At 41.9% G+C, this 64,385-nt stretch overlaps 2 protein-coding genes, 1 non-coding gene and 1 pseudogene across 4 annotated transcripts; 3 read left to right on the forward strand and 1 right to left on the reverse strand.

Moving 5' to 3' along the window:
• The first annotated feature begins 22,613 nt into the window (after positions 1-22,613).
• Positions 22,614-22,808, forward strand: LOC133741590 (U2 spliceosomal RNA). Its single transcript, XR_009862034.1, has one exon. It is a non-coding gene; the product is annotated as a U2 spliceosomal RNA (small nuclear RNA).
• Positions 22,809-24,045: 1,237 nt separating this feature from the next.
• On the forward strand, positions 24,046-24,148 carry LOC133741615 (U5 spliceosomal RNA; annotated as a pseudogene).
• Positions 24,149-36,595: 12,447 nt separating this feature from the next.
• Positions 36,596-39,340, forward strand: LOC133736004 (F-box protein SKIP23). Of its 2 annotated transcripts, none has more exons than XM_062163438.1 (2): positions 36,596-37,886; positions 38,927-39,340. In XM_062163438.1, the coding sequence occupies exons 1-2, from the start codon at positions 36,711-36,713 to the stop codon at positions 38,960-38,962; spliced, it is 1,212 nt and encodes a 403-aa protein (XP_062019422.1). In that variant the 5' UTR covers positions 36,596-36,710; the 3' UTR covers positions 38,963-39,340. The 2 variants fall into 2 exon arrangements, with proteins under 2 accessions (XP_062019422.1, XP_062019423.1); XM_062163439.1 differs by having other exon boundaries at positions 36,598-37,886; positions 38,930-39,340.
• A 138-nt stretch (positions 39,341-39,478) lies between these two features.
• LOC133736003 (rop guanine nucleotide exchange factor 1) lies at positions 39,479-42,894 on the reverse strand. Its single transcript, XM_062163437.1, has 5 exons — positions 42,418-42,894; positions 42,027-42,143; positions 41,381-41,910; positions 40,334-40,687; positions 39,479-40,168 (listed from the first exon to the last, which is right to left on the reverse strand). The coding sequence occupies exons 1-5, from the start codon at positions 42,689-42,691 to the stop codon at positions 39,737-39,739; spliced, it is 1,707 nt and encodes a 568-aa protein (XP_062019421.1). The 5' UTR covers positions 42,692-42,894; the 3' UTR covers positions 39,479-39,736.
• Between the last annotated feature and the right edge of the window lie 21,491 nt (positions 42,895-64,385).

Raw genomic sequence — 64,385 nt, forward strand, 5'->3', positions numbered from 1 at the left:
AAATACAAAAAGAGTTTCAAATTTGTGCGTTGCGGAGGATGCAAAAAATTGTGTTCTTGCCTAATAGTGGCTGGAACTTGCTAATATACTTAAGAGGCCATTGGTATTGGTCTGGGCACATATACAAGAGGCATTTAATATGCCTAGTATGGTATTAGCAGTGGAGGAGGTCAAATCAATATTTTTACCAATAATTGTGGCGAAAGCTGGGTTGCGAATTTTTGGCAGCGAAGTGGTTTTAATTACATGGCCTCGTAATGGATGGTTCGCGAAGGAAGACTGGCGATTAATATATGTATGCTCACTATGTATAATTAAGAGGGAGAGAGGCCACTGTTCAATTAATTTTAGTCAAGCCAATACAAGTGGCTTTGGAGCAACGACATTATAAGAGTAGTGTTGATTCAAGACCTCTTTAGTCAAGACAAGGACCTTTGACTTCGAGGTCTGGGGGGCAATGTTTGGACCCAAAATGAACATTTTGGCCTGACAAGGCACGTCTTGGAGAAATTGAGTCAATGTCAGTGGCTCAAGCTATATATTGTCGACAAGTTCGAAATATATATTTAGAGGCTAAATAAAGCCTACTATGAAAGCATGGAAGCATGGAAACATGAAAAGTCAACTTTAGCACATTTTCCTACTTCGGCTAGGAGAAACCGAGCTAAACAAGGAAGGAGGGGCGGCAGACTAACCAAATGAAATCTAAATGTGCTGAAACTTTCCAGATCCATTCTAGATAGCCCAAGGATCATTTCTTATGAAGAGTGCAAGAGCTTTTTTTGAGTGGAAGGCCTTCAAACAATCAGCCCAATTTTCTACAGAAACAAAACTGGAAAACTGGACCTGTAAGAGGTCCAGCAGCATTTTCGGCCCAACCACATGGAATAAAAATCTGAAAATTTGTCAGGATGATATACACTCATAGTGAAACATTTCATATGAAGAAGTCGAAGGCATATAATGAAGTCTTGTTGGAGAAATAATTGAAGGAATAAAGGGAAAGAAACTGACCTAAAACCAGCTCAATATTCACATGTTCATGTTTCCTACCCACATGAAGAAAGCTAGATGCTTTTCTCTTTTTCCTTGGATATATTTTTCTTCTACAATCTCTTTAATAGATCATCACCACTTCCATGTTGCTGCACCTTCATGCTTTGCTTTCATTTCATCTTTTCTCTATCTTTTCCATATTTTACAAGTGAACTTAGATCTACTTTCATTATTTTTCTTCCACTCATCATTTCACTCTTCTTTTTCTTCCCTATATAAACACCTTCTCCTCTCATTCTAAGACACACATTCACATTCAACAACAACATCTCTAAGATGATCTAAGTTCTCTCTAGAGCAAACCTCTCTAAGAGCAACTCCTCTCCTTCTCTTTCTCTTACCGGTGATCATACTCCTAGTCCTAGTCTTCTCAGAAGCCGACTTTCAGTGCCACCAAACCCTCTGTCAACGTGCTTCGGTCCTAGTCTCCTCGGGAGCCGACGGTAGTGCCGCGACCACAACGGTTACAGAACCAGCCAAGAAAGAGTAACGCCCTAGCAACCCAGCCAAGCTAAAGTCACGCTTTAGCAAGTTCTCTCTACTTCCCGGTGGTTCTCGCTCTGCTCGATCTACAACATCGAGTATCGATTTGGTGACGCAAGAAGATTAGCAAAAGTCCTCACCACGAGGCACAAAGAATCCCACGACGAGGTTGGTGCTCTCCTCGTCCACAATTGCTTGAAAGAAGTCAGGTCAAGGGACACCCCCGACGACCGCACCCGAACGGTGCTGGCACGCCCGCGCAGAAAAGAGACTATTGACCAGCTGCAACAAAATTGGAGCCAAACATTTTGGCACGCCCAGTGGGACCTGCCAAACCTTTGACTTCGAGGTCTTCCACCCTTTGACCAGGATCAACTTTGGCTCCAATTGGTAGCCTATAAATCCCAATTAGTGCTCCACATCGAAAATTGGGCTGATTGTTTGAAGGCCTTCCACTTAAAAAAAGCTCTTGCACTCTTCATAAGAAATGATCCTTGGGCTGTCTAGAATGGATCTGGAAAGTTTCAGCACATTTCGATTTCATTTGGTTAGTCTGCCACCCCTCCTTCCTTGTCTAGCTCGGTTTTTCCTAGCCGAAGTAGGAAAATATGCTAAAGTTGACTTGTCATACTTCCATAGTAGGCTTTATTTAGCCTCTAAATATATATTTCGAGCTTGTCGACAATATATAGCTTGAGCCACTGACATTGGCTCAATTTCTCCAAGACACGCCTTGTCAGGCCAAAATGTTCATTTTGGGTCCAAACATTGCCCCCCAGACCTCGAAGTCAAAGGTCCTCGTCTTGACTAAAGAGGTCTTGAATCAGCACTCCTCTTATAATGTTGTTGCTCCAAAGCCACTTGTATTGGCTTGACTGTTTCCATATAGGCCTCTAAATAGGCCATAAAGCTTGAATGCCACTATTGAATTGCCTTTGTCATGAACTGACGCTTCCTTTGCCAACTTTATTGCCCCCCATGGATCTGGCAAAACTTGGGCAGGTTGTAGGCAATCAAAACTTTAGCGTGCCCCCCATGCGAAGGAGACTGCTTTTGATCGCGAATGAGGATCCTTCTCTTCCTTGGTGGTAGCTTCGCCATGTGTATAGCAACAAGTATCTGCCTTGTTTGCTGGCTCTCTGTTGATTTTTTCAAATGTAGGTGTTGGAGCCGCTTTCCTGGCTAGATCAAGGCCTATAGTACTTGGCGAAATAAGATGCAAAATAGCAAACTGTTTGCTTTCATTTAATCCTTCGCGAGTCTTATGCCAAAGAGGATGATTGGGTCATGGCTATCGTCATCGTGACGTGTGACCAATTGAAACCACCATATTTTTCTGCAACTTTAGCATCTAAAACCGCATCGGTTTTAATCATGTTTTAAAAAACATCAGGCCACTATGCTGGCCCTGCGGTGATAGGAAAAGGTGGAATATCTTCACTGTCGCCTTAGATGCGATTCTCAAGATGGAATAATGACTCATTAATTATCAACTAGGGCCACTCACTGGCCCAGCTAATAAATTAATCTCCAAACATATTTGAGCTATAAATCAAAGCGTATTGGAGAAGTATCTTCACTGTCGCCTTAGATGCGATTCTCAAGATGGAATAATGACTCATTAATTATAAACTAGGGCCACTCACTGGCCCAGCTAATAAATTAATCTCCAAACATATTTGAGCTATAAATCAAAGCGTATTGGAGAAGTATTCCTTGCGACCTAGAAATGGCATCCAAGAAACCATTCGTTATCGATCAGGCAGATGAAATCACTGAGAAAGCCGCATTCGTCTGGCGAACTAACATGAGTGTTCGATGTAGAAGTCAGAACGGAGAGGAGAGAAGTCGACTGATGGGCTTTGGTGGCGGTGATAGTCAAGCGAGTCTGGGTCCCACACCTCGCGATCGTTTGCCAGATGATGCTATGGCCTATTATGGGCTTCCCATCCGCCGTCCCATAGCGGCTCTTCGGCAGGTGCCTGGTGATTTTAGCAGTTGGGGACCAAGGAGGAAAGTGGGCTACTGGCCTACCGTCGCTCCCGAGGAAAATATTTGGTATCAGGAGAACCGAGCGAGAGATTTGGCCCGATGGGATGCGGTGGGTATCACCCAAACCATCGATCTATGCTTCTGTCTTCCCAATAATACTAGCCCTGCACCGCTAGCTGCCGCTCTTTGCTTCTGGAACACCTCCAGCAATACATTCGATTTCCGGTTTGGGCAGATGAGCATAACTCTGCTGGATGTTCTTACCATCACGGGGTTGCCCATTGACTTTGACCCCTATGTGCATGGTCAGTTTGATGGCACTCAATTTTCTTTGAGAATGGATATGGCTGGTCGAGGGCATCACAGCAGATCCTACCCATCCTGGCGCGAATATTACTGCACCCGACGTGACCATACAGGAGGTATCGCATTCCTGGAATTCTGGCTTTGCAAATTTATCTTTTGCACTTCTTCCAACAAACCTACTGGACCTTGGAATTCTCTGGCCACTGCTCTCTACAATGGTATTTGCGTTGGCCTTGGGCAACCTGTATTGGGTGCGTTATATCGCTCCCTTTATAGAGCCGTAATGCGCCCATTTGATACCGAAATTAGTGGCCCCTTCTGGATCCTTGCCTTTTGGCTGCATATTTATTTCCCTCTCTTCCGTCGCGGTGATATTCCAAAGGAACCTCCAGTTGATTCCCTTTTGGGGAACTGGCTTTGCCGCAACGTAAGGTATCGAGCTCCACCCTACTCCGAGTGTTTTATTTACTTGTACTTGCTGGGAGAGATGCCGGACCCAAAAATAGTCCTTTCTAGGCGATTCCCTCCTCCCCTTGATGATGGCTTTCTGCCCAGTGGACGGGATCATAGCGAAAGAGCCTTCCTGGCCTTTCGTCGCGCCATCTCCTGCTTGGATATTCGTCTTGCCACTGAACGCGTAAGTTATGAGCTCTATGCCCCTAACCATTTTGCTCGCCAATTTGGGTTGGCCCAGTTGGTACCCTGGCCTCTGGTTGATTCTGCCAATTACTACACCTCTTGGCTGAGATTAGCCCCACATGGGTCTGCCCCCTTTCAGAGTCAGTTTACTTTGATAGTGATTCCCCCTTGGGTCAGAGCGCTGTACCCCCTCAACGATGTCGACGATGATTATGCTGATTGGTGGAAAGAAGTGTCCGTGAACTGTTGGGACCTGCCACATGACGAACTCTTCGTCCTGATCTTTCGTGGCATGAGTAGTCCTGGTCCGGAGGACCGCAAGATTCTTGAGCGCTTCTCCAACCTTGCAGCACAACCCTCGCGGCCTATTCTACCTTCTCGCTTATTGCGTCCAGGGATACAAATCCACGAGCCTAGGGCAACAGTAAGTTTTTGTCTTTCTTCACCGTTCTTTTTCCTTGTGTTGATTTTCCCACTCTTATTCCTGAGTGTGTTTTGCAGCAAACTACCTGGAGCAGGATAGCCTCTGTTCAGGCGGGGAAACAAAAGGCAATAGCAGAGGAGACTTCTGAGGGAGAGTCTTCGCATGATGAAGATCCCGCTGAGCTAATTTAGTTAAGAATGATCCCAAACTTGTATATTTGGTGCTTCCCCCCTTTTTGAGTTATGACTCTTTTCTCGTACAGGCCACTGCTGTCTTTGCTTGCAAACGCGATCGAGCTCAATTCGTCGAAGAGAGTTTTGAAGATGACGAACCTCTGGGAATGCGATTGGTAAACTCCGACCCCGTCTTATCCTTTTTAAATTTTAGAATCTGGGCAGGATCTTCACTATGTATCTTTTGACAGGTCCGTCAAAGGACCACTAATCCCTCTCGCCTGAGCGAGGCTGGACCCTCAGCCACTGCAGAAAAGCCAACTCTCTCGCTAGTTCAAGCATCAACTAACCCCGTGGCGCCTCTTCCGTCTCCCACATCTACAGAGCATCTGCAAGGTCCTACCATTCTAATAACGATCTCCGATGACGACTCCTCGGAGCATGAAAGTGTGGAAAGCCACTCTGAGGATTCTGCCGCTTATGAGGAACTGATGACGACAGAGATTCTCGCGGCACTAAAGGTCCAAGAGGTGAATGAAGTGAGGCCTCTTCCTCTTGGTGACCACGTACCAGATATTGACCCGACAACTCGAGAGGTAAGCCACTGTTGGCCAATGCTTTCCATTTCCCTTTTGATCCAACCCCACTCTCTGACATTTCTGAATCTAACCAGGATTCTGTTTGTACCGAGGAGGTGGCTACAAACGCTGAGGGTCCTATCGGTCGGACAGTCGCCCAAGAGATGAAAAATGATACTGACGGTGGTGGTGCCCCCCAAGTCTTGCGAATAAATGAGACAACCGTCGAAGCCGAGGGCCCTGTGCTTGAATCTGCTCCACTTGCCCATGGTGAGCCGCGAGTTGAGTTTCCAGATTCTCCCGCGGCTGAAGGGACAGACCAACCTATTGAAGATGAAGAAACTGAGGAAGTTGTCCACCCTTTTGCATTGGTGGTTTGTGATCCTGTGGCGCCTCCGCCGCCTCCTACCAGATTCGAGAGATTGATGAGGGTGTTAGAGGTAACTCCTCCTTCTGCTGTGGATGAGGCTAAGATGGTGCTTCACGAACATCTGGGTCCTCAGGTATTGGAGACTGACATCCTCTCGCGAGTCTTGGAAGCCCTAAGGTATCTTTGCCAGGAGAAGGCATTGACCCTGCAGCAATTTAGTGCCATTGACGATCTGCTGAATGAACTTGGTGAGGCCCGCCAACGTCAACCGGCCGCGAACGCCCAGGCTCACGACACTCGAGAGGCTTTGAATAGCATCTCTCGAGAAATGGACATCTCTCGCGGTATTTTAAATGAGCGAACCAACCGCCTGCGGGAACTACAAATCCAAAGGTCCGACTTCAAACTTCGGATTGAGGACCTCCATACAGGTTTAGCCTTTGTTGAAAACGCGATTGCTACAGAAGAAGCCCAACTCGATGAACCTCTGGCTGCTTCTGAAGAAATGGGCCGCAACCTGGCCCATCTCAGAGAACGGGCCACTCAGGCCGAAGCTAGTGCTATTGCGGCGAATCTCCGCGTGGAGGAACTTTGCTTGAAATTGAGCTTCATGGGCCAATCTCTGTAGGCCCCCTCGAAAACTGTTCGGTCTCCTTACACGTCAATAATCCCTTCTTTTAATAGCTAACTCCTCAAAAAATCGCTCCTCACATGCTGCTAGTCCCTTTTTTCCCGAGATTTGGAATCACTAATCTCGATTTACTGACATCGGTTTTGAAATTGAGCTTCATCCAAGGGTGGGGATTTGCCTGAAGTCCCTATAAATAGTTGTATTTCAGGAAGGGAATACTCACAACAACTTTTTTGAAATATTCGAGAAATGGCCTTTCAATCCTTGCTTCTTTTTCTCCTTCTTCACAAATCTTCCCCTCATGAAATGACCTTTAGCCTCTAAATTTTAGGCTTTATGGCGTAATCTTAAGCCTGGGTTAGGCCTCATGGCGTAATCTTAGGCAATCCCTTGTTTCGTCCTTCTGGAGTTCTGCAACAAAAATGCCGGGCTTCAGATTGGTTTAGAAACACGAGGGGGCTCCAAGTGTGGGATCTCCGGTCATGTAAGATCATTTTTTGAGAAAATCCCATACGCGGAGCGAAATGGGGAGAGGGAGGACGGCCACTCTGAGGTTCATCTTTCCTCCTCTGTTTCCTTTCTTCTGGACCTGGCCTGTGTTGTGCCCTCCAGATGGAAGGGGCTTTGGTTCTCACCTCCTTTTCCCCCTTTCTCTTCTTGATAGAATCTTGGAGGGATGAGAAGGGATGGACTCTTTGAAGGAATGGGTTCAAGCTACAGAATGGCTGTTCCTGTACTTCACGTCCAGCTAATGGTGGTTACCAAGGCTAGAGGGGGTGCAGAGACTCAAGCTGATATTCGGTTCCTTCACTCTCTGCCCCTCCAGGAGATAATGGCGCGGCTCAACCCGGCGTTGGATTCCATAGCTTCTTCCAATTGAGGGGGCATGGAGGCTCCATTTTCTTTCACTGGAGTCTCCCCTTCTCATGAATAATGGTGTTGGCCAAGCCTATGTTGTATTCCTCTACCGCTTCCATGTAAAAGGGGCGCGGGGGTTCCGTTACTCCTCTTTTTCCTTCCCTGAAGTCTGCCCCTCCTTGGGATAATGGCGCGGCTCAACCCGACGTTGGATTCCATAGCTGTTTCCACTTGAGAAAAGATTCAGAAGATATCGGAAGATTCATGTTTTGTATTCTAGCCACTTTTGGCTTTGTAATGAATGTACTGCTTTTGGCCGCAAAGCCACTTTATGAATATAATAATATTTTCTTATCCTGATATCCAAATATCCGTGAGAAGTCAATAATTGTGTCTCGCAAAGCCCCAAATATAGGCCCCCATAATTGTATATTGAAAAAAAAAAAATATGAACTTTTAAAATATGCTCCGCATCAAAAAGAGCCTCGCGGCGAGGTTTTTGAGGACATATGTGTCTTTTGGATCCACTTGCTGGCTCCCAACTCAAAACTCTTAGCGCCAATAATTCCTTCTTTTCCGAGATTTAAGGCACTAATCACTCGTTGAAAAACAACGGTCGTGAAAAATAATCTCGTGAAAAGAACAGTTACCTCCTCGAAAACCGTTCGGTTTCCCCACGCGCCAATAATCCATTCTTTTCCGAGATTTAAGGCAACTTTAATCACGCTTTACTGACACTTAGTTTGACTCTTCTTTTCAACCGTCCATCCAAGGGTGGATATTTGCATGCCTATATCTTCCTCCACATTATAAACCCAAATTTCCAATCCCGAAATCATTTCATCAACTCGAATATTTCTAACAGCAATCTTTCTTAATTACTCATCATCATCACTCTTCAATTCTTGCATTCTCTCAACCCATCACCAATGGAACCACAAACCCAGCAACCAACCGAGGATGGAGGAAGCAACAAAGCAGCCGGGAGTAGTGCTAACATGCTTTGTAGGCGGAGCAGGTGGACTCCCACTACAGATCAGATAAGAATCCTCAAAGAGCTTTTCTACAATAAGGGAGTTAGGTCCCCAACTATAGAGCAGGTTCAGAGGATCTGTCTCCAGCTGAAATGGTACGGCAAGATCGAGTTCAAGAACGTCTATTTTTGGTTCGTGAACCAAAGGGCTCGGGAGAAGCAGAAGAAGAGGTCCACTTCGGATGTTCATGTGCCCATGCAAAGATCAGAGCTTGTTGGTGATGACAATGTTACCAATTCATCTGCACCTGCTTCTGCTTCTTCCGCTGGTGTGATGATTGCTTTTAACGGGCAGATGGGGAACTATGGCGGTTATGGATCTATGAACATAGAGATTGAAACCCTTCCTCTGTTCCCCATGCATGGTGAGGACATCTTTGGCAACATGAAGACTACTTCCGATGGAGGTGGCGATCACGGTGGTGGCTCTCACATTTCCCTTGAGCTCAGCCTTTCCTGCGAGGGCAAAGCTGGAAAAAGTTTCCGGAGCCGCTGACTCGGCTTAGTAGCTTCGCGAGTGTAGGGACACTTAGAATTGCCCCCTAAGAGTTGTATTTATGACTTTTTTATTAATTAATTAATTTATTTATTTATTTTTATTTTTATTTTTATTTTTTTATTTTTTTTAGGCTAAATGGGCTTAGTATTGTATAGTATTGCCCCCTAGTGTTGCTAGGCATAGTGAAGAAATGATTATGGGCCTCAAAAACAGGCCTTCATGAATGGGCTTTACGAGTGTAGGAACACTAGAATTGTCCCCCATGTCTTATGCGAATAAACTGTCTACGACTCCTCCGAGTCCCAGACATTAGGAAAGTATTTCTTCAAGTATCTCCCATTGATAGGGTTATGATGGACATCTCCATCCAGGTCCTTGAGATGAAAAGCTCCTTTCTCTAAGATTTTATAGATGATGTACGGGCCTTCCCATCTTGGAGTCCATTTGCCGCGACCATCTAATTTTTCGCCAAGCGGGAGAACTGCTTTCCAAACCAACTCTCCTTCGCTGTAACTCCTTCCCCGCGTCCGCTTGTCATAGGCGCGAGCGACTCGTTGCTTTTCCATGACCAAATTATCTAAAGCCTCCAAGCGCTTTTCGCTAAGGTCTTCATGTTCCTGCCACATAGCCTGAACGTAGTCTTCTCCAATGAGATGATGTTGCTCTTGAACTCGTAATGATTGGACGTTGACTTCCAACGGCAGAACTGCATCATGGCCAAACATCAAAGCATAAGGTGTTGTCGCGGTGGGATTCCGCTTAGAGGTGCGGTAGGCCCAAAGAGTTTCATAAAGTGTCTCATGCCACTGTCGTGGATTAACTTCCAACATTTTCTTCAGCAAATTGATAATGATCTTGTTGCTGGCCTCTGCTTGACCGTTAGATTGAGCATAATATGGACTGGAATGGATGAACTGTATTCCCCATTCTCTTGCCAGTTTATCAACTTCACCACCCATGAAAGCTGCCCCCCGGTCCGAAACAAAAACTTCTGGGATCCCAAATCTGCAGATGATGTTTCTGAATAGGAATTGTCGCAACGTGCCACCAGATGCTTCCTTCAAAGGTTCTGCTTCAACCCACTTTGTAAAGAAATCAGTCGCGACGATGATGAACTTGTGTTGAAGTGATGAATGTGGGTGAATCATCCCAATTAAATCCAGCGCCCATCCTCTTACGGGCCAAGGCTGTATAATGGGCTGCATTGGAATATTAGGAACATGCTGGACCGGCCCATGAGCTTGGCAGTCCAAACAACCTTTAGCGAACGCGATACAATCCTTCAAAATACTAGGCCAAAAATATCCATGTCGTCTGAGCAACCATCGCATCTTTGGACCTGCTTGGTGGGCGCCACAAATGCCAGAATGAACTTCGCGCATGAGTTGTTTCGCTTCGTGGCCATAAACACATCTGAAATCCATGCTATCTTCTCCTCGTCTGCGAAGTTCATCACCTCTGAGGAAGTAGTTGAGGGCAAGATAGCGAATCCTTCTATCCGTGGCCTGATCAGGATGCTTGAGATAATTGATCAAAGGGATGCGCCAATCCACGTCAATGGATTCCAAGGTCGCGACTGAGGTATGATCTGGAGGATCTCTTCTCGCCATCCATGAAGGAAGCGTGCGACGCTCGACTTTAAGGATTCTCTCCCGCACGCCATATCTCAATGTTACCCCTGTTGCCAGCTGGGCCAACTCGTTCGCTGCAAAATTTCGCTCGCGAGGAATGTGCTCAAGATGTATGTTATCAAACTGGTCCAACAGGTCTAATGCCCTGTTCCAATAAGGAACCAACGTGAAGCTATTGCATCTGAACTCGTTACACAACTGATTGATAACCAAGAGAGAATCGCCAAGTATTTGTACATCTCCGATTCCCATTTCCAGTAGTACTTCTAGGCCTATAATGAGGGCCTCATACTCTGCTTGGTTATTGGTACACTGGAACTCCAACTGGAAAGAGTAGGAAAATCGATCGCCGGCCGGGTTTTCCAAGACAACCCCTGCTCCTGCTAGCGTATCTGTTCTTGACCCGTCAAAATATAACAACCAGGGCTGGAGTGAGACTGTGCCTTGATGCAGTACAGCGTACTCTGGTACGCACGCCAAATCTGGGCGATCTAAAGTTGTGGCAGCGACCTCTAAATCTCTAACCGCGGGGACATCCAGCATAGGGTGATGTGCCAGAAAGTCCGCGATGGCTTGCCCCTTTACTGCTTTCTGTGGGACATACTGTAGTGAGAATTCTGATAAGGCGAGCACCCACTTGCCAATACGGCCTCTCAGGATAGGTCACGATAGCATATACTTGACTAGATCGGTCTGAGCAATGATGCAAGTAGTAAAGGACAACATGTAATGCCGCAACTTGCATGCTGAGAAGTATAATGTAAGACACAGCTTTTCCATTGGAGTGTACCTTGTTTCGCAATCTGTGAGTGTCCTACTGAGGTAAAAGATGGCATGTTCAACACCATTTGCATCATCCTGAGCGAGGAGGCTGCCAATAGAAGCCTCAGCTGCTGAAACATACAACTTTAATGGAAATCCCGCTCTAGGAGGAACAAGCACTGGCGGGCTCACCAGATAGGCCTTGATTTTGTCGAAAGCCTCTTGATGTTTAGGTTCCCACACAAACTCATTCTGTCCTTGCAACTTCAACAGTGGTGAAAACGGATGGATTTTGCCTGAAGAGTTAGAAATGAATCGTCGCAAAAAGTTGATCCTACCTAGTAGTCGCTGTAACTCTTTCTTCGTTCGCGGGGGAGATGCATTGATGACCGCGTTTGCTTTATCCTCAGGGACCTCAATGCCTCTTTGATGGACAATGAATCCCAGGAAATCTCCTGCCTGAACTCCAAAAACGCACTTGGCGGGATTCATCTTGAGCTTGTGTAGCTGCATGCGCTCGAAAACTTTTCTGAGATCCGTGAAGTGATCTCCACTTTTCTTAGACTTCACGACGACGTCATCAATGTAAACCTCTAAGATCTTTCCAAGTATGTCGTGGAAGATCAAGTTCATGGCTCTCTGATATGTTGCTCCCGCATTCTTCAGTCCAAAAGGCATGACCACATATTCAGAAACTCCTGTAAACCCAGGGCAGCGGAATGCGGTCTTGTGTCTATCTTCTTCCATGATCGGAATCTGGTGATATCCCGCTGTACCATCCATGAAAGACAACAGTTCATGCCCTGCAACTGCATTTACCAACATGTCCGCAACAGGCATGGGGTAGACGTCTTTAGGTGTAGCCAAATTAAGATCTCTGTAATCTACGCAGATCCTCATCTTACCATTCTTCTTGCGAACAGGCACTATATTGGACAGCCACTTATTGTACTTAGCTACCCTAATAATGCCCGACTTGTACATCTTTTCGACTTCCTCTTTGACCAGAACTTGGGTCTCCGAGTTCATTCTTCGCGGCTCTTGCTTCACAGGCCTCTTATCAGGCAGCGTTGGTAGTTGGTGGCATACCAAGTCTGGTGATAGGCCTGGCATGTCCTCGTATTTTTCCGCGAAGCAGTCCTCGAATTCCAGCAATAATTCGACGAGCCTCAGTTTCTCGCTAGGCTCTAAGTAAGTGCTGATAGCCACTTCTATAGGCTCATCAGTTGTTCCCAGATTGACCTTTTCAGTAGGGTCCCTAACCTTCGGAGGTGTGTCATCCAATGCCGCTGGAGCAAGCTGAATCTCTTCTTCCTCCTCTTCTTGGTCCGTGAACTCTTCATTAACAATTTCTAAAGTCGCGACTCGATCATAGGCCTCTTTTTCCAACAAGTATGAGGATAGCCTCTCATTCAAGGAATGGACGGCCTCCACCTCTTCCTCCATGAGTTCGTGATCCATTAATCAGCACTTGGAGATGGCACCGCATATCCAGGCCTTTCGAGGTCGTTTTTTGCGACCGCGAGCCCCCATTGTGCCAATTCAGAGGTCGTCACCCCTGTGGGGCGGCCCTTATCATCAATACCAACGACTTGTAAAGGAGAGATTGGTTCTAGGTAATACCTTGCGTCCAAGTAGTTGGCGGACACCGAAAAAGGGCGCGGGTCTGCTTTAACAATTTCTGCCTTGTCCGCGACTCTGTCCCATATGATCAGCTCCTGATGAAGGGTGGATGGGACACAATAACTCCTGTGGATCCAGTCGCGGCCCATAATTGCGCTATATGCCGCATAGCAATCTGTAACAAATAAAGCGTAAACCCCTTCTGCTGGACCCACCTTGACTCGTAGGAAAATCAAACCCAATGTTTTGGTCACAGTCCCTGCGAAGTTCTTTAGCGTAAGGGAAGTGGATTGGATCTTCTCTTTCTTGATCCCTAGTAGATGCATGGTTCTGGTAGTAATGACATTCACAGTCGCGCCGGTATCAACCATTATCTTACTGACCTTAGTCCCATTCATTTCTGCTGTGATATACAAAGGTCGCATGTGTTGCACCATGGCGGGTGTGGGTCTTGTGAAGCTCATGAAGAAACCCTTGTTGTTAGCATCTTTAGTCTCAAGGAACACTGCTTCTTTCACCTGCGTTGTTGCGGCTGAAGTGATCTGCAACTGCTGTTCTCCAATCGCGTCAGTTTCTACACATTCCTGCGCAACAACTGGTAAAGCATATTTAGCAGGGAGCACATAAACCATATTGCAAGAGGTATCCACCATTTCTATTTCGTCCATGTCATCATCAAGATTGAGCTTGGGTTCATCTGCTGGGATATCGGCGTTGAACCGTTCAACCATGAAAGCAACCAATGATTCCTCTGCGGGGATCACCACCTTGGCTTGTTCATGCTCCTGTACCGTGGAAACCTGGTTCAGTGATTCGAAAATTTGTTTTGCCGCTGGCACTTCCTCTGGGAGATCGACCACCAAGCTTTGAACTTTCTGCACAATTGCGGACCGATTGTCTTTGCCCCCCAGCCTGTCAAAGATAGAAGGCTCGCTATTTCTTCCTTCGCGAGATACTCTCCGCCAAATATTGACTTTACGAGCTGGCGGCGGTTCTTGCCTCGCGGGAACTAGGGACTTCTCCTGAGCGCTGCTCTTGTGGGCACGTGGCTTTTGCTCTTTTTGTGATACTTTGGGCTGCTGTTTCTGAACTTGCGGGGAAACGAATCTCTTGGAGTCCAGTGCCTCCAATTGTCTCTGATACTCTTCTGGAGGTTTCAGTAATTGCGATGGTTTGATCAGTCCTTGATCTAGTGCTTCCAAGGTTCGCTTTGCTTCCCCAAACCTCCGCTGGAGTTTTCTCTTCTTTGAAGAGCTCATCTCCACCGCCTTGCCCTTCTTCTGTGTATACCATCTCCCTTCTTTGATGGAGGACGTCGACACTGGCGGAATGTAAGGTCTGGTTAAAACCCCTTGCCGCTTATCTACTTGCTCTTCTTCCCTCGCGGTCTTCAACTTTTTGAATAAGTTTGAGTCCCTTGGAGAAAGAGTTTCTGAACCTTTGTATACTCTTGGGCTGCACGGTTGGAAGTTTCTAGAGGATGATACTAACCGTATTGGCGGCAGAGATCCAAAGCGGACAGTCTGGGATGTTTCCTCATCTAGGGCTTGAGTGTCACATTCTTCCTTGCACCGCGAGCATAGGACGATGGGTAAACGAGTCTTGGATTCCCGCTTCGTGACTTTGTCTCCAACCCTTTTCAAATCCTTAGCCGCATGGTCTGGACTTTGATTCTGCTGATCTTTTTCACCCCATGCCACGTCCACCATGTTGATGCCGGTATCTGGGAAGGGATCTAGATCCACCAACGCTGCTGCTGTTTTCGGTGCCTCTACTTGCAAACTACCGTTATTTAACCAGATTTGGATCTGATCCTTCAGCTTAACACAATCGGCTGTATTATGATTCCACATATTATGGAGTTTGCAGTATTTCTTCCCCCTTAGCTGCTCTGGTTTGGGAAATGGGCCGAAGTCGGTTTTCACCATCTTCGCGGTGATCATTTCGTGCGCTTTGTTCGCGTCGTAAGTATAACTTGCGAACTCTGGTTTGGTGAAAACCACCGACTTGAGTTTCACCGGCTCTTTGCACAGTTTCAGTTGCTTTAGCGTTGAAGCCTTTTTCCCGGTGAGTTCCAGGGCAGCTATCTCATCTTCTTCAGACTCATCAGCCTCTGCTGTACTAGATTCCTCACTCTTGTAGTAAGGATCGAAGGAACTGGATTGATGGCTGAGTGCAGCCACTATTCGGCGTTTCCCTGGGATGTATGTCCCCTTCGAGGCGTTTTTCATAGCGTCCATCTCCCTGAGCAAGTGCTCGAAACTTCCTACTTCTGTGATCAGTTCCCCCATGGAATTGAACATGCTTCCATGCTGTTTTTTGCGTTGGCGGGGCTCTAAGCCTTTGATTGCCAATTTCACCAGTTCTTTCTCCGGCAGAATCACGTTCAACTTTCCTTTCTGGATCTAAAAGCGCTGTAGGTACATGACAGCGGATTCAGTTGGCTGCTGAGCCATCTGAGTGAGTGAAGCCAGATCTACTTCCGGCTCGATAGTCCCGAAGGTTTCCTTGAACAGTTTCTCCATCGCGGGCCAACTCGCAACTGATCCCGGTTGCAGCTTAGTGAACCAGGTGAAGGCAGACCCCGATAAAGAAGTAGCGAAGATGTTACACTTCAGATTATCGTCGTTCTGGTACTGGCCACACTGTACTCGAAACCTAACCAAATGGGCCGCGGCATTTTCGACTTCCTCTCCCGAGAAAGTAGAGAACGTAATGTTCTTATATCCCCTAGGATAAGGTGTCTGTGTAATATGCGGTGGGAAGGGCCCTTGGTAGGCCTCCTCCAGGTTAGGCCTCTGGTTCGCGGCCCTGATCATTGCTTCTACCTCCTCTCTCCTTATATATCTTGGATCAGGAGGAGGTGGGTGAACCACTGTATCATCAACTGGCCAGATCAGCGGTGGCGCCTGTGAAGCCTGATTAACCAAAGATATGCTGCCTCCATGGGTCATTTTGTGTCGGGTTGACGTCTGCGACATAAAACCCACTGCTGGCTAACCCTTTGTGGCTGTGGTGACCTTCGCTGGACTTTCAACCCGGTCGATACCATAATGGCTTGCTGGAGGTGGATCGTGGTGCACGTATTCAACTTCGTCGCTGTCATATTGGGGAAACAGGCTATGACCAACAGAGGCCCCTTCATTGATTTTCAAAGTCCTGGTTCCTTGCGTGACTGATGACGCGGCGTTGTTCTTCCCGCCCGTTGCCACAGTAGTTTCTTTACCTCTGACTGATACAGCAGTAACGGATGTGGCTGTACTGCCGCCGCTTGCTTTTTCTCGAGCATTTGGTGGTATGTACTTGCCTGACCCTGTAGGCTGGCCGAGGGACCCTAGAATAGCATTGGGGTCCCCTAACACCTTATTCAGGACATCTCTTGCCTGATCCATCTCAGTTTTTTGCATGGCAACTTGGATCGCGGTATTGTATCCCTCACTGCGAATAGCCGCGACTTCTGTGAGAACGACCTTAGTCTGCGCAGCTTGGGCATTTATCAAGGTCACGAGTTGTTCATGTTGCTCCTGGGCTTGTCGTGACGTGTGGTCTATATGCCCTTGCAACAGCTCCGCATTGCGCTCTATCTCCAGCCTGACTTTCGTCATCATATTGTTGGACATCCGTCGCTGCTCCTCGAATCTTTTAGCCGTCTTTGCCCAGAATGTACTATTATTTTTTCGCATGATGTTAAGTTACGCTTCCAGGCTGGCGTTTTCTGGGATAGGGATGGGTACAAAAACATCTGCTCTCACCTCATCCTCAGCCACCCTGGTGGTATCAGACGCTTTTCCGGCCTCATTAGGCTGGGCGGTGAGAACTGCCTCGCCCTCAGTAGTGGGTTGTTGACCTTCTCCTCGTTCGGTCGTCATCTCTGTTGATGGAGGGTGGGGAGAAAATCTTTGGATTACTTGTTCTTCAGAAAGACCACGACAGTCTGCACGCGAGTGCGGTCTGTAACTGGAGGTCTTATGTTTCGGGCAGTTAACGTAAACCTTTTGATAAGGGTTTGCGCTTGACTTCCCAATGGCTTCTGGAAGTCTGAATTGAAAGTAGCTGAATTCAATAAGACACTGTGAATCAAGGTTTAGACGTGCGGCCCAAGTATAGTCGCATAGACACAAATTTTCTTTCAAATCCTTTGGGCAACCTTACTGAAATGGCCAGGTGGGGGAGGGCGAACAAAAGAGGCAGAATCCATTTTGGCATGAACTACTCCCACATAGTGGTTTAGGCCCATTTGTACGCACTTCTGGATTCAATAACCTGTTATGAACGTTGTCCCCTTTCTAGACACCATTTCACATAGGCTATTCTTACTAAGATGAGAAAGATCATAAGTGTGAAGACAGTTCAACAAGTGTTAATAAAAACCGCCCTTAACCTTAAGGGACCTGAACTAGGCACCAATAAGGAGTTTAGGTCAATATTAACAAAAGAGACTTCACCTATTCCGTTATGATTCACAACCCCTTACTAACCTCAACTTCTTAATAGTGGTGTGATTTACAGCTCACAGTTTGTCCCACTGGGCGTGCCAAAATGTTTGTTTTGAAGCCCGGTGGTTGAATGTCTTCAAGAAAAAAAAAAAAATTCTAACCTTGTCCCACTGGGCGTGCCAAAATGTTTGGCTCCAATTTTGTTGCAGCTGGTCAACAGTCTCTTTTCTGCGCGGGCGTGCCAGCACCGTTCGGGTGCGGTCGTCGGGGGTGTCCCTTGACCTGACTTCTTTCAAGCAATTGTGGACGAGGAGAGCACCAACCTCGTCGTGGGATTCTTTGTGCCTCGTGGCGAGGACTTTTGCTGAGCTTCTTGAAAATCACAATCGATACTCGATGTTGTAGATCTAGCAGAGCGAGAACCACTGGGAAGTATTGAGATCTTGCTAAAGCGTGACTTTAGCTTGGCTGGGTTGCTAGGGCGTTACCCTTGCTTGGCTGGTTCTGTAACCGTTGTGGTCGCGACACTACCGTCGGCTCCCGAGGAGACTAGGACCGAAGCACGTTGACAGAGGGTTTGGTGGCACTGAAAGTCGGCTTCTGAGAAGACTAGGACTAGGAGTATGATCACCGGTAAGAGAAAGAGAAGGAGAGGAGTTGCTCTTAGAGAGGTTTGCTCTAGAGAGAACTTAGATCATCTTAGAGATGTTGTTGTTGAATGTGAATGTGTATGTGTTTGTTTGGTCGTGGCACTACCGTCGGCTCCCGAGGAGACTAGGACCGAAGCACGTTGACAGAGGGTTTGGTGGCACTGAAAGTCGGCTTCTGAAAAGACTAGGACTAGGAGTGTGATCACCGCTAAGAGAAAGAGAAGGAGAGGAGTTGCTCTTAGAGAGGTTGCTCTAGAGAGAACTTAGATCATCTTAGAGATGTTTTGATGTTGTGTTGTGAATGTCTGTCTTAGAATGAGAGGAGAAGGTGTTTATATAGGGAAGAAAAAGAAGAGTGAAATGATGAGTGGAAGAAAAATAATGAAAGTAGATCTAAGTTCACTTGTAAAATATGGAAAAGATAGAGAAAAGATGAAATGAAAGCAAAGCATGAAGGTGCAGCAACATGGAAGTGGTGATGATCTATTAAAGAGATTGTAGAAGAAAAATATATCCAAGGAAAAAGAGAAAAGCATCTAGGTTTCTTCATGTGGGTAGGAAACATGAACATGTGAATATTGAGCTGGTTTTAGGTCAGTTTCTGCCCCTTTATTCCTTCAATTATTTCTCCAACAACACTTCATTATATGCCTTCGACTTCTTCATATGAAATGTTCCACTATGAGTGTAGATCATCCTGACAAATTTTCAGATTTTTATTCCATGTGGTTGGGCCGAAAATGTTGCTGGACCTCTTACAGGTCCAGTTTTCCAGTTTTGCTTCTGTAGAAAATTGGGCTGATTGTTTGAAGGCCTTCCACTCAAAAAAAGCTCTTGCACTCTTCATAAGAAATGATCCTTGGGCTGTCTAGAATGGATCTGGAAAGTTTCAGCACATTTCGATTTCATTTGGTTAGTCTGCCACCCCTCATTCCTTGTCTAACTCGGTTTTTCCTAGCCGAAGTAGGAAAATATGCTAAAGTTGACTTGTCATACTTCCATAGTAGGCTTTATTTAGCCTCTAAATATATATTTTGAGCTTGTCGACAATATATAGCTTGAGCCACTGACATTGGCTCAATTTCTCCAACACATGCCTTGTCAGGCCAAAATGTTCATTTTAGGTCCAAACAATACCAAATAGAGCATGTGTCCTCATTCACGTAATAGAGTTCTCAAATGTGTAATTGGGTGGTACCTTGTGTAATCTTCCTCACTGAGAAAATAATTACATCATTGACAGCGATTATTACGAATATAAGGACAAATGATAAAAAATATTGTAATAAATGTCCTGTTTGTGGTAATTACAAGGTCTAAGATAACATATACTAATTTATGAATTACTTTACAAAATTAACGACAAATGTGTTGTACAAGTGGTAAATCTTCGTATTTCATACCAAATAGAGTATGTGTCCTCATTCACGTAATATAGTTCTCGAATGTGTAATTGGGTGGTATCTTGTGTAATCTTTCTCATTGAGAAAATAATTACATCTTTGACAATGTTTATTACGAATATAAGGATAAATGATTAAAAATGTAATAAATGTCCTGTTTGTGGTAATTACAAGGTCTAAGAAAACATCTACCAATTTATGAACCATTTTATAAAATTGACGACAAATGTGTTGTACAAGCGGTAAATCTTCATATTTATACCAAATAGAGCATTTGTCATCATTCACGTAATATAGTTCTCGATTGTATAATTGGGGTAAACATTTTAGTATTTACTTCATTTAGGACAATATTTACAGGTATATAGACAATATTACAAATTCATGACAAATGTGTTGTTGAATTAGTAATATTTTTTAAAAAAAAAATTGTCATGTGTCAAAATTTGAATGGGTAACCTGATGACCAATTCATCAAGTTACCATCTTATTAAATTGTTATAAATTAAAAAAATAAAAATAAAAGGTATGGGATACGGCAGGGTACTGTAGCGTCTCTCTAGCCACATGGTAACCTGAATTGACTTTGTACATTTCATGGTTCTCAAAATGCCACAACTACCTGTCAGTCTGTCACTGCCTCCTGCCAGACTTAGAGGGATTTTAAGGATAGGTCAGCTTCAAAAGCGCTAAAAGTTCATGCACCATTTCTGTATTCCAACTTCCATTTTTTCGCATCACACGTCGTCCCCCACTACATTCCAAAACTGTTGATAGAAAGAAGGCGAAGAGCCATATAATCCAGGAGCCTTCGAGGGATGCATCTGCCTCAAAGCTTTCAAAAACTCCTCCCAGAAATTTCCCTTACAATTGGGTCATATCAGTTTAAATCACCGGGTTGATGAATTCAAAATCAGAATTAGTAAAAGAAGGAGTTGTTGAAGTGAAAAGCCCTCCAAAGTAATCCGTAAAAATCCTTCGTAGGTCTTCTTCCTCAGTGCACCAAATTCCATTATCATTATAAAGACCTTCAGCAGATTTTTCTTTTTTCAGTTAGTAGCTAGCTTGGCTGCTTGCTGATGAAAGAATTTGGTTTGTACGTGGTCACCTTCCGACATGCAAATAACTCTTGACCGCTGTTTCCAAGACACTTCCACACGGTGCATGTAGAAGCTCCTGTAGTTTTGATTGTAAAGCAATACGATTATCATCAGGCCGAGCTGAAAAAGAGGAGTCAAAGACTCAAAGAATGCGGCCAACGGTGACCTTGTTGTTTCAATATCTTTTTTCAAATTTCCAAAACGAGTTTGACTCCAACTTAATAACTGTGTTCGAGTGTTAGTCATCTTTTTTTGCTTGATATTGAAGCGCATCCTACCAAATTCAGTTCAATTTTTTATATGTATTTGTTTAGCCGTCACGAAATTAAAGTTAAAGAAATTTATCATATTGCCATGGCAGTATCGAGAGCTCCTCTGTTTAGGTTAAAGTGAGTTTGACGTTAATGATGAATTAAACAATTTGTCTAGTATTTGGGAAGCTAGCCTCTTTGATTCCAATTCCAGACCTTGTCCTACAGGTAAAAGACGTTCAGTGCCAGAAATTATGATAGTGCGCTACTAAAATCAAGTGAAGCTGGTCACAAGGGGTGATAATTTGCAGGATAAAAGGTCCTCCCCGATGATTGAGATGGAAGGACTAGGGGAAACTAATATGGAATCGGCATGATTTTATATTCTTTTGCTGGTTTTTCTTTAAATTTCACCACGAAATGGAGTTGTAAAGTTTCATTCATTACGTTAAGGCTTGTCCTTGGATTATTCGAGGAATTAACTTTGATCTTCCTCATGTTGTGTCTGTTGCTAAGGAGAATGATCGAGTTGAGAATGTTGAAGGCTGATGATGCAATTATAATGATCAGTATTATTTTGCTTGCCTTGGATATGATCAGCATATATGCAAATGCAATTTTATAGTTTCATTTGCTGTCCTGATCTTTGCTTAATAATCAAAAACCTAGGAACCTCATGTATATTCTAATTATGATCAATTAGTTGATGATTCTGTAAATACATGTTTTTCAACCACAGTTTTCATTAGCATCATTAGCAGAACATGATCAATTATTAGCTTGGCCGGGAACTCTACATACCTCGTATGCTGCTAATGTGTTTAGAAAATATGTTCCCCCAGGCTTGTAGTTTTATTCTTGTGCTCAAACGGACATGCAGCGCTCTTGTGTATAGTAAGGGGTAGTGTTTGATTTTGCTTATGTGAATCGTAGTGGGTTCTGCATCATTGGAGAGACGAGGAGTGCATCCGTATACTGAAACATTTTAGGGAAGTAATTCCTAGGGCCGAAGTGAAGCTGATAATTGTGGATGCTACTATTGACGACGATGATCAAACTAGACAAGCTAGCTAATAGATGTGACGTTGATGGCCCATACTAACTCGGGCAGAGAAAGGAGATTGAAGGAATGGCCACATGTTCTTGGGAAGCTGGCGACACTGTCAAACCTGTTAATGCTGTACAATCTGTTATTCAGGGTTTTCCATAATGTATGAAAACTTGAAAAGTTGTGGGTTGTCTCAATTGTTCAAATTACCTACTGGTTTATGCCAAAAAAAAAAAAAAACCTACTGGTCTTTTTTTGTGTTTTTTTCGTATGGTTAACAACAAGGATAGCTCGGAGGAAGTTGACATTCTTACCGTTGAAATAAATCTAAAATCTAAACAGCTAAACACAGTTGCTCAGCTGTTCCTTCCTTCGGATTGATTATTTGCAGATGAAAGAAGATGGTTAAAGCCATGGATTCTCTCTTGATTACCAAAAGGCTAATATATGGGATAAGAACTTAGATAGTTAGTTGTTTTGTCATTCTTGGCCCTAGTTTTTAGTGCCGGAGGTGTTAACCCTGAGAGACATGGGTGTTATATATTGTCTTTGTGTCTAATGGTTAGCCAGCTATTCTCTTAGTAGCTGTTGAGTCCCACATCAATAGAAGTGAAACTCAAGGAGGTGAATGAGAGTATAAAATACAAAGCCCACAGCCGAAACAAGCATACCTTTCTCGGCCTTTTGGCTAAGATCAAGTGTAGTATCTGTTCTTATCAGTTTAATATCTGATACGTGGACCAATGGTCCACACGATATTAAATTAATTTTTTGAAGGAGTGGGTCTATCACTGTAGCTTGCTACAGGGGCTCATGCGTGTCATCCTTGCGTTGCACTACAGCAAGGCTTGGCGCACCCTACCAAATCTAGTTCAATTTTTCATTTTGTAAAATTTAGAGTTCTGTATCTGCTAAATGAATTAAAAAATATGGGACCGGCAAGAGATCGTATGCTTTTTGTGGTATTTCTTTAAATTAATTCCACCATGAAATGGAGTTATAAGTTTATGATGCTTGGTTAAGGCTTGTCCTTGGATTATTCGAGGAATTAACTTTGATCTTCCTCCTGTTGTGTCTGTTGCTAAGTAGAATGATCGAGTTGAGAATGTTGGGGGCTGATGCTGCAATCAGTATATAGTTTGGCTTGGATATGATCACCGTATATGCAATTTTATAGTTTCATTTGCTGTCCTGATCTTAGGTTAATAATCAAAGCTAGGAACGTCACGTATATTCTAATTATGATCATTTAGTTCATGATGCTGTTAATAGATGTGTTTCAATCACATTTTTCATTAGCATCATTAGCAGAACATGATCAATTATTAGCTTGGCCGGGAACTCTACATACATCGTATGCTGCTAATAAGTGTAGAAAATATGTTCCCCCAGGCTTGTAGTTTTTTTCTTGATGCTCAAACGGACATGTGACGCTCGTGTATAGTAAAGGGTAGAGTTTGATTTTTGCTTATGTGAATTGTAGTGGGTTCTGCATCATTGGAGAGACGAGGAGTGCATTCGTATACTGAAACATTTCAGGGAAGTAATTCCTGGGGACAAAGTGAAGCTGATAATTGTGGATGCTATTATTGATGACGATGAGATCAAACTAGACAAGCTAGCTAATAGATGTGAGGTGAGGTTGATGGCCCATACTAACTCGCAGAGAAAGGAGATTGAAGGAATGGCCACATGTTCTTGGGAAGCTGGCGACACTGTCAAACCTGTTGATGCTGTCCAATCTGTTATTCAGGGTTTTCCATAATGTATGAAAACTTGAAAACTTGAAAACTTGTCTCAATTGTTCAAGTTACCTACTGGTTTATGCCAAAAATAAAATAAAATTACCTACTGGTCTTTCTTTGTGTTTTTTTCGGTATGGTTAACAACAAGGATAGCTGTGCTGATCTCTTTCTAACCCAGTCCTGACTGGAAGTGAATTAAGCAGGCAGAAAATTGCACAAGAATCATAGCTTATGAGGTTAGTAAGTTAAATGGTACACATGGCCAATCCCACATTTAAAAGCTGACAGTCAGCTTGCTAGTATCAGAGAGTCACATCTATAAAATGAAGCAGGCAGGTAGAGGAAAAAGCACGGAGCCATGCGTTGAGCACAGAGCGAACTATTCTTTCGCCTTTTACTAAAGAATACCGTGTGCGCGGCGCTTTAAGTGGCATACGCCAATTTTTAATTTTTAAAAGGGTGCACCTCTGTGGGTGCCCCTACAATGGTCAGTACAATGTTTGATTCTTCTGATGAGGTGAATATGTCTACATCTAGCTAGCTGCACTACAAATTGCATACAAATTGTCCTAATAAAATCTGAAATTAAGAAACAAATGTAATTCGAGTACAGAAGTTAGACTCTTTTACACCGACTGCAACCAAAGAAGGGATACTATTTCTAAACCCCCTCTTAGGCCTCGTTTCAGTCATGGACTCATGGCTGCCTCTGATGGGATCCCTTGGGGATAATATTGTTTGGCCTGAACCGAGCAAATATTAATACAAATAATTGAAGGATAAGAACCGCTGAAAAGTAATGGAGGAGAACAATAAACACCGAATACGATAAACCTTGATTTATCCAATGCTTCGTTTGGTTCATGTTCGGTTGTTTTGGGCTAATCCTTCACAGAATGCTTACCGACTAATGAAGCGGCAACCTATGATACAAGGATTGCAGTGATTGAATGTTGTTTAGAGGTGAGCTTCAGTGTGACACAGAGACAATAGTTGAGGTGGATGGTGGACTGGTATATGTTTTAATTTATGGCCCTTTTATTTTATTTATTAATCAAGAAATTTATGTCATATATGTATAATTAATGTTTGATAACCTCATCGCTTGATCGCTGAAGTGTACTTATTACATACTTTTTTTTTTTTTTAATTAAATAGAGAATTAGGCGATATTAGTTCCTCTGCGACAGCCGATTTGGGGTGACTGACACCCACCCACAATCTCGAAAGAAAGGTGGCCATCGCAACCGGGAACCCACCGCCCGTCCCTCTATTTTATTTTATTAATAAAAAAAAATCACAAGAAGAGAGAGAGGGACAAGAACCAAAACCTCTCTGAGAACAAAAAGAAATAAAGTACTCAAAGTGAGCACTGAGCTAAAATAGTTACAGACTGATGAATATAGCAACCATGCAGCGAAAACCACGTTTGCATGAAATCTGTCAAGCACATCAGAATTCAGCTAATACGGAAATTCGGTAAACCTTGCAGATTGTGAACAAAGGCAGCTGAAGCACAAGGAGGGCAAGAGTCCCACCAATAATGCCCCTCATGATCCACCCCATAGTTAGCTAAGCAGTCAGCCACTTGATTCCCTTCTCGATAAATATGTGAAAAACGAATCTGCATAGAGGAGAGAATGGTACAACAATTGACCCAATCAACACTTAGACGCCAAGGGACTGAGCAATTTCTATTGGCAAGAAAGTGAATTGCTACCGCTGAATCACACTCAATCCAGAGAGAAGTCCATCATTTTCCTGATGCTATTAAAACGGCATGAATAATGGCTTGAAGCTCTGCTTCAAGGGCAGTAGCAATACCCATGGAACCAGCAAAACAACCTATACAATTGCCCAAGTGATCACGAAAAATACCTCCAAAGCCCGCGAGGCCTGGCGTCCCACGAGCAGCACCATCTGTATTAACTTTTAACTGAAAAGCACTTGGAGCATGCCAATTAACCTCACGAATTTGATGTGTTCTTGAGGCTCTACCGCTGATTCCAAGAGCACGACAAATACAAAGCTCATCTACTGAGTTACGCATAATTCCCAAGAATCAACCTCTCGAATTTGCTGCTTGATAGAGTGAATCAAGTAAGCATCAGTTAAGCGACGCTCATCAAAACGAATAGAATTTCTAGCGTCCCAAAGAGAGTAAAAGCCAGCTCCCATCATTCCCCACCAAAGTAATTGCAATTGAGTACCAAAACCATGTTGCAGTGGGTAAGAGAAGAAAGTGTATATATCCAGGAAATGAGTATTAACTTTAAGGGGAAATGATCATTTACCCAATTTTAGCTAAAAAATTGCCCACTTACCCAAACAGTCTAAGAGATTGCCCACTTACCCAAACACTCTAAGAGATTATTTCCCTAATACCCAATTAAGTATTTTTTAATTCATTTTTATTTATTTTTGGGACAATTTTGCCCTCTCCTTTTTTGTCACTTAGAGAAAAAAGTCATTGGATACCTTGCTTAACTCCGGTGGCGGACTCCGGCGACCGGTGACCGGAATCAGGCAACCGATGACCAGAATCCGACAACCGATTACCGAAATCAGGCGACCGGTCACCGGAATCCGGCTACCGGACTGGTGACCGGATTCCGGCGTCTGAATTTATTGCCCCCTAATAATACCCAGTAACCATATTATTGCCCCCCAGTAATCATATTATTGCCCCCCAATACTCATATTATTGCCTCCCAATAATCATATTATTGCCCTCCAGTGAATTGCATAAACTCCCAAAACCAAAATGAATACACTACAGGCACAATTGATCAATTTATATCCATATTATTGCCCCCTAATAATCATATTATTGCCCTCCAGTGAGTTGCATAAACTCCCAAAACCAAAATGAATACACTAGAGGCACAATTGATCAATTTATTGTCCCCTAAATTTTTTTCCTGTTTTCTTTTTTCTTTCCTTCTGGGCATTCTGCCCCAATTTTACCAAAAAAAAAAAAGATTACGGTGAAGCAAACCGAGCTTCAGATCCATGAGAAAACAGAGCAACCAAAATTGGGGCAAGCAAACCGAGCTTTAATCTTTCCTTCTTAGATCTATGAGCAAAAAAAAAAAAAAAAGATTACGGTGAAGCAAACCGAGCTTCAGATCCATGAGCAAACCGAGCAAGCAAAATTGGGGCAAGCAAACCAAGCTTTAATCTTTCCTTCTTAGATCTATGAGCAAAAAAAAAAAAAAAAAAGAGATTACGGAGAAGCAAACCGAGCTTCAATTTTTCCTTCTCAGATCCATGAGCTTCAGATCTCCACACTCTCCATCTCCACCAAGCAAACCGAGCTCCAGACCTCACAGTCTCATCTCCACAAACTCATCGCCCTCGAGAACCTCCCCGTCTTCCACGGCTGCGCCAGCAACGAGAACGCTGTCCACTAGCTCACCGCCACCGAGTGCCACTTCGCTTACCTCGACATCCCCGCCGCCGACCGAGTCAAGATAGCCACCACTCGCTTGCGCGGCGACGCGAGCCCCTGGATTTGCTGGTATGAGTCTCGGTACCCGGCGAGTGCGCCGTGGTCGATTCATCACCACCGTGTGTAATTTGGAGCAGAAGAGATCGCTAAAGGAGTATGAGGTGGAGTTTCTGAGGCTGGCTGCCGGAGGTGGGGATCTCAGAGCCGTGGTTGAACAATTTAGAGAGAGAGAGAGAGAGTCTGGGAGAAGGGGAGTCGAGAGAGAGAGAGGGCAATACTGTCAAACACTGTTAGATTGGGTAAATGGGGTTAAAAAACTCTTAGTGGAGTAAGTGGGCAATTTTTAGGCTAAAATTGGGTAAGTGGTCACGGCCCCTAACTTTAAACCAAGATAAAATTGTGGACCAGATCTGCATAGAGAAAGAGCACTAAAAAAAAAGATGGTGGGCCGTCTCAGCAGATGCCTGACTGCAGAGAGAGCACATAGAAGCAAAAGAAAAGCCTCGCTGAAGTAAGAGATCATCTTGCTCACTCAGCTATTATTTCACTATGATAGTGTGATCTCTCCAACTCTACCTCGCTGCTCAACTACTTTCCAGATAATTGGAAGGAAGCTATTACCAAGAACAAGGTAATGCAATAATTATAGACGCCGTTATTGAAGAAGCAGATCAAATCATCAAAGCTGTTATTGTTCAAGTTAAATCAAAGACAGCTGATTGTTAACTTAAGTACCTTTATAGCTTATGGAAGGTTTATTCATATTTTGTGCGGCTGGTCTCTTCCTATACAATGGCGGAGCTAGGATTTTAAAATGGGGTGGGCTAAAAAAAAAAATTTGATAAAAGTTTACTAATGCTTTAAACCTTTTTTAAAAAAAAAAACTTTTTCAAGTAACATGTTTTATTAATTCCTTTCTTAAATCAAACCTCATCATATATTATAGAAATTCTAAAGTTAAGGATACTGTGAGTTATCTTAATTTTTGGGTAGTTTATTTTTTTTTTCTCTCTAGGGAGAGAAACCCTAATACCCTAAGACCGGTCTTTTCCGTTTCACTATTCAATCTCGTCCGGCGGCGCCCTGACCGGTGCTGGCTTCGGCCTTGCCGTTGTCTTGGGTTGCTGCCGGACAGGTATTTGATCCGAGGTTTGTTCATGGATGGTTGCGCTTCGGATTTTCCGGACGGCTTGGTTTGTTTCTGGCCGCATCTCAACCAGCGGCGTGGGTGTGCTGATCATGACCAGTGGGATTCCGGACATCGCGAGTTCTGGCGGCGTGATTCAGGCGTGAACTATGGTGACGTGAGGCGTGGCGGTTTGGGTCGCAGTGGTGAGTGGCTGCGACGGCGTAGATCGCAGCAGCACGGATCGTGGCAGAGCGGGTCGAATTTTGCTGCTGTGCTTGTGGAGTACGGCATGTCGTCAGGAGTGCTGGGCATGTGACATACGACATGTCGTTGAGGGTGATGGGCTGGGGACAGACCACCTTGATGGACTCTGAAATTTGGACTATTCCTTTGGATGCTTTGGGCTTGCTACTTTGGGCTAGGGTTTTTCCCTAGGTCTTACTATGTTTTAGCTTGTCTTTTACAATAAATTCCATGTATTTCAGGAACCTAAGCACTGATGTGCACTCTAGCGTCTCTGGAGTAGTACCGAAGGAGGATATTGGCAAGTTCTACGTATTGAATGTATAATGAATAGGACTATATGTACGTACCACTTGTGGGTACTACCACTAGCTCCTTGTCTGTCTATGTCCTTAAATGACAGCGGAAGGGTATGTTACGGCCTATTCTGGCTTGTGATGAATATATTATTTCGCCCCCGTGGCATTACTCAAAAAAAAAAAAAATTATGGAAATTCTACAATGTGTTAATTATGTATGACATGCATATAATTACTTTAAAGTGGTAACATGAATCCTTAAAGTGGTAAATTTTCTTAGTAACCACATGAATTCTCAAGTGGTAAAATGAGTCCTTAAAGTGGTCAAATAAGTCCTCATAGTACGTGGTAAAAATAGTTAATGTATGAGAAAGGTTAACATACCATAGCCATACCCCATATATTAAATACATATCAAGTAATCAAATAGCTAATTGATCAAAAAAATCAACATTAAAACATTTGATAGAATTTCGATAACAAACGTCTAAGACAAAAAAACATATCTATTCATATTTTATCATGTGCTCTTGAATATAATCGAAAATCTTTAATTATTGAATCTGTATCATAATTCTCAACCAACTCTTTTTCTGACCTAATTTACCCAAAAAACAAAGTAAGCTTTTGATGCGAATATGCCTCTTAAAGCAGAATAGAAAACAAAAATACTTCAAGCAAAGAGATAACATATATATGAACAATATATATATATATATATATATATATATATATATATATATATATATATGGGCTAAGTTTAGAAATTTGGAGTGGGCTACTTTTTAATATTTAATTTTCTTAACTAAAATTAAGCTACAAATTAACGTTTTTTCAAAATTTGGGGTGGGCTGTAGTCCATGGGAGCCCGTGTGTAGCTACGCCTTTGTTCCTATACCAACAGGCCTTACCAGAGTTGATCGATGGAGGGAACTATGGTAAAGGAAGTTGTATAGTTGAGTAGCCCCTCTGGTGGCCATCACCTAATGTAGAAAGCATTTCTCTCGGGTAAGTGACCAACACAATCCCATTGTTGATGTCGGTGGTGGTGACAGAACTAGCTACTTAAAGCTTTGTAATTAAGCCCTGTCCTTGTAGTATTAAGAGGCATCAACTTCATCCTCATCAGACTCTAGTGCAGCCAAGGAGTGTACTGTAATCCAAAGGCTACATCTTGATTCTGCTTCCAAGGCTGTTGCTGCAATGCCAACAAGTTGTTATCGTTCTTTTTCAGAGTAGTCAAGGAATTTCAGATCATAATCATGAATAATGTTGAGGAACCTCATCAATTGATCGCATAGTATGTTATAATGTAAATGTGCGCTTTTCTTATAACCACCTGTTAATTAACACATCAACTGTCACGTATCTCTCTAGCTAACATAGCACATTATATACAATCTTGGAATACGTTTTAAATCAAGTAAATACTAAAAGGTAGGTGATTCATGACTGGGGAGACGATTGATGAGTGCATCACGTACTCTTTAGAATTTTTAGGGAAGCTATTCTTGAGAAAGTATGAGTTCAAGTATCTCATCGATAGCGAAATATGAGTTCAGGTATCACATTGGTAGCACTGAGAGTCTGGGTATCAACTTGGCCGGTGCATAAGAGTTGAGGCACGGATGGTGCATTTTTCTCTTTTCAATTATTTTTCATTTTACTTTGTTAATTCCCTTCTTCTTCTTCTTTTTTCTTCTTTTTCTTCTCTCTCTCTCTCCCCATTTTTCTTTGTTTCTTTTGAAGTTGTGAAACATCCCTACTTTATTCGTTTCTATGATCGATGGTAGAATTGAAATTGAATGGAGGATTTTTTTTTTTTTTTTTTCCAATTCTATAGAAGAAGAAGATTGGGTTATAGATGGTTGATGGCCCTCTGAGCACAAATCACTTCAATTTTTGGGCTTGATTTTGCATTTGATTTAACAAGGAAGTTACCAAAAATAGACCGAGGTATCAGGTTGATTTGTTTTTAAAACTTTAGGTATTATTTTGATCACTTTTGAAAGTTGGGTATCAAGTTGATTTGTTTTTAAAAATTTAGTGATCAAAATGATCACTTTTGAAAGTTGGATATCATTTTGTCCAGTGCAAGAAAATTTTGACCCTAGTGGTGATAAAAACTCTCAAAACTAATATAATGAGAAACAAGAAAACATTTTTTTTTTGAAGGGGTTTGGAACCTAGCCAAGCTGGAAGGCTCATCCCCACGCCTGACTTATTATATTATAGTTAAAATTATGCATAGAGGGGGACATAGTGCCTTGACCTCTAGCAATATTACAACCATCTTCGTAGAGAGCATCCCGAATAATAACTTGAGCCTTATCTAATTGTGATTATTAAAATACATCATAAAGATAAAAGCATCCTCACTTTTCAAGTTTAAGAAGGTCCTCTCTTGATTCTCCCTATATATATGTGTGTGTGTGTGTGTGTGTGTGTGTGTGTGTGTGTGTTTAAAAGTAAAGAACACTATATCCATTATTTTTTCATTCCATTGGTAAACAAGGAAGAAGAAACAGAGACACGATTTAATCGTGTGTTTCATTCCTGTTTGAACCTAAATTTGGCAAGGCCTACGTGACGTTAAGCGGGGTTCCACATGAAGCAAGCCTGGGTCATAGTGAGCCGTGATATAATAAATATTTAGCCGAGGCCCGGCTCACTTCACTTCAGCTGAGGTCCGGCTCACTTCACCTCAGCCGAGGCCCGGCTCACTTCAGCCGAGGTTTGGCTCGCTTTACTTCAGCCGAGGTCCGGCTCGCTTCACCTCAGTCGAGGTCCGGCTCGCTTCACCTCAGCCGAGGCCCGGCTCGCTTCACCTCAGCCGAGGCCCGGCTCGCTTCACCTCAGCCGAGGCCCGGCTCGCATGAGTCGATTTCTGGTTTACTTGTGGCTGAGAAAGTCCTCAGCCGAGGTCCGGCTCGCTTTACTTCAGCCGAGGCCCGGCTCGCTTCACCTCAGCCGAGGTCCGGCTCGCTTTACTTCAGCTGAGGTCCAGCTCGCTTCACCTCAGCCGAGGCCCGGCTCGCTTCACCTCAGCCGAGGCCCAGCTCGCTTCACCTCAACCGAGGCCCGGCTCGCTTCACCTCAGCCGAGGTCCAGCTCGCATGAGTCGATTTCTGGTTTACTTGTGGCTGAGAAAGTCCTCAGCCGAGGTCCGGCTCGCTTTACTTCAGCCGAGGCCCGGCTCGCTTCACCTCAGCCGAGGTCTGGCTCGCTTTACTTCAGCTGAGGTCCAGCTCGCTTCACCTCAGCCGAGGCCCGGCTCGCTTCACCTCAGCCGAGGCCCAGCTCGCTTCACCTTAACCGAGGCCCGGCTCGCTTCACCTCAGCCGAGGTCCAGCTCGCATGAGTCGATTTCTGGTTTACTTGTGGCTGAGAAAGTCCTATCTGATGCTTGTTTCAATTGGTCAGGGACACTGATAGCAGAACATTATGAGCAGATAAAAGCTACTAAATGCCAAATTCTACGTTCAGAAACATTACAGCACTAAGTGTGGCAGTTACAAAAATAATCATTGAAGAGTCGTGATGGTTGATTGCCAATTATGCACATCAAAGGAATTTTATTCTTAGAATTCAATTTGTAATCAATCCAGTCTCAACAATTAAAGCTGAGATTGTATTAGTTTTATTATCTTTATTCTGTACTATAAAAGGGGCCGTAGACATCTTTGTTAAAGGTCCACGACCAAAAACACAACAGCTCAATACAAATTCAACATTCTTAAATTCTCTATCGCATCTCTACACTCTATCAATTTACAATATCTCTCGTGAATTATTTTACTTACTGGTATTGTTCTTGTCTTTCACTTTACATTCTTGCAAATTTATTTTGTCATTCTTTATATCTCTTGCTCATTATTTTTCCTGCACTTAATTTCTTTGCATCTACTCTCCTGCATTTACTTTTTCACAAATCATATTAAGAAAATCATATAAACAAGTGTTTAGGGTTCATGCGTTTTTTCGTCCATACTCGTATTGAATCAAGGCATCAGGGTAACACCTTATACTTTGATTTTGTTTTTACTGTGACTTGTGAGTATCTGCATCCTATAGATTTATCAATTGTCACTCGCACTTTCACATTCACTCACCGAGTTGCACAGCACGAACACTCCGGTTAGCAAAGCCGAATCGTGTAAAGTCCTTGCATCCAAGGCAGATATAACCCCGCGGCTGAGATCGATCCTTCCTCGGCCCACAATCGACTGATTAGAAGTCAGATCAGCGCAAACTCTGTAACCTAGATCAAAACCTCGCTCGGCCTCTCGGCCGCGAGTTGGCACGCCCGCGCACACGTCACCAAGCCAGAAGGACGCGTGTAAGCCAAGAAGACCTCGGCCGAGTGACACGTGGCCGAGACGATTTTTGAGCGAACCATTGGTTTTTTACCTCATTGATTGAAGAGTTTTTTAGCCAACACTATTTGAAACCGTGACCGTATCTCCGTCTATTAACTAACGACTGATCCAATGGCTTACATTGGCTAGTCGCGTAAGGAGCGCCAGATCTCTTGACAGAACATGGGGTGGCCACCCATCCAGGTGGGTGGAAGAATTTTCGATCAAATCCAATCCAATTAAAAATGGTTTGGTTCAGTCAGTTAAGCAGTTTTAACTTATATAATATTAAGTTATGGACTAAAATTTGTTTAGTCCCTGTACTATAAGTCGGTCGTCGTTTCAGTCCCTGATATTTTCAATTAATCTAAAAAGTCCCTAATGTCACAATTTTACTCTAATCGGTACAGTCCGTCGAATTGGTCCGTTTGTAGGCTTATGTGGCAATAAAATGTTGGCCAACTCAGCGCCACGTAAGCCTTCGTAATAGCAAAATGTCCATAATGCCCATGGCCTCTATTACGGGTGTTAGACCCCAGACCCCTAATCCTCAAACAAACCCCAAAATTAAAATTCCCGTTCGTTGCTCCCAACCCCAACCCCGTAATCCACAAACCCAGAAATCTGATTGCGTTCCCGTCGAAATTCATAAACCCGAAGCTAGAAATTGAAATTTGGGTGCAATAGGGAAGAAGAATCGCAGCCCGATTTGCTGCAACCTCATCTTCCTCACGAGTTCTCTCTGTTCAGACAGAAAGAACAAAACTTCTTCTTCCTCACACCGAATCTCCCAAAAACCAAATCCCGGTCGTCCTTCCCCTCCACCATAGCCACCTAATCGCTCTCTTCCTCTGCCCAAATCGACGACCATCACTTGCATGTCCTCCGGCACGCCGACATCAGCCACAGATCGGTTAATCTCAACCGTAAGGTTGAGTGAGAGGTTGATCGGAACGGTGAAATGGTTCAATGACCAGAAGGGGTTCAGCTTCATCACCCCGAAGAACGGTGGCGAGGATCTCTGCGTCAACCTGTCCTCGATCCAAACTGAAGGATTCCAGACTGTCGGCGACGACATCCGACGGTGGCGGGCTCGCTCTTTTCTCAGAACCAGGTCCAGCTGTCGAGGGACCTCCAGAACGACAACGTATTGTCGTGAGAGGAGGAGCTAGCGGATGAGCCGGGTCGTTGCTGAAGATGAGATCCTCAAAACCGTTCGGTCGATCTCAACCTCAAAACCGACAACGCCGAAGCCGAGATCCTAGCCCCAGCTCCTCATCCTCAATCCAATCTCAATTCCCAAATCCTAGCTCTCTATTCGACCAGAGACGCCGATTCGTACGGCAGTCCTATGGTTGGGTCTGTCCAGCCGCACTTTCTCCTCCGGCCAGGAAGACGGTGATGCTTATAATTATTAGCTTTGTTTTATCTTAATTGTAAGAGCTAGCTAGTTAAAGATTTCAATTTTCGAATCAATTTTACATTAGGAGGTCAATTTCTCTATCAATTTTACATTTGCTTCAGCTTGAGTTTTCTTTTGGTGTTCCGGCGAGATGAGGGTTTGATTTGGTGCATTTGCGATTTGTGGTTTAAAAGTTGGGGTCTTTTGATTTTGTATTGATGGAGGAGCAATTCGTACTGAGAGTTCCACATTCTGTTGCAGAGTTTGGATTGTGGGATTGGTGGTGGTGGTGGAGAGTTTTAGAATTTTTTAGTCGGAATGGAATTTTGGAGCTCATCGATGGTGAGTAGAGGAGGAAAGGAGTAAAGAATTAAGGTTCATGGTGGTGGTTGGGCTCGGAGAGAGAGCTCGGTGGTGGTTATGGTGGTAGTGGTGGTGATTTTCGCTTTGGATTTTGGGTGTGAAGAAGAAGAATGGGGAGAAATGCAAGAGGGTAAATTGGACAATTTTCCAATGACGTGGCATGCAAATAGCTGAGGTGGCGTGGAATTGATGGCCTCGTCAGCATCTTAACGGCAGATTTGGATGGAACCCTAACGGAGCAGACCTATTGGAGTGAAATTAAGAGATCAGGGACTTTACAGATTAAATTGAAATGTCAGGGACTGAAACGATTTTGGAGGCATAGTACAGGGACTAAACAAACTTTAATCCTTAAGTTATTAACATGTTGTTTATGAAAAATTTCATAATAAAATTACATCAGAACCCAAAATCTAGAATAGATTCAACATGATTCACGTATTTGATGGCGTACTCAAAAATTTCTCGAGATAGTTTGAAGTCTTGCGTCCAACCAAGACGGCACATAAAATTCTAGGCCTGGGCTCGGTGCGGTTCGGGCCGATTTGGGCCTGAAACCGCAACCACACCGGATAATGCGGTAAGCCCAAAATCCAAACCGTAACCGATTTATAATTGTTTCAACCAGATTTCCGGTTTCACCGTTTTATCGGTGCGGTGTCGGTCTGCACCGAATTGTAAACACAAGAAGATGTGGTGAAATTTGGAGCAAGCAAGATGCACTGCTGCAGCAGGTCCAAACAACAGCTGCCCCGCCATCTATTTCACCCTTTCAGCTTTCATTCCTCCGAGTCACTATCAGCAGCCCCTCCATCTAGCCACAAAAGTCCCAAAACAGATTAAGATATTTTAGTGATCATATTCAAAAGCTTAAAGCCTAAAGCTTTACAAACAGATTCAAATCAGTCCACATAAAACAGATTCAAAGTCCCATAGTTCCAATTTCCAGAAAATAGTCAAACACTCGGTACCCATTTTGCAAAACACCAATTTACTTCAACAAAACACCAATCAAAACCAAAATCAACAAAACCCGCCAGCAAACCAAGCAGTTATAAACGTCTTGATTCAATTACCCTTGTGAAAAAATGAAGAACAACAACTATATACTGATATGCCAGTGGAGAAGAGAAGATGCTAAGTGAGAAGAGATGCTCACCTGAGTCGTGAGAGACTGAGAGCCTCAGAGAAGATGCCTCGGCGTCGGCGCCGTTTAGTCGAAGGAGAGAGTGAGAGGAGAGACTAGGAGAGAAAATGCAAAATGGATCGAATGCGGCAAAGAAGAGAGGTTAGTCTCTTAGGGTTTCTACCAGATCGAGTGCAGCCAAGCCTAGGTAAGCTTGCTTTAGGGCCAATCAGAAATTGACAAGTATTAAAATTAAATAAAAAATATAATTAAATAAATTCAGGTCGGTCGGTTTTAATCCGATCGGTTCGACACCTGGACCCGATTCCGACCCGAAGTGAAGCGGTGCGGTTCGGTGAGTGCTCAAAACGGCGCCGTTTTAGATGCAGTGCGGTTACCGCACCGGAAAATGCGGGCGGGTCGGGTCGGTAACCGGATTTCCGGTCCTATATGCCCAGTCCTATAAAATTCAGACGTTCCCAAATTTCTTCTTCTTTTAATTTCTTTTCCCATTTTTTCTTATCAAAAGTTATTTTTGTAGTAAAAAGAAGAAAAGAAAAAAAAAAGAACAGAAATAGTCCCCCTACTAATAGGCCCGAACTATGTTTCTGGCCAAGTTGTTTCCCGGCAAACTGAACTGAAAAATCCATGGCGGACTGGTCTCTACTCCCTAAAGAACTCCTGGAGGACATCGCCAAACGCCTCGGCAGCTCATTCTATCTCCTCCGTTTCCGATCCGTCTGCTCATCCTGGCGATCATCAATCCCTTCCAGACCTCGCCGCTTACCCGGCCGATTCCCCTTCCTCACAAACTACGGCATCTCCGACTCCGCCCTCGGTTTCCACCTCTCTAAACGCACCGTTTTCCTCATCGGACCGCCCGAAAGCCCGGATCGGTGGCTGGTCAAGATCGAAGAGGACGTGCCCGGCCGCATGCACTTGCTGAATCCCCTCTCGCGGTTACCGCTGAGTCCTCTGCCGGAGGCTTTCCCAAAGGTACTGGATTTATCGAGGTTTTGGATTTTCGATTTGGGGGAGGAGTATGTTCTTCACTGTGTGAATTTTAGGCCTTTGGTTAATGCTCTGGGCGGTGCTGCTAATTTGTACATGGAAAAGGTGGTGTTTATGTGTTTGGGGGATGAAAGCAGTGATTTTGTGTTGCTTACGATCCATGTGTCTGGGAGATTAGCAATGTTTAAGTCTGTGGAGAAGAAGTGGACTATAATTCATGATATGCCGTCGCCTTATGATGATGTTATATTGTTTAAGGGCCAGTTTTATGCTGTTGATGGCACAGGGAGGACTGTGGTGGTTGGCTTGGACTCGAAAAATCCGAGTTTGGCTGCCAATCCGGTGTATGGTGGTGACAAGAAGTTTTTGGTGGAGTCGAGGGGGGAGTTGTTGGTGGTGGATATGTACTTGAGCACGGATCAGGAGGTGGATTGGGACGGGGATGATGAAGTGTCTCAAGTGCAATTGGATGGGTGCATTTACGAGAGGACGGTGAAGTTTAAGGTTTATAAGATGGATGAAGGAGGGCAGAAGTTGGTGCAGATGAAAAGCTTGGGGGATAGGGTGTTGTTTTTGGGGGATGACTGCACATTTTCTGCCTCGGCTTCGGAGTTGTCCGGTTGTAAAGGGAATTGTATATATTTTACGGATAATTTCTTCTATACAAGTGGTGAAGAAGAAGGGACGTTCAAGGGTCGTGATATAGGTGTGTTTGACTTGGATAATGGTACTATTGCCCCCTTATCTGATTATCCAGAGTCTTCAAAGCTGTTTTGGCCACCCCCTCTGTGGCTTTCATCAACAACATTCCAGGTAAGTTTAGTTTCTCTTGATTTGGAAATATGTTTTGTGTTCCATGCACTTTTTATGTCTATCAATCTAATCAACTTGTGCCATGTTCCAACTTTACTTTTCACAAAATCGTATCTAACCCTGCCAAGTATAGTTCTCATTATAGTCTAACAGTGCCACCAACCCACCGTGATTATTCTTATCAAATGACAAGACTGACATTTGTACCTAATTATGACGAATCCCATTTCCTATACACTAGTTATGCCCTTCTTAGGCTAGTAGCTCTTTTGATTGCATAACCTCTCGAGTCTCGCCATATACATATGTGTTAGTTCTCTATGCCCTAACTCAAACAGTCAGAATACATAATGGCGTAGCTACTGTTTGTGTAAAACTGTAAACCCATTACTTGAGACAATAATACTGATGTTGAATACTTGGATAGAAAGACAAGTAAGATCAACCACAATTGCTACATGAGTTTAATTAATCAAATGTCCAAGAGTATAAAATTGGGTGATCAATGTAATTAGTCTTGTACAGTGGTGGTAGTGGGTTAAATTGCTATATTGTTTGTGAGTAGAGTTAACAGGCTTTTGGTTTATGGATGCCTGTGGTTTCTCTATGCAAGTATTAAGCCTACTTGATATGGGTTTGAAGTGTCTAAAATGATGTTACAAGCATCTATAGTATGGAAGGGCCTTATGTTTCCAAATGGCTGCCCTTGTCATTTCTTTTCTGCACGCTGTGCAAAACCAGGTTCTGCGCTATAAGCTTTATTGTCTTTCCTGGTATAGTAATTGAGCAGTTATTAAAATGGTCTAACCAAGGGCCATGAAGAACATGGCATGTTTGAGGATCATGAAGAAAATGGGGTGTTTATGATAACATTGTTGTTCCTTCTGATTTAGCAACGAAATAATTAGAAGGCCTGTTATTGAATATGTTTGATTGGATATTGCTAAAAGTTCTACTGTAGTTGGTATTCCTGCCATTTGCATATTGATTAGCATCATCAGTACCTATAAAGGAATGCATATGCTGATTAGTGGATGCAGCAGGTGCAAACCGAGTTTGAAGGACTAGCTTTGTGAAGTGCAAATCAAGTGCAAGGTGAAGATGCACAATTCACCATGTGGCTTTAAAGAACAAACCTTGCCCGCTGTCAGGAACTAGTACATCCATTTCAGCTAGTTCAGGTGACTTAGCCAGCCATTTGCAATCATTCGAGTCAATCAAGGGTTCCTTGAACACGAGAAGCTTTATGAGCTGATAACACCCTAGTTTCTTTCTTTTTAGATTCCTTCTAGTTAAAAATAAAATAAAAATTTGGCAGCAATAATGTGTTATGTATTTATTTCATTTTGCTTGTAAATAAATGAATAAATTGCCAAACTGTTGTACCACCATCTTGTTCTATACTTATGTAATTATCGTCCTAATGTTTCTGATAGGTAGCTCGTTATTATGAATTTTTATAGGGAGCTAGAGACTCCCAGATTATTAGAATAAGCTTTATGTCCTAGCAATTCTTTTTCCTTCCTAGATTCCCAGAATATGACAGTGTAGGATTAACAAAATATCAGCTTATCTGTCAAGATTATGGGATATGGCAAGAAGAAAATGCAGATTCTAAATTAATTACTTGCCAGAAAGACTCTGACAATGGTGGTGAGACTTCTAAAACCAGCATTGAAATACAATTAAATTTTAATCCTTCTTTCTTCATCTAATACTTGATCAAAACTACTATAGGCCAGCCTATTCTATTGCTAATAAGGAATGTACAATACTAGACCCAGCCAGCTCAGCAACTTCTTTTGTAATATTGAACTACTTCAACTAGAAGTGACCTAACATTATCTTGCTCAATCGCGCTCAGGAGCATCTCCGGTAGATCTTCTAGAGCTTAGGTTCCCAGCATACGACCACACCCTCTCAAATTCAGCCGCGTTTATTTTTTCTGACTTCACGTCAGGTGCCTCTTTCACTATGTTCCGCTTTACGCAAAGAGGTGTCCTACCTGGACTTCCAATAACAGGAGTGGAGGAACAGAAGGTTGGAGTTGCTAGTGGGGAGGCATATGGAGTCTGTTGAATGGAAAAGGGGCTAGGTGACATCCTCTTCTGGATAGGAACACCACCCAAACCTCCCCTGCTGAAGAGAGAAACTGATTCTGCTGCCGCGCATCGCTTGGTAGCATCATCTACGAAGAGGACATCATCGATTCTTGCCATAATGTTAAAGGCCAAGCTCTCCATGACCCTTGAGTAGCTTTCGAGAATTGATTGCCCCACATCCTACAAATAAACAAAGAAATCTTCAGCAACTTCATCCTGTAGCGGCCACAGGGGCATGTCTCTCCCAGTCTCATACTGAACAAGTTAAGGTGACACATATGTACACGTAGATGAAATGTATTCTGATTTACATGGATAAGAAAAAACAAATACAAGAAAATATACCTTGTTATACTGTATTTTGTTCATGTCCAGAGAAGTTTGTGGGAGACCAGGGAAACGATGCCTTAGACTATGCAAAAGGGTCTCTGCTCGTTGAGCTAGAAAATGATTTTTTTCAGTGTCAGAAACAAGGCCCTTGACCTTGCCACCCCAAGATGACCTTTTAGCTTTCACATGATTATTTTGTTTCTTCTGGTCTTTCTGCTTCCAAACATGCACAGCTGCCTCAATCCTGTTGGCAATCTCCAGAGTTTGATGCTCTGATGACAAGTCCAGGCAATCCAGAAGGCATTCAGGTGAAAACTTATCAGCAGTTATGTAGCGATAAATGATATCACCCAGGCACTCTTTCCCGTTCTGTAATCAATTGGACAAAAAATTATGTCAAAATAAATTCTATGTAAATATGAAGTTAACGCACTGTAATTTCCACACTCTGAAATGATATTTTGCACTAACATGTTACTTGATGCCCTCACTACTAAAAGTTGTTTATAGACTTTCTTTACCAGCTCTCAAACAAAAGAGACCAAGTTTTGCACCTCTGAGATTGTTATATTTTCTTACTGTTTCTAAGCCTTCATAAATAGTTGTCATCGATATCACAAATAACAAATATGATGCTATACAATTGCAGCGAAGTCCTATTTGACTATTCTCAAACTATGAAAATGACATTAGAAAGAGTATTTTGACTAGGTAAAATACAACAAGAAAAGAAGAGAGCCACAGCTAACTGACATAAAAATTGAGGGCGAAGTATGAAGGGGAAGTTGCCTAATAAGAAAGCATCAAATTTTCCAACATATTTTTAGAACAAGGTTCAATTAACTTTGTCTCACATAGACATGTGACATCTGACAAAGATTAAATCCCACAAAGAAGCAACCTCCTTTTAAAACTTCCCAATAAGAAAGGAAAATAAAACCCAAACAAAATGATTGATCAGATGCATTATATATGAAGAATTTAAGAAAAAAAGCATTGCTAGTCACTAGTCCAGTTCCTGCACTGAGTTCAAATGATGACTATAGATGTAAAAACCCATACCTTGGGCAGTGACTCCATGTATGCCCTGGGGATTTCCATCTCGGCGAGCACACTACTATTAATTGCCATGGCCGCCTTCAGTATCTGGTTGCAGCAGTCCCTACACTGCTGCAACTTCTTCCTTGCATCAGCAGACAATGCATTTGGAGGAACTTTTGGGTATGGCAGCCACCACTTCTCCTCCTGCCTAATTGAAGGCCTTCCACTGGACATGAACCCCTCATTTTCATTAGAATCGCCCAAAATTATCCCCCGGTCAACATACCAAAACTCAGTATCACAGAACCCATCAAGCATACTGAGCAGCATTGCGTCGAGCTTCTTTATGGCAGGGAGATTCACATACAAGTCAGAGCGTGGCCGCATCGCCATCACTTCATATGTGCCTCCACCAGGGAACTGCTGTATCGAAGGTACAAGCTCGACAATTGAATCACTCACACATAAGAGCCACTCCATTTCCCGGCGCCACATTGCCCTCTTCTGTGGTGCTAGTGGCTCTAACCTCCATAGCTCACCAAACACAGTAGCTGCCATTCCAAACAAGATTTTCAGTTCCGTAATCCAAAACCCACACATGAATATTAAAACAACCTCTGAACAAAAATGACGTAAGGGATGCATACTGAAAGACGGTGCGACTAACCAGAGAGATTGGTGATGGCATTTGAGATAGCAAGGGCAGTGCAGACCCCTTTTCCTCCTCCAGACATGTCTTCTCCCAGCAGAAGCTTAGCGAACCTCTCCTTCATCATTTCAACCTCTGCAAAAATAAATTCCAATCAAAATTAACGAAACAAAGTAAGAGATTTCTAGATAAACAGAGTCAGATCTCCACATACGAAAATAATTAAACTGAAATTTCTCATTTTAGCAACAACATCTCCTCTTTACTTAACTCAAGTTTCTCGGCACCAAATTTAGAAACATAATAAAACTAAGCCCACTCAAAGTCAAACACCCTGCAGCAATTTTCCTTAGAACCGAATTTAGAGACAAAATTTAAAAAAAAAAAAAAAAAGGAGAGAAAATGGTACCTGATAAATCGGCGTCTCGTTTCTCAGGCTTCTCATCCCAAGCCACCACATCCCTTCCTCCAATCACCGGCAGCATCACCGGCGCCTGAACACAGAAACTCCCGGCAGCCGGCCGCGGAGATGACGTCATTGAGCTGGAAGCGCCTTCTGCATCAAATCTCCGGCACGAGAAGCTACTACAGCTCTCGGACTCACTCACGTCGGCGCTGAGGCTGTAGCTCCCGCACCGATCGCTCTGCTGGTCGGAGCCGTCGTCGGACGACACACTCCCCATCGATTAAAATCTAACCGCCCTACAGATCTCACACGCACATTCGCTGCCGCCGTGAAAGTTAGAAATAGAGTGAAAAAAAGTAATGTGGACTGAGAAATTGAAGCCACTAGTGGTGGTGGTGGTGGTGGATAAAGCAAGTTCAGGCTTACTGAAAACGTACTCTTTCAGACTCTCTCTCTCTCTCTCTTTCTTCTGTAAAACGGTGAGAGTGGGATTCCCCTCTATAAACAGAGTCACTGGGGACAGTGTGGGGCTGATGATGATGATGACGCCAAAACAAGGAAAAAGCAAAAGCGGGGACGACGCCGTTTGGCTCAGAGCTGAGCACCCGACACGCCCCCTTTTTCCCCGGGCCCCACGTCTCTTCGCTATCCAATAATTACACACAGACTCCTCCTCCCCAATTGCTGACGTGGCGGGGTTGGGGGAAATTCGGAAGGTTTGCGTGGGAAAATACCTAATAACGGCGGGTAGGGGTTAAAGTCTTTTTGTTTTAACTGTGGTTTATTTTTATTTTTTTAACCGGGGGACTCGCATCCCCAAGTTTCAATTTAAAGATGGTCCTTTTGGTTCATAGTTTTCAGTGTAACACCATTCATTAACCGTCCGTTCATTAACATAACTATTTTTGGGTGAATCGTGAATCAGTCATTAATCAATTATTTAAGAGCAATTAGATATCATTGACTGACTGCAAAATTAGAGATGGAATAAATTCTGAGCGACCATTCAATTCAGTACCGGGACAGTAAATTATTTAGAGATCATTCTTCTTCTTCTTCTTCTTCTTTTTGGTTTAATATTTTTCTTTTTCTTTTTTAGGGGAAAAAAAAAAACACCCTTAATCACCTGCTTCACAGCAAGTGTTCAACAAGTGATTTTGATCAATGGGGAAGGCGGGATTTGATAAAGCTGATAAAAGTTGAAGAGAAATGCCGTAATCACTTATTTTGCATGTTCAACAAGGAACTCTCCTTGAGTCCCGTTATGTGTAGGTAATTTTGTGGAGGAAATTGATTCCAAGAAACAGTTATGGTAAGACCACGTTTGATACAATTGCAAAAATGACTCGAAAAACAAGATGATGAAACCAATAGACAAGTTTAGCTGAAAGATTGCTGAGCTTATTAGCTTATAAATCCAAGTTCCACAATGCTTCAAGAACCAAATGAGAAGATTAAAACCAAAGGGCGTCCTTCTAAGATTGACAGTACTCACATTAGTACTCATTGTCTACCATCTGCTTTTGAGATTGCCGATGCTTTTTCCGTACATGGTAGTTAGTCACAAGTACTACCTGAAAATGTTGGTAATGCAACTCCTAATACTGTGTTGCCTTCTATGAAATCGAATAAGCATATAGAGAAAAAATCAGGTATGTCTTTCAATTGTGATATATAGTAACAATTTCAATTACAACGCACAAAAAAAAACAAAAACAAAAACAAAAAAAAAACTAACATATAATGATTTTTATACAACCTATTTGCGTGAGTCAAAGCACTTCACCATTTGATCTAACACAAAAATATACCGTGCAATTCGTTTTCGGCATGAAGCCTTACATTCTAGGTTCATTTGATGTTGAATCTAATAGTAATTGTGGTTATAGAGTTATAGCATCGGCTATGAGATTTAGTAGGCTTTTTTGCCGGGTTTAGAATAGACCTAATGAATGAGCTAAAAAACATGCCCCACTTGTACTTCTTTTATGGATGCTTTCTTTACGTTTAGAATTTTTTTTACTTGAGTTGCTGTATTTTATTACACTACAATTGATTATGAGAATGATTCATGTTTCGAATAAATTTTGTATGAAATTGATGTCAGTTAATATGTTAGTAATGATTTCACTTGTAATATTGTACATGGGTATAGGAAGAATCAAAAGTTTATCGTCAAATCTTAAGAGCAACCATTTTATTTTGAAACTATTCAGTGGGTTGCTACTTGATTCTCATATTGTGTTGTAAATATTTCATTTCAATTAAATGAGAGAGTTATGACCGCTTGATTCATGAATGAAAGTTCTAGAAATTTTGTTTCGGTAAGTTTTTGTATTTGAATGCAAAAAAAAAAAAATCAAGGAATGGAGGTGTAGTGACTAGTGAGTGAATTAGAGGTATAATGAGTAATTTATTATTTTATATGTGAACAATATAAAAAAAAAAGGTTATTTTAGGAATTCAAAAGGAGGTCTAGTGAGCAAACATTTGTATAATTGTATTTAGAAGCAAAAATGAGGTGTACAGAGTATAAGAGGTCAGATTAGTAAATTTGTAGGTTCCAATAGAAATTCTCATAGAAAAAATCTTACTTTTTAACACTTTATCAAGGGTGGGAATGGGGTGGGGTTTAAAAAAAAAAAAAAAAACACTTTATCAGCCTTCAAATGTATAACACACTTCGACCAAAAAAAATAAATAACATACTTAAATTGTAAATAAATAAATATTGACCAAAATTTTAAAAGAAATAGAGTTAACTCATTCATTATAATGTTGTGTTTGAAATTAGTCGACGCACAAAATAATATAACACTATTGTATAATAATGTTCGAGTCTTGACGGATAGAAATGTACGTCTTTCAAAAAAGTCGGTGAATCAAAATACTCCGTGGTAAACATGCATACCATAGTATTTTGTTGGTGATTATGAAAGTGAAATGTTCCCTATAATTCAAGTCAAAATATTCTTGACCCTAAACAGGTCTGAATGTGAGATTTAGACCGTGGAGTCACCAGAACAGGTTCACCATAATCTCCATAAGCCTGACATTGTGTGTGACAGACGTAAACCAGAGATTCTGGTCTACCGTTTAACGTAGACAAACGACACAACACTCGTACACATACAAGGTTAGCCTAAAAGAGCGGCACCATACACGTGTCTCTCCATGAGTGGATCAGTCTCCACGGGATGGGATATCCATATGCGTCACAAAATGAATATCAATCGGATGGGTAGAACTGTCAATTAAAATAGTTGGTGACAGCTTATGAGTTATGACCAAAGGGTCGTATGCTATGTAGGACCCACGTGATGGGAAAGTCTGAATAACGACCGTCGTAGGAGAGGGAGGACCACCGTAGGGTTCCATGTACTTGCACGTGACCCGACATGTAGGCTGCAGACAATAGGTCGGCGGGTCGGGTTCGTTTATTTGGTTGGATGGATGGATAAGCCCACTTTGCGTGACAGAATGAACATATTATTAATGTGATTAATGAGCTCGTGAAGCACGACTAGGGGAATTTTATAGTGAATAATTAATTCTCGTAACTATTTATAATTATCGAGCCAGCAATTTTAATTAGTTTGTGATTAAGAAAATGACAGTATTGCATACAAAGAGGTTAGAGCATCAATAATCCTAAATGATCATTTACCCAATTTCAGCTTAAAAATTGCCTACTTGCTCCACTAACAGTTTTTTAACTCCGTTTACCCAAAACACTCTAAGAGATTATTTCCCTAATACCCAATATTTTTAGGACTTTTTTTCCCTCTCCTTCTTTCTCACTTAGAGGGAGAAGTTGTCACGCCCCGGATTTTGAATAAATAAATTCAAATCCGAAGCATGAATTATACAACTTAATAGAATAAATGTCCTGAATTTTTTTTTTCCATAAACAACAACACCACTCGCCACTCAAATATCAAATCTCGAAAACCTCGAGTTAATTATTACAACTCCCTCTTCAAAGTAAAATTGTAAAGCTCTAAACGAGCATAACGAACCTCACAACATAAAATCAGAGTATCACAAGCAGCTACTCTACACAGCTCGATCACCTTCCTGATTCTCCTGTCCTGTAGGATTACCCGCTACACCGTTTGAATAGTGCACCGGGAATTGCAACAACACAAAACCCGGTAAGCTTTTTGCAAAGCTCGTATGAGTAAATGAAAGGATTGCACGATTTAAAGTAACCAAATCAACTCAGGCACAAATTCAACTCAAGTATTTTCTTTGCATAATAATTGAAGTGTACAACGTCACTTCAAGCATCAATCAACTCACATCTCAACATGACTACTCAAAAACAAACAACTGTTTACTCAATATATACTCACAGGCTTATGATTTATTTATATAAATCATCCCATGCAGTATATTATACTTACAGGCTTATAATTAATTATATTAATCACCCCATTCAGTATATTATACTCACGTCTCAACATGACTACGCAAAAACAAACAACTGTTTACTCAATATATACTCACAGGCTTATGATTTATTTATATAAATCATCCCATGCAGTATATTATACTTACAGGCTTATGATTAATTATATTAATCACCCCATTCAGTATATCATACTTACAGGCTTATGATTAATTATATTAATCACCCCATTCAGTATGTCATACCCAAGGGCATATGATAACTCGTTTATCCCCCAAGCAGTATGATGGCAGACAGACTAGAGCTCTAACTGAATCGTAGAGTGTCACCTTGGCCAATGTTCACCCTTACGAAAATATTTGCCTCAAATCACTCGACTCCTCATTTAACTCATCTCAACGACTCAACTATAGCACTTTACTCAATTACTCTTTATCACACTCAACTCAACCTATAAGATAAATTATATCTTCTAGAGAGTAATGCTCGAATTGTAAATCAATCGCATCAATTCCACACTTCACCAAATACCACACATCCAATATATATTCCACGTAAATATATATATACGTAGTCACCCACACAAGAATGACCACTAATACCAACTATAGTTCACATGCATTAAAATCAGGAAATTCATTTTTATAGTTTAAATACATTTTACTCACCTATGGACCGTAGTCGATCAAGTCCATATAATTTAAAACAAATATTTATTTTCTTAAAACAATTTCCACAATTTCCCAATTAAATAAAATCACCGAATTTCGGTTCGTGAATGAACCATGTGCGATTTACTCACCTCGATATTCCCGCTGCGTCTTCAATTCAACACAATACACACCAAAACCGCTCACCCAAGGAAGACCGTCAATCACCTAATCAAACATGACCTTAACTTAGCCAACAACTCAAAAACATACTCAAACAACAATCCAACGGTCGGATCGATATTAAATGATGATCCAACGGTCGGATCCTCACGGATCGCCTTTAGGATCACCCTCCAAAAATCATCACGAAGATCCAACGGTCGGATCTTCCTGAATCGTCCTTACTAACATCTTCACAAATTTATACGAAAATCTGACGGACGGATTCTCACGAATCGCCTCCCTAATCACTGTTTTGCATTTATACGAAGATCCAACGGTCGGATCTTCGCCCATGACCACACAAAGCCACTGGGACAGTCATAAGATCAACATATCAAAACTATAATTCCATCGGGCGGTCCGATCTTCACAGATCACAAATTGAACGATCGAAATCGTAAAATTCATAACTTAAACATACTATCTCTAAAAATTATGAATTATATCTGCAAACGATCGTATCGACACATAGAACACAAAAATGGACAGAAACTGTCCTTAAGGTGGCCGGAGGTCGCCGGAAACCACCATCACAGTGGCGGCGCCGCCACCCATCCAAAGTCAAAATTTGACAAAACTCCCAACATCAAAGTCCTTCATCTCAACTCCAATTTCACTTTTCATAACTACACCAAAGTCAGATTATAAGCCAAAAGAGTCGAATTTTACCTCACAACATTTTCAGATCGGATGAACCCTAGTTTCCAAATCGTGCGAATTCGATCACCACAGCTCGATTTGATGCAACCCACCTTAGGATAAATGATCTACATCCTCAGGAGTGCAGAATCCCTTCAAGAAAAATGGCAAAAGGTGATCGGAGGAGGGAGAACAATAGTGACGAAGTGAGGCGATTTCCAACTCGGCTGCACCATGTTCTTCGACTTGCAGAGACCACCACGATGGTTATTTCCCATCGATGTCTTCTTGAAAGTTTTAAAGGACTTCAGGGCGAACGAATTTGCTTTTGGAAGCAAGTCGATTAGAGGTCTGTGGAGGGAGATATGGCCGGACAAAGGAGAGCCCAGAAAACGGTGGGGGAAGAGCGATTTTGTCGTTGGCAGTCCCACTTCTTGGTCTCGATTCTTCTTCTCCAGCTCGTTTCAAGTTCGATTGGTTGCCCAGACTTCATGTATAGACCAAGGCGAGCAAAAGCCCTCCAAGAACTCGGCCAAAGGTGGCCGGAGTTGGGAGAACGATGGAGGCGAAAGGAGGAGGCGCGGCTGGGCTCGGGAGAGAACTGGGGAGGGATTTCTGGAATTCTGGAAATTCTGTCCTTGTTTGCAATTTCCGGAAATAGAAATGTATTTATACCAAAATGGAAATATCTTCAAAAATCCATAACTAATTCACACGAACTCCGATTTTCGCGTTCTACATATGCACGAGTTCGTATCGACGAGCTCTACGACTTTCATGAAGGAAATTTTCCCAAATTCCGTAAGCATAAAAAGTCAACTTTTCACGAGCCCCTAACTTATGTTCGTTTTCGAATAAAACTTGTTTGAACTAATTCCACCACTCCTCCGAGCTTCGTACTTTCTCCCATGACCACAAAATCATTTCCAAAATGTCATCGGAAATTAACTTGAATTTTCGGGGTATTACAATCTACCCTCCTTAAAGAAATTTCGTCCCGAAATTTAATCGTGAGTCCATTTCTCCCGATTAAAGTTTTCAGAACACTAACCAAGCATCAACTTGATCACCACAATTCTTACTTCAACTACCACGCTTGACTATACTATCTCCAACTTTACCAATACTGTAGAAATCTACAGATACCATACCGTAGAAATATACAAAGCTACGGTTCTACGTATAAAAATACGTCCGTATACTGAGCGTATACAAGATCCAAAAATAAATGTAAGAGGCAAGGGTCGAACTCCCGACCTCGAACACAAAAGTTTTGCTCCCAACCACTGAAGCAAGAGCTGCTTCCAATAATATATGCTCACGTGTTATATTTATTATGTCATAAGCGACATAAATAAAATAAAAGGGGTGGCAAGGTTCGAAACCTTAACCTGCTGCACAAAGGCTTTGCCCCCCAACCACTGGAGCACAAGCTGTGCTTAATATAATGTGCACAAATGTTATACTTATTATGTCATAAACGAACATAATAAAAATAAACAAGAGGCGAGGTTCGAACCTCAGACCTCTTGCACATGAATCTCGCTCTCAACCACTCGAGCACAAGCTGCTCTCGATGATAACTATACCATTCCTTTTATTTAAACCAAGCTGTTTCAAATTGTTTCAACAATCCGGCCCAAAACATCCAAGACTGTTGCAGAAACCCAGCCCAACGTATCCAAAACTGTTACAGAAATCCGGCCCAACTCATCCAAAACTGTTTTAGAAACTCGGCCCATCATGTCCAAAACTGTTTCTGAAACTCGGCCCATCATGCCTCCTCCCACAGCTACAGTGATGCCTTGATCCGAGACAGGCCCAAGTACGGCCCACTTGTGTCACGGCTTATCCCTTCCGTGATTTACGGCAGTCAAATCTGCTTTCGGCTACAGCTGTCTGCCACAGCGCCTCGAGATTCCCTCGGTCCCCTTACACGCTCTCCACGCGCCAACAACTTTTCCGGGTTTCAGGGCGACTTTAATCCAACGCGTAGAATGAATCACAGGAATCGTCCATCCAACGGTGGAGATCTGCTCACCTCGCTCTATAAATAGGTGCATTCTGGAGAAAAACTGTTCACACCAAAGAAAAGAAATTTTCCCCAGCCATTCTCTCTCAAACTCTTCAGCCTTCCTCTCGAAACTCAAATCCTTTCTTCATCAATTTCAATCCTTCTCCTCCCGATCTTCTCTTCCATCTGGTAGATTCAATCTCTTCTTTTCTCTGAACTTTCAGATCTCCAACCCACCATCATCATCCTTAATCCCTTTAACAACAACTCCTTCAAACACCCGACAACTTTACTCTTCGATCTTCACATCCCCTCAACCCATCACCATGGAACCACGAACTCTGCAACTGATGGAGCTACAAACCCAGCAACAAATCGAGGATGGAGGAAACAACCAAGCAGCCGGGAGTAGTGCCAACACAGATTTCTGGCGAAGCCGTGCCAGGTGGGTTCCTACTCCAGATCAAATAAGGATCCTCAGGGATCTTTACTACGACAAGGGAGTTAAGACCCCAACTACAGAGCAGATTCACGAGATCTGTCTCCAGCTGCAACAGTATGGACAGGTTGAGGGCAAGAACATTTATTTTTGGTTCCAGAATGTCAGGGCTCGAGAGAAGCAGATGAAGAGGTGCAATCAGGCTGCTCAAGTGCCCATGGGAACTAGTTCTCCTGGTACTGGTGGATCCATTGATCTCAATTTTGGGTCCACTGGTTCTACTGGTGCTGGTGGATCCATCGACATCAATTTTGGGCCAGCTGGTGGATCCATTGACATCAATTTTGGGTCCACTAGTTCTACTGATGATGGTAGATCCATTAATCTCAACTTTGGTTCCACCGATTCTACTGGTAATGAAGGATTTCTTGATTTAAATTTGTTTCATACTCTTCCTCACACTTCAACACTAATACCAGTACAACTCTTTTGGCACAACAGGAGGACAAACATCCCTGCAACAACGAGGAGGAGATCACCAGGAGGTTGAAACTCTTCCTCTGTTCCCCGTGCACGGCGAGGACGTCTTTGGTAACCCGAAGACTACTTCCGAGGAAGGTAGCGCATTTGGTTACTATTCTGGTGGCTCAGGCGGTTACCACAGTGGCTCAAACGTTTCTCTTGAGCTCAGCCTCAATCCATCCGGAGCTGCTGACTAGGCTTAGTATAGCATGGTCCTCGTTTTCTTTTTTTTTTTTTTTTTTTTTTTTTTGTAATGTAAAATCAATAAGATGGTGTGCATGTTTTCTTTTCTTTTTGTTTAACCAACAACAACACCAAGGATCGAACCTTGGTCACCCAATACTATTTTCAAAACCATAAACAACTCTACTGCACACATCTTTCATAATGATGCAATAAAAACAATCACTCAAAAAGAATCCAACAATCAATTAAGTCGCATCGAGGTCTAGCTAGTATCCTCTGAGTCAAACCAAACACAACAATTTCATCGATAGGATTAGGGATTTATAAAGCTAAACACATCCTGAGTTAGCTAGGAAAAACCCACGTCTTTAGAGTTACTCTTACAACTCTTATAAAATCTCAACCATTTCCTCTATTAATTGCTCCATTAAACTTACCACAATTCATACCCTATGAATTTACGATTTAGAAACCGAATCAAACTCCATATCGCATAGTAATTCACTTGAACCACTATGGATACCCAACAATGTCACTACAATCAATACCCAAAATTGCACTTAACCATTTCTCCTAAAATCCATCACCACAGAAACACACCCTCGTCTAATAACATTTACAGAGAGTTGACTCTAAATCTCCCCATTATTTACCGACCAAGATCAAACTCCATTTCAAAACTTTAAGTGTCCCGCCTACTTAAACTTAAAACACAAACAACCTCAAATTCACTTCAGTCCAACTCCATACTACGATCCAAAACTTAAGAAAACTAGTTCACAAAATCAATTTCCTTCACTTAAATAAAACTATGTCCACAAGTCATAGTCAGGTCAACAGACCAAGGTGTCCAAACGGAGAATTTCCAATCCAGTTGTCTTTGTGAAACGCAAAATATCAATCAAAATGATGCTCGCAACATCAACCACGTATACAAAACATGTTCCTCGGATCTCGATTTAAATTTAGAAATACTAAAACTACCACTAGTCCCACTTCAAATAGCCCTTAAGATTTTAGGTACTCGGAGAGAACTCAAATATATAGTCGTTCGTCTCAATCACTCAAACACGAGATCAAACTCCGTTCTCGCACCTCAAACTCTGCTCAACAACTTACAAGCACATGGAAGAATTAACCACAATAATTTCTTCCCTAACCGCAACACTACTCACAACTCCACATGAGTCTAGAATCTATTCAAATGCATCTGTATGTCCAACTGAAGAAGGCAAAATTACTATCAATTAATACTCGTATCCACATCAGATACGAGCATAGGTCCACACCATGCCTTCAACCAAACACTTCTACATACAAAAGGAAACTCATTTCCATAAACAATCCTCACTGACTCATCAGAGTTAAATCCGGAGGTTTCCATTCCTCGAAGATCACAACTCGCGGAAACTAAACTTATTCTAATACGAACTTAGAAGGCAACTCTACCGTCCTACGGACATACACGCTGTCTAGACCCCATACTAAGACATACCCAATGATTATACCAATACCGAAGAGTATATGATGGGGATCCGCTGCAGACGGGCCATCACTCGGGAAGTATTGATTATCACCAAATATGTACCTTACGCTCTGATACCAAACTGTCACGCCCCGGATTTTGAATAAATAAATTCAAATCCGAAGCATGAATTATACAACTTAATAGAATAAATGTCCTGAATTTTTTTTTTTCCATAAACAACAACACCACTCGCCACTCAAATATCAAATCTCGAAAACCTCGAGTTAGTTATTACAACTCCCTCTTCAAAGTAAAATTGTAAAGCTCTAAACGAGCATAACGAACCTCACAACATAAAATCAGAGTATCACAAGCAGCTACTCTACACAGCTCGATCACCTTCCTGATTCTCCTGTCCTGTAGGATTACCCGCTACACCGTTTGAATAGTGCACCGGGAATTGCAACAACACAAAACCCGGTAAGCTTTTTGCAAAGCTCGTATGAGTAAATGAAAGGATTGCATGATTTAAAGTAACCAAATCAACTCAGGCACAAATTCAACTCAAGTATTTTCTTTGCATAATAATTGAAGTGTACAACGTCACTTCAAGCATCAATCAACTCACATCTCAACATGACTACTCAAAAACAAACAACTGTTTACTCAATATATACTCACAGGCTTATGATTTATTTATATAAATCATCCCATGCAGTATATTATACTTACAGGCTTATAATTAATTATATTAATCACCCCATTCAGTATATTATACTCACGTCTCAACATGACTACGCAAAAACAAACAACTGTTTACTCAATATATACTCACAGGCTTATGATTTATTTATATAAATCATCCCATGCAGTATATTATACTTACAGGCTTATGATTAATTATATTAATCACCCCATTCAGTATATCATACTTACAGGCTTATGATTAATTATATTAATCACCCCATTCAGTATGTCATACCCAAGGGCATATGATAACTCGTTTATCCCCCAAGCAGTATGATGGCAGACAGACTAGAGCTCTAACTGAATCGTAGAGTGTCACCTTGGCCAATGTTCACCCTTACGAAAATATTTGCCTCAAATCACTCGACTCCTCATTTAACTCATCTCAACGACTCAACTATAGCACTTTACTCAATTACTCTTTATCACACTCAACTCAACCTATAAGATAAATTATATCTTCTAGAGAGTAATGCTCGAATTGTAAATCAATCGCATCAATTCCACACTTCACCAAATACCACACATCCAATATATATTCCACGTAAATATATATATACGTAGTCACCCACACAAGAATGACCACTAATACCAACTATAGTTCACATGCATTAAAATCAGGAAATTCATTTTTATAGTTTAAATACATTTTACTCACCTATGGACCGTAGTCGATCAAGTCCATATAATTTAAAACAAATATTTATTTTCTTAAAACAATTTCCACAATTTCCCAATTAAATAAAATCACCGAATTTCGGTTCGTGAATGAACCATGTGCGATTTACTCACCTCGATATTCCCGCTGCGTCTTCAATTCAACACAATACACACCAAAACCGCTCACCCAAGGAAGACCGTCAATCACCTAATCAAACATGACCTTAACTTAGCCAACAACTCAAAAACATACTCAAACAACAATCCAACGGTCGGATCGATATTAAATGATGATCCAACGGTCGGATCCTCACGGATCGCCTTTAGGATCACCCTCCAAAAATCATCACGAAGATCCAACGGTCGGATCTTCCTGAATCGTCCTTACTAACATCTTCACAAATTTATACGAAAATCTGACGGACGGATTCTCACGAATCGCCTCCCTAATCACTGTTTTGCATTTATACGAAGATCCAACGGTCGGATCTTCGCCCATGACCACACAAAGCCACTGGGACAGTCATAAGATCAACATATCAAAACTATAATTCCATCGGGCGGTCCGATCTTCACAGATCACAAATTGAACGATCGAAATCGTAAAATTCATAACTTAAACATACTATCTCTAAAAATTATGAATTATATCTGCAAACGATCGTATCGACACATAGAACACAAAAATGGACAGAAACTGTCCTTAAGGTGGCCGGAGGTCGCCGGAAACCACCATCACAGTGGCGGCGCCGCCACCCATCCAAAGTCAAAATTTGACAAAACTCCCAACATCAAAGTCCTTCATCTCAACTCCAATTTCACTTTTCATAACTACACCAAAGTCAGATTATAAGCCAAAAGAGTCGAATTTTACCTCACAACATTTTCAGATCGGATGAACCCTAGTTTCCAAATCGTGCGAATTCGATCACCACAGCTCGATTTGATGCAACCCACCTTAGGATAAATGATCTACATCCTCAGGAGTGCAGAATCCCTTCAAGAAAAATGGCAAAAGGTGATCGGAGGAGGGAGAACAATAGTGACGAAGTGAGGCGATTTCCAACTCGGCTGCACCATGTTCTTCGACTTGCAGAGACCACCACGATGGTTATTTCCCATCGATGTCTTCTTGAAAGTTTTAAAGGACTTCAGGGCGAACGAATTTGCTTTTGGAAGCAAGTCGATTAGAGGTCTGTGGAGGGAGATATGGCCGGACAAAGGAGAGCCCAGAAAACGGTGGGGGAAGAGCGATTTTGTCGTTGGCAGTCCCACTTCTTGGTCTCGATTCTTCTTCTCCAGCTCGTTTCAAGTTCGATTGGTTGCCCAGACTTCATGTATAGACCAAGGCGAGCAAAAGCCCTCCAAGAACTCGGCCAAAGGTGGCCGGAGTTGGGAGAACGATGGAGGCGAAAGGAGGAGGCGCGGCTGGGCTCGGGAGAGAACTGGGGAGGGATTTCTGGAATTCTGGAAATTCTGTCCTTGTTTGCAATTTCCGGAAATAGAAATGTATTTATACCAAAATGGAAATATCTTCAAAAATCCATAACTAATTCACACGAACTCCGATTTTCGCGTTCTACATATGCACGAGTTCGTATCGACGAGCTCTACGACTTTCATGAAGGAAATTTTCCCAAATTCCGTAAGCATAAAAAGTCAACTTTTCACGAGCCCCTAACTTATGTTCGTTTTCGAATAAAACTTGTTTGAACTAATTCCACCACTCCTCCGAGCTTCGTACTTTCTCCCATGACCACAAAATAATTTCCAAAATGTCATCGGAAATTAACTTGAATTTTCGGGGTATTACAGAAGTCATCCTCCACATTGCCGGACTTCGGTGACCAGTGGCCGGCCGCCGACTCCGGTGATGGGAATCCGGCTACCGGTGACCGGAATCCAGTGACCGGTGACCGAAATCCGAAATCCGGCTACCGGACTGGTGTCGGAATTCCGGTGTCTAAATTTATTGCCCCCTAATAATACCCAGTAACCATATTATTGCCCCCCAGTAATCATATTATTGCCCCCCAATACTCATATTATTGCCTCCCAAAAATCATAATATTGCCTCCAATAATCATATTATTTCCGTCCAGTGAATTGTATAAACTCCCAAAACCAAAATGAATACACTACAGGTACTATTGATCATATTATTGCCCCCCAATACTCATATTATTGCCTCCTAATAATCATATTATTGCCTCAATAATCATATTATTACCCTCCAATAATCATATTATTGCCCTCAAGTGAACCAAAATGAATACATTACAGATACAAAAAAAAATAAAAAAAAATCTCAGGATACCAAAAAAAAAAAAAAAATCTCTGGCCACCCAGAAATTGCTCTGGGCACCCACCGGAGTGTGAGGCCGATGCAGGAGTGGTCGGGGCGTGTTTTAGGGTGACGGCGACGTTGGAGTGGAGTCAATTCGAGCTGGGATCGGAGTCAGATCGGCGTTGGGGTTGAGTTGTTGCAATGGGCCTTGGATCGTTGGATCTGTGGTTTGGGTGACGGCGACGCCGGAGGTGGATCGATCGAGTTGTTGGCCCGAAGCCGAAGGTGGGGCCCCGGAGCAGCCATGGCAGAGAGAGAGAGAGAGAGTCTGGTTCGGGTGACGGCGGCGCTCGGAGGTTGAGTTCGAATCTGGATGTAGTGCTCCGATCTTGGGGCTGGCTTGGGGGACCCATGACGGTTGAGATCGTCTCTGATGGCGGTGGAGACTTGATGGAGGTGGTGGCCTAAAGCCGGAGGTGGGGCGCCGGAGCAGCCATGGCACAGAGAGAGAGAGAGCGAAGCCGGAGGTGGGGCGCGGCACAGAGAGAGAGAGAGTCTGAGAGGAAAGAGTTAAATAATAGGGGGCAAAACTGTCACTAGAGGTTAGATTGAGTAAATGGGGTTAAAAAACTCTTAGTGGAGTAAGTGGGCAATGTTCATGCTGAAATTGGGTAAGTGGTCACGGCCCCTAATCCTAATGGCTAATGACATGTTGCATTATATAATAATCTGCTGTTGATTCATATGCATGAAGGTATTAACACCATGGACATGATTTGATTGAACATTCATAATTCCGTGATGTAGCTTAATTGGCATCATATGTCACGCCCAAGATTAACAATCATCTTGTGCGCTTTCAAACTTTCAAGAGCGACCCTGCATAGAAACCATATAAATATTATCTCAATTTTATTTAATTTTTTTAATGGGATATAATTTAATATTCTGATTTAAATGTTACGTTTGTTTTTCGGTACAAAATGCTAACCAAACCGATAGCTTCGGTTTTCAGGGCTGCTATAAGGAGGGTGGAGTCACTTTCAATTTCAACTTCTGTCCATCCTTGGTGAATACCAAGTAACAAGCCCGCTCTACACGCTTCAACCTCCATACAATGTTCTAAAAAACGGCCTAGGCGCTAGACGGTAAGGAACCGATCAGATTTTGGCCTAGGCGTTGCCCTTAGGCGCTGGGCTACTAGGCGGTGCCGCTTGGGCGATGCTAGGCTGTTCTAGGCGGGGACTAGGCGGCCCTAAACCCTAATTTATTCTATATTTTGACTATTTTTATATTTATAATTAATTTTTAGACTTTAAATATTTTTATTTATATTATTATAGGTCATAAAAATAATTTAAAAATTAAAAAAATAAAAACCGCCTAGTCCCCGCCTAGGCCCCTAAGCGCTAGTCCCCGGGTTACCGCCCGACTAGCGCCTATCGTTTTTTAGAACCTTGCCTCCATATCTTTTAACTATCTTTTAAACACGTTAAATTGAGCGAATATTGTTATCTCTTCAACTGAAATTAGTACTTATTCAAATAAAATTAATATCCGCACTTGAAATTTGAACATAAGAATATGCATTTAAAAGCCAAAAATTTGACGATGTAAACTGAACTAATAATTCGAAGAGCTAAAGTCATTTTACCACCCTTAACTTTATACCTAAAATCATTTGTGCCCCTAAACTTCTAATATGAACGCTTGTGCCCTTGTACTCTCCAATGTGATTGATTATAGTCAATCCTTAACTCATCGATCAATTTCTTCATATAGTGTTGCCCACTCAAACTAGATTTTGGCCTTCAATCATGCAAGAAACACACCATTTACATGTCCAAAGCTAAAAACTGACCCTTAGTGAACTCTCATCATCATCAATTTATAAAGAAATTGATGAATTAGTTTACTAATGGCTTTGGTTGATCATATTGGAGAGTATAAGGGCATATGTGATCAAATTAGAAGTTTGGGGACACAAATGATTTTAGGTGTAAAGTTCAGGGTGGTAAAATGATTTTAACTCTAATTAGAATATCTAAGAACATCTTCAATAGACTCTCTATCTTGGCTCCTTAGCTATTTTGGATAACATATTTAGTTTTTTTTTTTTATCAATTTTACCAGCTGCACATGACTTTAGAGTATCTTTAGCATTGCTAGCCATTTTTAATCAAATTTTAGCTAAAGTAGGTAAGAAGTCATTTTGGCTAGCCACTTTTAAAATACTTTTGTATAAGTTCTCTCTATTTTAACTAATTTTGTATTTATTTTATTTATTGAATGAATAAAAAATAGTTTAAATGTATCTATAATTTACATAAAATGAATGTTTTAAATTAACAAAAATAATAGAGAGTCTCATCTCGCTCTCTATATTTAGGAGCGAGATAGCTAAAAATCAAAATGGAGAGTCATTTAGGAGTTTGGTGTAGTTACTAAGATAAAAAACTAAACATGCTTTCTAAAATAGCTAAGGAGCCAAAATAGAGAGACTGCTAAAGATTATGAGCTTTCCACTTTAACTTTTAGCTATTTCACTATTTTTTTTTTTTGAAGAATATCATGTCGATATATTAATACTCATGCTAGAAATGACTATTACATATCCTCCCTCTACCATCTATGAGTAGATAAAGAGTTTGTGGTAAACCACAACGATACATAGATTAGGTCCGATCATTTGACGGTACCCATGCTCACTTATTTAAGAAAGCCTATAAACTATGCAACCAAAGGCAAGTAAATAGGCTAAGTAAAAAACCTAAATAAGACCCAGCCCTAGAAGGTTGACCCACTCCTCATGAGGCCCAAGATAAGGCCCAAAGACCTCATCCCAGTCTCAAAAGGAGTAAGCCAGCCCAACAAGCCCAGGCAAGCTTGAAGCAGTGCAATCGTGACCCTGCAGCGACCAAGCCTCGCCACAGTGCAGCCGCCAGGCTCTGTGAAGACCACCGTAGTGAAAGAACTCCGGCACCAATAGCATCAGGAGCCGACCACCACTTTGCATACCTACAGCCACAAGTCGTCCTGTAGATCTCTACAATGGTCGTAGCCTCAAGCAGATCTCCATCCTGCAGATCTCCGCCCTAGACCAAACTGCCCACGTTGCCCAACAATCAGTAGCCCAGAAGTCCTTGAAGCTAGGAGTGAATCGATTCACATTCCCCAACAATAATACACGCATCGGGGTTTCAACATCAGATTGAGACTGAGAGAAGGAGGCCATGGTAGGTAAAAGGCCTAGCCATGACCGCTTGGAGGAGATGGCAGCAGTCACGCTCAATGAGTCCGATGAAGTGTGGATCAGAATAGGTCTCCATCGATGATGGAGGAGAGGCCAAGGGCGGCATGAGAGCAACCCTAGCAGAGCCATATGAACAATATGCCTTGCATTGGTTACCATGCATTCTATATTTCTTTAATTTGTAGTCACAAACAAAATGTAGGAGACCATCTTTTTTAGCTATTTCACTCTCAAATATAGAGAACGAGGTGATACTCACTATTATTTATGTTAATTAAAAACATTCATTTTTAATTATTTTATGTAATTTATAAAGGGTAGTGCTATTCGCACACCTATTTTCTCTATTCACACACCCCCTCTATTTATCTATTACTTTAATTATCTTTTTTACCTATTACCCTCCTTTGCAATTTTGTTTCTTTTTCTTTTTTCTATTTGGCAAGTCAATCATCTCCAAATCCTAAACCCTTATTTTCCCACAGACATAGAGAACTTCAAAACTCTTTGCGATTTTCTCTTTTATTTCCCTAATAAACTTCTCTAATGTGATGCTTTGAAGTTTATTTGGTGCAGATTCGTAGTGTCATTACGTAGCAACAATCTTTTTCTTGAAGTGCTATTGTATTTTTTTTGGATGCAAGTTTTGTTCTAAGCGCTCATGTGTTTTCTCATGTAGTTTTCTTCTGCAATTGTAAATTTAACTTTTGGAGTTAGATGATTTTTCCTTATTCTTTTGAGATTAGAAATAGAGGTTTCAGAGTCTTCTCTCTTGAGATTCCTCAGGATATTACAAACCAGATTAACTATAGTGTTGTAGTATAAAGTACTAGTGGTATCATGAAATTTTGCTGAGGTAATCATTCTACATGATTTAGAAGATGCTAACTAACATTGTTGACAACTGTATGTTCAATCATATTTTGATTATTCTGGCCTTGCATAATACATTCTTATTATTGTTTTCTGTTTTTGCTACACTAGACATATATTAAAGGGTTGAAAAAATTAGTCGCTCGTGGCTGCAACACTGGTTCTGGTTCTGGCTCCAAGAGTGATTGAGCTTGGTTGGGGTCTCCTGCAAGAGGGGCAATTGGTTTAAATTAGTTTGGGGTGACCGTTAGCTAATATGGATAATATTGGCAAAAAATTTAGCTACTATAATGTTTCTTATTCTAAATTTATGTACCGATCACAGTTCTTATTTTAAGATGACAATACTAAAGCTTTTGAAAAAATGTTGGTCAAGTACTTAGTGCAATGATTTTCAATCTTAGTTTTGGAGATTGTATTTACAAATTATGTTTTGAAAATTAATGGATTAGATTCTTCTTATGAGATGTTTATCCAATAAACTAGATTGATTGGTTAAACTTAGATACAATTTAGATATGGTTAAAAAAAAAGTCTGCAAAGACGTACATCTAATTACAGTAAATGCTCTATATATAGTGATCAAATTAGAAGTTCGGGGGCACAAATGATTTTAGGTGTAAAGTTTAATGAGATAAAATAAATTTAACCATAATCTATTCTTCCTCTTCATCTTACATATACGGATATACCTAGAAAGAACTCCCCACTTGAACTAGACCATGATCAACCAAGCACACAAGCTCATATCACTATCGATTATGTTGGGGCTGTTTTGTAATTTCTCTCCAAAATGGGTTGAACCGTTGAAAGAAAGGGTGCCCCAGCCCCCAGGTTCTTGAAATTTGGTTTTGAAGCTTCTTGAAGGCATTGGGCCTAAGATGGGATCCGTTTGTTGTATGTCCTACAAACAAAAGAAGAAAAGAGCAAAACATAAGAATATCCAAAATCAATATGCACAGCTTCTCAAATGGGTTAAAATAGTGAAAACGAAAATCGTAATGAATTGATACTAAAGCACAGTGTTGAAGTGTTTAGAAGTTTTCTCATGGGTGAAATCATAGATACATGGGCTTGATGATGGTTTTGGGCTTGGCTAGATAGCAATTCGTTAAATTGGTTAAGAGCATCTTTAGCAATGCTAGCCATTTTTTAGTTAAATTTTAGCTAAATTAGCTAGAAAGTCATTTTGGCTAGCTACTTTAGAAATACGTCTGTATCAATGCTCTCTATTTTAGCTAATTTTGAATTTATATTATTTTTTAAATGATGATTAAAGAGTTTAAATGTATTTATAAATTACATAAAATAACTTAAAAGGAATGTTTTAAATTATAGAGAGCCTCATCTCGCTCTCTATATTTAGGAGCGAGATAGCTAAAAGTTATAATAGAGAGCCACTTAGGAGTCTGGTGCAGCTGCTAAAATAGATAAAAAGCTAAACATGCTCTCCAAAATAGCTAAGGAGTTAAAATAGAGAGTCTGCTAAAGATGCTCTAAGTAAAAGAAAATGATAGTCACTCCCTCCAAAGTCACCAAAAATCCTATTTATTTTGATTTGAGACTCCACTTATAGGCCAAGAGTGATGTGGACTGGTGATTGTGTTATCTAAGCAATAATAAGTGACTTTCCTTGACCTCTTTCATCTATTGGTCTTTCATCTATTGGATACTGATATGCCGATCATAAATTCGTGTACATGATTGATTGCTGATGTATTCTTCCTGTTATCCTCTGGATATTGTGTTGCCTCGATATAACTACATAATTCGTATCAAAAGGTTAATCCAACATATGTATTTTACTAGATAACTCAATGTTCACTTCTCAGTCTATCAAATAATTTAGAACCTTCATTGAATTACACATTCCCTCTCTCACATGACCAATAAATCAACTTATTACAACACTGTGCATGTACCATACTCCTAAGTCGTACCCTTCTCTTAGTTGTGCCTCACGTTTTCATTTAGGTCCAATTTCCTATCTAGGCCGTGCCTATTATATGCCATGCCCTAGTTGGTGTTATTCTATTCCATGCCCTATTTTTTTTTTTTTTTCAAATGATTGCTGTTTAGTTAGTTGGCAAACCCTATTCTTTTCATACCTGAGTCTAGTACAACAATCTTTGTACATTATTCTAAGGGTTAAATGCTGCTTACTCCCTATACTTATAGGGTTTCATCGTTTCAGTCCCTGACATTCGAATTTCACCTAAAAAGTCTCTGAACTCCCAATTTCCTCCCAATTGATCCCTGCCGTCAAGTATCCGTCAAAAACTTCGTTATCTTCCCCTAAAAAGTCTATTATACCCTCAATTACTTTATAAAAAAAATCTCTTCCTCTCTTTTTTTATTTTTTTATTTTTTTTCTTTTTACCTCTTCTTCTTCCTGCTCTCTCGCCTCCTTCTGTTCATCTCCTCATCAAGATGGTTCCAATCCACTGACCTTCAAGAGGTGAAATGAAAAAAAAAATAAAAGAGAGAAATTTTTTTTTTTTTTTAAAAAGTGAGGGCATAATAGACATTTTAGCAACTTTAACAGAAAATTTTGACGGCAGGGACCAATTAGGAGGAAATTGAGAGTTCAGGGACTTTTAGGTGAAATTCGAAGGTCAGGGACTGAAACGATGAAACCCTATAAGTATAGGGAGTAAACAGTATTTAATTCTTATTCTAATACTAAATCTTAACAACGTGCCTTTATAGGCAATAAACTAGATGAGAAAAGGCTTCCCAATAATAATGATCACATATATAGTTCATTTCCGACGAAGAAGTTTTCAAAATATTAAACGAGGAACCGTATGAGGTGAAAATCAGATATACGATTTTGTAAAATAATACTAAGAGTGACTTACATTTTCACTATCATGTCTAGAAATTCAATCTCCGCCTTATGTGAAGTAGGGGTAGGGATATGAACCTAAAATCCCGAACCCGAACCTAACCCATCTCTTCCCGGGCGATATGGGACCGGATCATTATTATTTTGGGTTCTTGACCCAAAGCACCAAAATGAACAAAAATTATCTCACTTACCCCATCAACAGATTTTTATTCCCACCTACCCAATTTAACAGAAAATGGTCATTTTGTCCTCAACTCAATTAAAGAATTACAAGCATTGCCACTGTGTCCTCTCTATCTCTCTCATGATATGATCTAGCCAGCTCCTCGAGTCTCTACGAGGTTCTGCAGGTGAAGAACAACGCGTCGTAGATGGAGATCAGGTCGGCGTACATGAGCTTGGCGAAGCTACACCACCCGGAAGCTTCGTTGGAGGCCGAATTAGACGGCCGAGATTTCGTCGAGATTCCGGAGTCAATCTGAGTTCAAGGGAAGCTCCGATTTCAAGGCCGGAGTCGATCTGGGTTCGAGATGCTTCTGCTCCACGCGCCAACTTTGCAGGGTTTTGCTGTCAGGGATCGGACGGCGTAGTTCTGAATTTTTTTTGTTGGTAAATGGAGGCAGAAGGCCTATAATGCAAGAAAAAAGAAAAAGAATGTTATATTGGGGCCACAAATCAATTTATTTCTTTCCTTTGTTTTTTTTTGGGTAAAATGGGGGCAGAAGGAAAGAAAAATGAAAAAAAAA

Source organism: Rosa rugosa, chromosome 3 (assembly GCF_958449725.1).
Source record: "Rosa rugosa chromosome 3, drRosRugo1.1, whole genome shotgun sequence".
Lineage (NCBI taxonomy): Eukaryota > Viridiplantae > Streptophyta > Magnoliopsida > Rosales > Rosaceae > Rosa > Rosa rugosa.

Excerpts from the sequence above, each read along its gene's own strand:
- LOC133736004 (XM_062163438.1), top strand. The coding sequence starts at position 36,711 with ATGGCGGACTGGTCTCTACTCCCTAAAGAACTCCTGGAGGACATCGCC. Across the intron at positions 37,887-38,926 it reads TTTCATCAACAACATTCCAG|CAGGTGCAAACCGAGTTTGA; the intron begins GTAAGTTTAGTT and ends TAGTGGATGCAG.
- LOC133736003 (XM_062163437.1), bottom strand. The coding sequence starts at position 42,691 with ATGGGGAGTGTGTCGTCCGACGACGGCTCCGACCAGCAGAGCGATCGG. Across the intron at positions 40,688-41,380 it reads ACATGGAGTCACTGCCCAAG|AACGGGAAAGAGTGCCTGGG; the intron begins GTATGGGTTTTT and ends AATTGATTACAG. Across the intron at positions 40,169-40,333 it reads ACAAAATACAGTATAACAAG|GATGTGGGGCAATCAATTCT; the intron begins GTATATTTTCTT and ends GTTTATTTGTAG.